General features: G+C 40.4%; 1 protein-coding gene and 1 pseudogene across 2 annotated transcripts; one reads left to right on the top strand and one right to left on the bottom strand.

Moving 5' to 3' along the window:
• Positions 1-3868: 3868 nt before the first annotated feature.
• On the bottom strand, positions 3869-45690 carry tnfaip6 (tumor necrosis factor, alpha-induced protein 6). Of its 2 annotated transcripts, none has more exons than XM_020517044.2 (6): positions 45562-45690; positions 35765-35902; positions 17074-17235; positions 9123-9351; positions 7871-7911; positions 3869-4555 (listed from the first exon to the last, which is right to left on the bottom strand). In XM_020517044.2, the coding sequence occupies exons 1-6, from the start codon at positions 45653-45655 to the stop codon at positions 4407-4409; spliced, it is 813 nt and encodes a 270-aa protein (XP_020372633.1). In that variant the 5' UTR covers positions 45656-45690; the 3' UTR covers positions 3869-4406. The 2 variants fall into 2 exon arrangements, with proteins under 2 accessions (XP_020372633.1, XP_048455498.1); XM_048599541.1 differs by having other exon boundaries at positions 9123-9324.
• An 8331-nt stretch (positions 45691-54021) lies between these two features.
• LOC125483529 overlaps positions 54022-56064 on the top strand; it is a 65222-nt pseudogene continuing 63179 nt past the window's right edge.

The raw sequence follows: 56064 nt of genomic DNA, 5'->3' as shown, positions 1-56064 counted from the left end.
GACCTGCTGAGCTCTTCCAGCAACTCTGTTTTTGCTCCTAGCCGAAGGAAGTAGTTAAACAGGATAACGTAACTGACTTTTCATGCTAAGTTAGTCATTGTCTTGTGATTTTGAAATGGGTCTGCAGCCAGGAAAAAAATTGTTGTTTTACTGACTAGTATCCTTAAGATATCTGCCACATCCATGTGGGATGACCTTACTGCAGCAAGTTTAGGCTGACAATCACTCAGGCGGTCACTTCGCAGACACTGAGCTGGCAGTTGCCTGCCACTTCAACATGCCATCTTGTTTGCTGGAGGAGGACATGCCCCTATCAACATCAAGGGAGCTGAGGTGGAGATGGTTGAGACGATAACCAACAATCTGTCCTGGACCACCCACATAGAAGCAACAGTCAAGAAGGCACAACAACGCCTCTTCCTCAGGAGGCTTAGGAAATTTAGCATGTCCATAAGGTCAGAGGGAGTAGAGGTTGGGAAATTGACACCTCCTGTGCAGTTGTAACCTTGTATGTCTCGCTGCATCTAAGCACTCTATGAGCTGTATGTCCTTTTTTGGTATGATCTGACTGCAGCTCACAACACAAGACTTACTCAGGTGCGTGTGACAACAATAAATCAAACCAAATCAACGTCTCTGTCTCATGCTTCCTGCAGTGCTCCAGCAAAGCTGAGCGCAATCTGGAAGAACAGCACCTCATTTTCCACTTGGGAACTAGGACTCAATATCAAGTTCAACAATTTTAGGGCTTGAGGCACCTCTTCCCATGTTCTTACCCCAACTTCCACACGCTAGGCCTTATTATCACATGGTCTGTTATTACACACACCTATTGTTAGCCACCAAATGTCCCCATCAGTAGCTATTCATTCGCCTAAACTAACAGTTATCCACTCCTGTGTTTACCCAACTGTTCTCTCTCCTTGGGCTCTATCTCCACCTATTGTTTACTCCTAACTCCTCCCTCCATCGTATCTTTTGCATAAAAATCAACATTTCCCTAGTACTATCAGTTCTAAGGGAGGGACACTGGACTCAAAACGTTAACTCTGATTTCTCTCTAGTGATGCTGCCAGACCTGCTGAGCTTCTATGAAAAAAAATTTACCAGGTATGTGAATTCTTATTTGTTTGGAATTAGCAATCTCATACTTATGCCATACACATGCATTTTCATAACCATCATCTGCATTGTCAAATAAGATGCTTTGTTCTTACAAGTTTCCTAAACCTTTTATTAATTGAAAGGTAGGCCCATTAAAGACAGAATCAATATTAGCATTTTGCCTGCATTTCCTTCCTCTTCATTGGCATTCATCCCCTCCCTCTCCTTTATTATCCAATTTCACTCCCCTCTTCAGTACCTCTGACTATTTGACTACTAGTCGCCTTTTTACCACCACCCACCATACCATTTATTGTGCCTCCTTCAGCAACCTATTTCCTACATAAAAGTGGATTCAGTTCAAGTGCTGGGAGTCTCACTCACAAGCTAAAGAGCCATCGGACTGCAGTACTTTCTTTGGGAAACGCCCACTATATCAAGTGCTTCCTAGGTGTGTAAGTGACCAATGGAAGGCTTTCACTGTGATCAGGGACCCTCATGAGCTCGTGGCTGATCAGACACTGGCAGCTCTCCTTTGCAGGTAGCAGCACTGTGAATTTGGTGTTAGCTGCTGGCAATGTATCCAAGAGCACGGAATCAGCAAGAGACCCACGCCTCAGGTGAGAGAGAGGGCCAAATGGGGATTGCTGCATAGGAATCACTTGGGAAAGAGGGTTGTCAGGAGTTTGGAGGAAATGTCAGGGGGTAGCGCTTGTCAGCGTGAGTGACTAACAATGGAGGACACTCACACCCTTCCGTTTTCCTCTACCTGGACTAAACAAGCAAACCTGGCAGAGTTTGCTTCTCAGAAGTTCTGTGTGGCAACTTCTCCCTTGTGTAACTGTTTGAATGACAACGATTGCAAACTGAAAACTGTAAGTGGGTATTACCACCTACTTAATGGCTTCACTTGGCATTAGGGCAAGAAATTCTCTATGAGGTTTCTCACCCCAATTTTAATCAGGGCAGAGACAGGAATTCAGCAGAGTACCCACCCCACGTCTTCCAATCCAATTCCCTTCTCTTCCTCCCGTCTCAAACTCACCTCAGGAGAAAGCATTGAATTCCCCCCAAAGTATCTTACAATGGTATAACATAGAACGAGCCCAATCAAAACATTGTGCCTATGCTGACTCATTGAAATTAGCTCCACTGCCCTACAATTTCTCAATAACTCTGGAGTATTTTTTTTCTAATTCAAATATTCAACTAAGTACCTTTTGAATGTTATCCTTGAATCTGCCTCTGTCACCCTTTCTAGGGATGTACTCCAGATGATAACCACATTTTGTTTTCGTAATGTCATCTCTATTTATTTTATCAACTACCTAATACCTATATCCATTTATTAATGGATAATATTTATTAATGTATCACTAGAAACAGTTACTTTTCATTTATACAGTCAAAACATTTATCATTTTGATCAGCTCTATCAAATCTCTCTGTTTTATTGAGAACTGCCCCTGTTTCTCTATCAATGGAACAGAAGACTTTCACTCATGGTACCATTCTGGAAAATTACCACTGAACACTTTCCAAGGACTTGACATCTTCTCTAAAATGTGGTAATAAGAAATGTCACAGTGCTATAGCTCAGTGTTTTATGACGATTTGGCAAAATATAATTGCTTTAATACTTTATTTATAAATCCAGAGATCCTGAATGACATTTTAGGTCCTTCTTAACATGCCCTGCCATCTTCATTGACTTGTTTAGGTACAGATTTGTATATTCTTGAGTCATCTTTGGAGCTTTAGCTTTGGACACCCTTCCTTTCCCCAACATGCAGATATATCTAGTCTGAATCCAAACTACCTGCTCTTTGCACGCTTCCCATGTAATGTTTTATGCACCAATTGATCTAATCCAGCTGGGGAAGATCACTTTTCAACTCACTGAAATTATCATTCGATTGAATCGCTCTACCTTTTAGTGTATCTCATTCTTTTTTATACCTAAAGCTGGTATAATGAGGAGGTGAACCCCAATGCTTGGGAGTTTTAGTTATTATTATCATGCAGCTATTTCAGCCTTTGATTAAAATTTAGTTGTAATCAATTTAAGCCAATTTCAAGTTTCTTCTGAGTGAAGGAATGAAAAATTTTGCTACTTACTAACCTCAAGAAATATAGTAAATGCAGCATGAAACACAAACATAAGTATACAGTTTAAAAAGGGGAGAGTATCTACTACAATACAAAGATTTTAAAAAATTATTTCAGTTCTTGAGTTGTTATAGCTGAACTTGAGACCATAGCTGTTTACAATGCCTTGAAATCTGTAGAATCCTTGAGTTTCAATGAATGGATGCGTTACCAATTTGCTTTATAACCAAAACTGGCTTTTGGAGATGATGAGAAGGAAACAGGAAGGAGAGTCTTCCGGTCCTTGCTATTGCCAATTGATTTCCCTTTCTATCGGTTTCTGTACAGACAACCACCAAAATATAGAACCTTTATGTATTTCTGAATCTATTTTCACTGTCTTTCCAAGCTGGATGGTTGCAGGCAACATTCATGTTTGTATATGCAACTTATCGCCTTAGTGTAAATTTAATGTAAATTTGAAATAAGTTTCTTCACAGTTGTTACAATTGAGATTTTCGTGTTGGTTAGATTCAATTGTGATAGGCACAATTCTATAATTTAATTAATAATTTTGGAAGAGCAAGAACGAATAGTTATTTGAATATTTTACGGAATCTAAACTGTAAGCTTCGGAGTTAGGTTTCTGCATGAATAACTGCTTTGACAGCACTTCTTAGAAACAAATAGAAAATATATTTTAAAAATATTTTGTATGAGGCACAACTTTAAGATGCATTTGCAGCTAGGGGTAATAGCAAGTTAACTGGGCAATGTTTGGCAAAAACAAGATAAATATATTAAAGGAATGCTCAATGCTTCTGATTTCCAGGCACTCGGATTGAAACATATATTGGAACTGGTAGTACTTGTTTATTGATGCTTATTAAATTAGACAGACTATCTTTTAAATAAGATAATTAAGTATTAAGTAGAGGGACATTGAACATTCCTAGATAGTTGCGCACACAAGCTTTCTGTCAGTAGCTAGCCTTGTGCATTATGTTGTGACCAATTATAGAGAAAATGTAGAAAATTTAAGGAACTCAATTATCAAGAAAAGCTAAATCTAAATCAAGTTTGTGTTTGATGCATCGCTTTCAAAATGCTAGGTTAAGACTATAATTGTTAGAGATAAGAGATTCCAAGGTTATCTTTGATCACTTATGAGACAATTAACTGAATTCATTCCAAAGTGAGTTTGATTTGATTGCCTAGGAAACAGGGTAATTTATTTCACTTTTGCTGTCTTCTGTCAGGTCAGTTGAGGCTGGAGCATGCAGAATGATGGCGTTGTAGGTAAGTTGGAAACCTTTTGCTGTAACTGAAGAATCGGACAAGAACTTCAGAGTCATAACATTGCCTGTGATAGAAGGAAAGTAAAATTGGTGAATGAATTTCTTGGTAATAATTTGCTTTATGAATGAATGAAAAACTAACTCTAAGTTAATTATCGTTAATTTTCCATTTTTGTAGCAGAATCAAAATTAGATGAACTAATCACACAAGTGAGTAGGAAATTTTGACCATCCATAGAAAGATTGAGCATCCATAGAATGATTTATGTCCTTGTGGATAGTGTTCTGTACAGCTGCAGAAATCTAAGGCTTAATTGAAGATAGCTCACAGAGGAGTTCAAAACTCCTTTATACAGATCATGAACAGTTGGAGATTTATAATGATAAAGACATCAATGTTTGAAATACACTCAAATATATATGTGTAATGGGAGAATATAAAAATATACAAGGAAGGTGATTCATGCATGGAATGAGATGCCAGAGGAAGTGTTGGAGGCTGGTACATTTAAAAGGCATCTGGATGGGTATACGAATAGGAAGAGTTCAGAGGGATATCAGCCAAATGCTCGCAAATAGGACTAGATTAATTTAGGATATCTGGTCAGCACGAATGAGTTGGACCGAAGGGTCTGTTTCTGTGTTGTACATCTCTGACTCTATGAAAGGGAGGAAAATAAGATTAGAGTAATTGGCCCAAATTCTCTCATCACTCCACTTTTGAGGGCAATAGGGCAGAAATTGGGGGAAAGCTCTATTATGCCATAACACTGAGCTTTTTCTATGCTGGGACTACTGATTGTGAGGAGGGGGCTAACAGGAGCTTCTTTGAAATTAATGTCACCAAAATCTGATGGATGCAAGACTTTGAATTCCGATTACCTTTCTCCTGGCACAAGGGGGTACCACCAAATGCTAAAGGCAGGGACTGTTACAGCAACTGGTTGTTTTATTTAGCTAACTCTGTTTTTCTCCAATGCTGTCAATGTTGTGTTATGTCTTAAGCGTAGTATGTTAGCGTGAATCTGCTCATGATACCATCACTGTATCCGAGCATGTGACCTGAGGATTTAAAGATACAAATATATCAACAAGGAACAATATTAGGCCCTTCAAGCCTGCTGCATGATCCAACAGATTAACTTGGTCAGTGATCGGTATTGTATGCAGTACTCCAGATGTGGCCTCACCAATGCCCTATATAAGTGAAGCATAACCTCCTTTTCTTGCATTCAATTCCCCTCACCTTCCCGAATAACTGGCTGCATCTTCATACTAACCTTCTGCAAACCTATGTTTGTGTCATCCGCAAATTTAGCTATCATGCTTTCAGTCCCTTCAATCAAATCATTTATATAAATTGCAAAGAGTTGAAGGCCCAGCATCAATACTTGTTGCACACCACTCACAACATCTTACCAACCTGAAAAGACCCTTTTATTCCTATGCGGTGCTCCCACTTAGCCAGCCAATCTTCCATGAATGCCAACATGTTATCCCTACACCATGAAATTTTATTTTACACACTAACTATGATGTGGCATCTTAATAAAATGCATTCTGGAAATCTAAATATAATACATCTACTGGTTCTCCTTCATCCACAGCGCAAGTTGCTTCTTCAAAGAATTCCAATTATTCAGTTAAACACAACTTCCCTTTGATAAAAACATGTTGGCTCTGCCTGGTTATTGTAACATCTTTAATAATAGCTTCTAACATATTCCCTAAGAATGTTAAGCTAACTGATCTGTAGTTTTCTGCTTTCTGCTCTTTCCCTTTTTGAATAAAGTGGTTGCATTAGCTATTTTCCAATCGAAAGGAACTTTCCCTGAATCTAATGAGTTTTGTAAAATTAAAACCAACATTGTTGGTCAGCTGTACTTTGTTTCTGGGGTCTGCCTTGGCCTTTGGAACCAGATTTCCTGCATATTTGTGTCTTGTGTCCCTGGATCCCACATGCTTTACAGATTCAAAGAAAAGCTGGATGGCTTTTGGGGAGGTGAGGCAAATCACATCTGTTACAGATTTTGTTGTTTGGTGCACTTTGCAGTTCGTTACAATTGTATTTGCTTCAGGAGAGGGTCATTGAAGAGGAGAAGAGAGGGTCATTGAATTAGCAATCACCGTTATGCCAATTAGACCCTTTAGGAATGTTCTTTAGGACAAGAAAATGCCAGGTCATTGATGCATTACTTCAGGACAAAAGCATAAAACCATAGTGGTAGGCCATCGAAAATCCCATACTTGAGACACAGCTGAAAAATATTCATCACTCTATCATAGCAAATGTCCTGAAGATATACAGATCTTGTGCTACATTTTACCTTGATCGTTTTAAGCGTGACACTGTAATGGAAGCAGTCTCCTCTGTTTTAAACTCTTAGCTTAATATTAGCCCAGACACTTTTGTGCCTGCGGAATGAAATATAATAACTGTAATAAATGTTCTTTGGATCTTTCAATGTCATAATATCCATGCCAGTTTCTTATGCTGCAGGAGATAACACTAGTGTTGCAACGTCAGGTAAAATATACTTTGAAAGCAAGCTCACACCAAATGCTGCCATTTTTTCCCAACTATATCAATGCTCTGTTCATTTAAATTGTCCAATCCTGTTTTTTTTTTGAGTGCTGTAGAATCCCCACATTACCATTGTTACCAGCATTATTATATTACCAAAATTATATTGTGGATTTTTCTACCTGATTGTTTCAGCCGAAGAGCTAACTAGTGCAGATGTGTTTGCCAAAATGTCATACTTCTGTAGTTATTTTCTATGATGTTTGCATTTTGTGCATGTCAGTTAGATAAGTCTTGGAATCAAGTTTTATCTGTTATATACAAGTTGGACTGACCTCTGACTGCATCATACAAAATTTGTTGGGTTCAGAGCTGAGTGTCATGCCACTTTGATACTACTTTATCCAACATTACGTTTTAATTCAGAAAGCAAAGGGATTAAAGTTCATTCACATTTTTAAGATCAATCTCTTTCTTCCCTGCATGTGAAAAATTGGTTTGAGGTTGCTTAGCCATGAAAGCTGCTCCTTAGATCACAGCAGCAATCTGTTTGAGGTAACTAAACTAAAGCATTCATTTTCTGCAGTTGTATTGGATTAATATTTTATTAGGACCTAGTGCATCTATGGTTTGTAATTAAAGTGGCACAATATGTACTTGTAGTAATGGAAGATTTGTTCAGATACCAATGTCAGAAATAACTTGAGCATTTTGTATGCAGTACTATATAAAGAAAATTTGAATTTTTTTCAACAATTCTTAAAGAGAGTTGACCTCATAAAATTCTAACACTTTGAGAAATATTTCTAATTCAACACACAACTCCTTACAAAGCATTATTAAATCATACAGTTACCTGTACTGATGATGTCACTTGGTAATTTGTTTCCACAAAACCTGAAAACATACAAAATAGGAAGTTTGAAATTTAGCAGTAGAAATGGAAGGTTCACTAGTAAAAATATAAGTTTAAAACTGCAAATTGAATTTCCAGTCTGCAAAATAATCAGAGACACATTTTAACTTGAAGCATATCTCCAAATGTGGAGATTTATATTACAGTTACTGATAAGAACCTTATATGTTTATGGATTTAGGATCAATCATTAAGCGGTTAGAAACATTCAGGGTAATCATGCAGTCAACATTGTTACATGAAAGGGTAATCATGTTTAATCAATTTATTAGATTTTCTTGAAGGAGTAACATGCTGTGAATAAAGGGAAGTCTGTCAACATGGATTGTGAACTTCTAGAAGTCATTTGACAAGATGCCGCATGAAAAGTTTTTGCACAAAGTAAAAACACATGATATTGAAGGTAACATATTAGAATGGATAAAAGTTTGGCTGGCACACAACAGAGTATGCACAAATGGGTCATTTTCTGATTGGCAGGATGTGAGGTGTGAAGTTCATAGAAACTTTACAGTTTATATTAAAGAAAAACTGTAAGAACTCCAGATGCTGTAAATCAGAGACAAAAACAAACGTTGCTGGAAAAGGACAGCAGGTTTGGCATCATCTGTGGAGAAAAATCAGAGTTAATGTTTTGGTTGAGTGACCCATCCTCAGAACTGATGGTAGCTAGGAAAATGTTGTTTGTATGCAGAAGATTGGATAGGGGGAGTGGGCAAGGAGTAAACTGGTGGATGGGGTATAATATAGGAAAATGTGATATCTGGCAAGAAGAATAAAAAACAGAGCATTATCTAAATGGAGAACAACTGAACATAATTCCAAGGTAAAGAGGGATTTAGATGTTCTAATGCATGCATTACAAAATGTTAATGTGCAGGTACATCAAATAATTAAGAAGATTAATGGAATGCTATCCTAAATTATGAGAGGAATTGAATGTTAGAGTAAGGAGGGTATGCTTCAGATATACAGAACATTGGTGAGACCAAGCAGATCTTATTGAGTGGTAGAGCAGTCACAAGGGGCCGAATGGACTAATTTGGATCCTAATTCATTTATTCTTATGCATATTTATTTACAAAATTAAATCTATGTGAAACTGGAAAGACTTGATGTTCACCCCGTATCACTGTATCACTACAATGATATTCTAACACATTATTATCCCACCATCCCAATAAACATTTACCTGCCAACGAAGCCTAGCAAATCATCATAACTGTCATATACTTCCAGGTAGTCAGACAAGCAAGATGGGTCATCTTCTACATCAAATTCCAGAAACCGTAAATGGATGCGTTGCTTGTACTTAAGTCGAATGTGCCAGTAACAGACCTGCTGATCCTCATACTCATCTGGGAAATTTGGAGACTTGATAATCCGTTCTGGATCTGTTAGAACACCACCACATTGTTTTGCTGAAGAGCAGAAAATATAAGCAAAGAAATTTTACTCTGCAATAAACTTGAAAAATACTTCTGTGAAAAGTATTGTCATGGCAACAGATCAGAATCCTGAATTGTTTATGGACATAGTTGAACTTATAAGTCTGATAAGTTGCTTTGGTGGTTTGTTTAAAAAAAGGGGCATGCGAGCCAGACATGGCTGAAATATAATTCAGTGACTGTCTGGAAAATTCCTGTTTGGATTGCCCTGAGCCTCAAGATAGACTGTGGAATGCTGTATAAAAGGCTGTCAAAGAATTCAAAAGAAATATTTCAAAAGAAGTGATACGTTACAAAAACCTGAACCATCTCCCATGTGCCACATCCCCAGATGGTGGCTGTTATGTGAGGGATTAAAAATACAGTGTGGGCTGAAGAGATGTCTGTGTTGTAATCTGCCAGGAATATAAAAAAAAAAGTTAAAAACCATTATTGCATTTCTTGTGCAATAGAAAGATTGTTAATCAGTAAAGGAATCAAGGGTTATGGAGAAAGTGGAGTTCAGGATTGTCAGATCAGCCATGATCTCATTGATTGGCACATCAAAACTCAAAAGGGCCAACTTCTGCTCCCCTGGTATTAGGGTGTGTGTGTGTGTTTTCTAGACTGGTGTTCTGGTGCTACTGTGTGGTGCTATGGTGATTACAGCTGAGAACATCCACTTTTGAGCTTGAAGGTAAGAAGGAAAGAATGGAAACTCTGCCTCGCTCTTTCACTTTCTGACTGCTGGAAGCAAGTTACCAGCCAAAACCCACAGTCAAACAGCAAATCGGATTGCTGTCAGCAAATCGGCAAAATCCAGAATCTCCAAAACAACTGGTCAACTGCCAGAATAAATGCTACCAAAATTACCAACTCAACATCCACAATGTTTCACCATCTACCCAAAGATTGATTCATGTGTCTTTTTTTAAAAGTCATCTTCTTACTCACTACTTATCTCTCATTTGTGTTTAGGTGGGTTGTCCTTTATTTTCCTCACATTTTTGCAATAAATAAACTCACTCCTTCTTTAATTCGAGAAAGCCTAGGTAAGTTGACTGCTTTTGAAAGATGAACATATTTATAAATATAAATCTCTGGATTTATATTTATAAATGTATATAGGAAAGGTATCCATGAGGAAAGGGATCCTTTTGGTTCTAAGTTAGCTTAGAAAAATAGAAAATAGAATTGGCTCTTCATTCCTGCTCCACCATTCAATATGACCATGACTGATCATCCAAATCAGTACCTTGTTCCCGCTTTCTCCCATACCCTTTGATCCTTTTAGCCCTAAAAACTGTATGTAACTCTTTCTTGAAAGCATTCATTTTTCTTGGTCTCAACCACTTTCAGTGGCAAGAATTCCATAGGCTCACCACTCTCTGTATAACAACATTTCTCCTCATCTCCTAAATAGCTTCTGTAATCCTTTGTTCTGTGCTCTCATCAAGAGCATCCCTCTTGTGTTTACCTTGTCTAGTCCTGTTACATTATAGTCTGTTAGATGTACCCTATCTATTCCTTGTGGGGCTTTTACTAATTCCATTGGTAAGGTTTTAAACTAGTATGACAGGGGGATGGGAACCAAAGTGTAGGCTTAGTTGGTTCAGATTCAGATCAGGAAGTGGTACGTAGAACATTAGTTAGTGATGTAGATAATGACTCAGAAAAACAAAAGAAATGAGGATTAAAAAGCATCCAGCAAAGGCAATTGATGGATTTGAGCTGTTTATACTTCAATGCAAGGACTATTACAAGCAAGGCAAATGCACTAAAAGAACAGATAGACACATTGCAACACAGTGTCATTGCTTTAATAGATACTTTGTTAAAGGAGGGGCAACATTGGCAGCTCAATATCCCTGGATATACAGTTTTCAGGCAGGATAGAGTGGGTGGATAAAGGAGGGAGGGGTAGCAGTATTGGTTAAAGCATCTTTCCAAACCCACAACCACTTCCATCCAGAAGGACAAGGGCAGCAGATATGTGGAAACACCACCACCTACAAGTTGCCCTCCAAGCCACTCACCATCCTGACTTGGAAATATATCACCATTCCTTCACTGTCACTGGGTCAAAATCCTGGAATTCCCTCCCTAATGGCATTGTGGGTCAACCCACAGCAGGTGGTCTGCAGCGACTCAAGAAGGCAGCTCACCACCACCTTCTCAATGGCAACTAGCGATGGGCAATAAATGCTGGCCAGCCAGCAATGCCATATCCCACAAATGAAAAAGAAACGGTTAGTGTTGTGAGTAGGGATGATATACTAAATGGGTTAAAATGAGGCTTTATGTGTTGAGCTCAGAAATAAAAATGGGTCAATCACACTACTGGTAGTTTACTACAGACCTTCAAATAGTGAAAGGGAGATAGAAGAACATATATGCAGTCAAATTTCTGCCCAAAGGAATAAGAGGGCAATAATAGTAGGAGACCTCAACTGTGCCAATATCAACTCAGTTTCAAACAATATAAGGAGCATTGAGGATGAAAAATTCACATATTTTTCCAGGAATTTTTTTTTATTTTAAACAATGTGTGACACGCCTAATGAGAGGAGAACACAATTCTGTATTTAGTTTTGGGAAATGAAGATGGGCAATTGGGTGAAGTGACAGGGGGTGCCCCTATCAGGGACAGTGACCACAATTCAATTAGACTTAATATTATTATAGAAAAAGACAGAGATAAATTAAGAGTAAAGGTTTTAAACTGTGGGAAGGCAAATTCTACAGAATCGAGAAATGATTTGGCTGAGGTGGTCTGGACAGGCCTGCTAAAGGATTAATCAATGGTAAACCAGTGGGAAGTACTAGAAAGTGAGATCCTTAGGGCACAAAGCAGACATGTCCCGTCCAAAAATAAGAATGATACTGCCAAATCTAGACCTTCATGGCTGTCTAGGAAAATACAGGGAAAGATTATTGGGAGAAAGAAAGTTTATGATAGTTTCAAAAAACTCAACACTGCAGATAGCCTAGAGGAGTATAGAAAGTACAGGGATCAAGTTAAAAAAGAAATAAGGAAGTCAAAGAGAGGGCATGAAAACTATTAGCAAGCAAGATAAAGGAAAACTCAAAGATGTTTTACTAATATATAAAGAGCAAAAGGATCATTAAAGAAAAAGTGGGACCTATGAGAGATGAATAAGGGACCTTGTGTGGACATGCAGAGGTTATGGGAGGAATTTTAAAAGAATTTTTTTGTTTCCGTATTCACAAGGAAGGGGACAATGTGGATACAGTTATCCAAGATGAGCAGTGATAAACATTGGGAAAACAACCATAACAAGAGAGGAGTTGGAATCCTTGAAGTGGGTAAGTCACCCCACGGCTGGATGGGTTTTTCATTAGGATGTTGAAGGAGGTCAGGGAGGAAATAACAGATGCTCTGATGACTATTTTCCAATCTTAACTAGATGCAGGTGAGTTGCTAGAGGAATGAAGGAATGCAAATGTGGTTCTTTTGTTTAAAAAGAGTAAAAAGGAAATGCCAAACAATTATAGGCAAATTAGTCTTACTTTGTTGGTGGGCAAATTGTTAGAATCAATCCTGAGAGATTGGATAAACTGTCATTTAGAAAGGCATGAACTAGTCATGGATAGTCAGTGTAGCTTTGTTAACAGAACGTCATGCCTAACAAATTTGATTGAATTCTTTGAGGAAGTGACAAGGAGGATCAATGAGGGAGGTGCTGTGGATGTTGTCTACATGGATTTTAGTAAGGCATTTGACAAGATCCCACATGGCAGATTGGTCAAAAAAGTAAAAGCCCATGGGATACAGGGTGATGTGTTGAATTGGATCCAGAATTCCAGTGTAATAGGAATTGAAGGGAATTGTTGATGGTTGCCCTTGTGAATGGAAAGCTGGATCAAGTGGTGTTCCACAGGGCTCGGTGTTAGGACCCCTGCTGTTTGTTTTCTATATTAACGATTGGGACATGAGCAGAGTGGAGTCACAGTTGAGATATGTGCAGGCAACACAAAAATGGATGTGTAGTGGATAATGTAGAAGATAGCTGTAAACTCCAAATAATTATAGATGGGCTGGTGGCATGGGCAGGAAAGTGGCAGATGGAGTTCAACTCTGATAAGTGTGAGGTAATGCCTTTAGGGAGGTCAAACAGTACAAGGGAATACACAATATAATGGGAATACAAAAAGAGGTGTAGATGAAGTGAGAGATCTTCGTGTACAAGTGCACAAGTCCCAAAAGATAACAATGCAGGTAGATTTCTGTTTTGAGGTTGGTTGGGTCGCCGAGCTGGTTTCTTGTTTCGCAGACATTTCGTTACCCTGCTGGGTAACATCCTCAGTGCAGCCTCCAATGAAGCGTCGGTGTGTTTTCCAGCCTGGTTTTTAAACTCTGGGGTCCATTGAGATGGATTGCCTCACTTCCGGTTTTCCTTCGTAGTGGAATGTATATGGGGTTGAGTTCAATATGTTTATTAATAGTATGCTTTGTGGAGTGCCAGGTTTCTAGGAATTCTCGTGCCTGTCTCTGCCTAGCTTGTCCCAGGATTTTGGTGTTGTCCCAGTTGAAATGTTGGTTCTCCTTGACCATGTGGCTTGAGATGAGAGAGTATTGGTTGTGTCTTTTTGTAGCCAGTTGTTAGTTTTCTTCCTGTTTGTCCGATGTACTGTTTCTCGGAGTCTCTGCAGGGGATCTGGTAGATGCCATTGGTCCTTTCCATGGCGGGGAATGGGTCTTTAGTTTGGGTGAGCAATTGTCGTAGGGTTGACACGGGCTTGTGTGCCACTCTGATGCCCTGTGGTCGTAGGAGTCTTGTGGTGAGTTCTGACGTGTTCCTGATGTAGGGTAGTGTGATGAGTGTGTCGGGGCGTGTAGTATCTTTCTGATGTTGTTCATATAGGCATCTTCTGACCCAGTTTTTTTGGATATCTATTATCCTTGAAAACCTGGAAGAAGTATTCTTCTTCCTCTTGGCGTAGTTCCTTGTTGCTGCAGTGTGTTGTTGCCCTTTTAAATAGTGTTTGCACGCAGCTTTGTTTGTGTGTGCTGGGATGGTTACTGTTGAAGTTCAGTACCCGGTCTGTGTGTGTGGCTTTTCGGTGTACTTTGGTTTGCAGTTCCCCATTTGTCTTGCGCTCTACCATGACGTCCAGGAATGGGAGCTGTTTGTTCTTCTCCTCCTCTCTGGTGAATTTTATTCCAGTGAGGGTGTAGTTTATAAGTTTGTGTGTCTCCTCTAATTTGGTCCATTTAATGATGACAAAGGTGCCTTCTTTGTAGCGTATCCACAGTTTTGGTAGGATTTGCGGACGGGCTGTCCTTTCTAGTCTTTGCATCACTAATTCTGCTATGAGTCCGGAGATAGGTGATCCCATAGGTATCGCATTGATTTGCTCGTATGTTTGGCTGTTGAAAGTGAAGTGGGTGGTGAGGCATAGGTCCAATAGCTTGAGTGTGTTGTCCTTGGAGATGGTTTCACTGGGGTATTGCACTTGTTCCAGTAGTGTTGTCATTGTTTCCCTTGCTAGTGGTAAGTCTATTGATGTAAATAGGGCAGTGACATCAAACAAGATCATGGTCTCTTCGTCATCTATCCTTATGTATTTGATGGAGTTGAGGAACTCTTGGGCTGAGTAGATAGAGTGGGGTGACTTGTTGACTAGGTGCCTGAGTCTCATTTGTAGTTCCTTGGTTAATCTGTGTGATGGACTGTGCTCAAACTATTGGATCTATGCCTCACCACCCACTTCACTTTCAACGGCCAAACATACGAGCAAATCAATGGGACACCCATGGGATCACCTATCTCCGGACTCATAGCAGAAGCTGTGATGCAAAGACCGGAAAGGACAGCCCTTCCGCTAATCCTACCAAAACTATGGATACGCTATGTAGATGACGCCTTTATCATCATTAAACGGACCAAATTAGAGGAGACACACAAACTTATAAACAACACCCTCACCGGAATAAAATTCACCAGAGAGGAGGAGAAGAACAAACAGCTCCCATTCCTGGACGTCATGGTAGAGCGCAAGACAAATGGGGAACTGCAAACCAAAGTACACCGAAAAGCCACACACACAGGCCAGGTACTGAACTTCAACAGTAACCATCCCAGCACACACAAACAAAGCTGCGTGCAAACACTATTTAAAAGGGCAACAACACACTGCAGCAACAAGGAACTACACCAAGAGGAAGAAGAATATCTGTTCCAGGTTTTCAAGGATAATGGATATCCAAAAAACTGGGTCAGAAGATGCCTATATGAACAACATCAGAAAGATACTACATGACCCGACACACTCATCACACTACCCTACATCAGGAACATGTCGGAACTCACCACAAGACTCCTACGAATGCTGGGCATCAGAGTGGCACACAAGCCTATGTCAACCCTACGACAACTGCTCACCTGAACTAAAGACCCACTTCCCGCCATGGACAGGACCAATGTCATCTACAAGATCCCCTGCAGAGACTCGAGAAACAGTACATCAGACAAACAGGAAGAAAACTAACAACAAGAGTACATGAACACCAACTGGCTACAAAAAGTCACGACCAATACTCACTCATCTCAATCCACATGGATAAGGAGAACCACCATTTTAACTGGGACAACACCAAAATCCTGGGACAAGCTAGGCAGAGACAGGCACGAGAATTCCTAGAAGCCTGGCACTCCACGAAGCATGCTATTAATAAGCATATTGAACTCGACCCCATATACATTCCACTACGAAGGAAACCTGGAAGTGAGGCAATCCATCTCAACAGACCCCAGAGTTTACAAACCAGGCTGGAAAACACACCGATGCTTCATCGGAGGCTGCACTGAGGATGTTACCCAGCATGGTCACGAAATGTCTGCAAAACAAGAAACCAGCTCAGCGAGCCAACCAACCTCAACACCCACAAACCGAGCTACAAATCTACTCCAAAACCTTAGAGATAAGGTTTTGTAAGAGAAGGCATGTGGAATGCTCTCCTTCATTGGCAGAGGTATAGAACACAAAAGTAGGGATATAATGATAAAACTGTATAAGACACTGGTGAGGCCACAACTGGAGTATTGTGTGCAGTTCTGGTCACCATATTACAGGAAGGACGTATTGGCTCTGGAGAAAGCGCAGAGAAGGTTTACTAGAATGTTGCCAGAGAATTGCAGGTTGGAACAGAGAAGGCTGAAGGGTGACCTGATTGACATATACAAATTTGTGAGTGATACAGATGGAGTAGACAGGAGGACCCTATTTTCCTTGGCACACAGTTCAAAAACCAGGGATCAGAGTCTCAAGCTAAAGTGGCAGATGGATTAGAAGGGACATGAGGAAACTTCTTTTATGCACAGGGTAGTGGGTGTCTGAAATTTACTTCCTGAGTTGGTGGTGGAGGCATAGACCCGAAACTCTTTTAAAAAGTACCTGGATCTGCACCTTAAGTGCTGTTAGCTGCAGGGCTATGGACTGTGTGCAGGAAGATTGGATTAGAAAGGGCATCTGTGTGTCTTTGGGCAGCATGGAGAAGAGGGCTGAATGACCCCTTTCTGTGCTGTATCATTTCAATGGTTCTAACCCTGTGTGATTATAGTTATGCTGTTATTCTGTCACAGTTTAACTTATGTGTCCAGCATTTGTAATTGGCTGTGTTTTTAATTATTAGTATGCAATCATTGGTAAAGTTAAGAAAAATTAAGTAAAGCATAACTCTATTGAACAAACCATGTGGATTGTAGCAGTAAGCATCCCATAATTCTGATTTATTCACTCGATGTCCATAGTCAATGATACCAGTTTTTCCACCTCCACAATTGGCTCCAGGTTTTACTATTGGATATCCAACTCTCCCTCCTGAAAGCCACCCAGCTGCACATATATGAAATCCTGCAAAACAATAAACAGCAGAGTTAACATAATTGGTGTAGGGTATTAAAACAGTTCAAAGCAGATCTACTAATTTATCATTTGAGATGAGTTAATTCTGATGAAAGGTCATAGACTTCAAACTTTAACTCCACTTCTCTCTCCTTAGGTACTGCCCAGTCCTCCTGAGTGTTCCCAGAATTTGCTGCTTCTATTTAGGACTGGTTAGTAGTTTTTAAGTGTTCTGATCACAGCTGATGATAATGCTGGACTATTCAGATCTTAGAGTGAAACCTGACTTGATAGATAAAAGTTTTTTTTTTAGTTTTGTTACCATGATGCTTAATCATTGAACATATTCAGTAAACATATTCTTTTAACAAAAGAACACAAGTTCATGACGAAAGAAGAAATAACAATAACCATAGATATATGATAATTTACGTCCTGACATAAACAGCAAAAAGAATATTTCATCCCTTTTCCTAACAATATTTTTTACAGACACTCAACCCCATTGTAGTAGTTCTCTAATCTTCACTATTTAATTTCTTATTTGGCTGATGAGATTATTAGCATTTCCTTTGTTTGACATACATTCGCCAGATGGGATTCTTTCCTTTACCATTCTTTTGCTGAGGTTCAAATACATTGGTTACTTTTTCTGAGCTGAAATATAAGAAACATCCTGTCAACTTAAACTGCAAGAACAATGTAAAGGCTTCTATCTGGCTCTGGATGTCTGGATTGCCACAAAATAAACTGCCTTTCTGTTGATGATAAAGGTGTTTTCTTAACTGAAACCTGATTATGGCTCCCGGTCAGTCTTTCTGCATAGCATTAAAGTTCAACTATGTTATCTTTTCATCAGTTATCTATTATGTTTGAACTCACTGTTCAAAATGACTTCTGACCTCATTAAAGGAAACAAGCCAGTTACAGAGAACTGAAAATGAGAATTTAGTTTACCTCTACTTTAAAATCCAAATTGCCAAGTGATCAGACTATCTTATAAACCTTTAATCACTTTAATGTAAACACTGCACCTTTTTATTTTTCTATATTTTGAATTATGATATAAAATGGGGAAAGGACTATGTAAAAAACCAAGCACTATGGAAGGAGGGAATGGCAGTTTTGATAATAAGTAAGTCACTGTGTGTTGTATTTACACTACTGATTTGTAAGAACTGGAGGTAAAATAAGATGGCATAGCACCTGGAAGTGTGTTTGAAGTGAGATTCAGTCAGCAACAGAAAACTGATTGGTTTGTGCAATTGTGACCTCTTGTGAATTTCAAAGGTCGTTAACTTGATGAAAACTCTCTGGTTCCTGTTTACCAGAACAGCTTGTGCGTATAAACAAGGCAGAGGCAGAAGATTTTCCACATTGGAAGAAGCTGGGTTTCTCTCTATAACTGTCTGCAGTGTAACCCATGCCTTGAGACAGTCAGTTATTCTCTCGCACCATTTGCTATAAGTTGTTGACTCTAAAATGACTACAAAACTAGAGAATTTTGTCTTTGGCAAAGAACTGAGAGCCTGGAAGGATAAACATCGGAAAACAGAGCGTCTGGGAGGAAAAAGTGAATATCTCATGGAAGCATATAGATTGGCGCTATTGGAAGGTGATTTCCCAACATTTTCCCTCCATTCATAACACCCACACTTCTTGTCTGCCTGTATGTATGTGTAAGGATTTTAAAAGAACCTTAAAAGAACCAGTTGGGTGGTATGTTGGATAACAAGGTGTAGAGCTGGATGAACACAGTAGGCCAAGCAGCATCAGAGGAGCAGGAAGGCTGACGTTTCGGGCCTAGACCCTTCTTCAGAAAAGGGTCTCAGATTCTCCAGCATCTGCAGTTCCTACTATCTCTGGGTGGTATGTTGATAGTTCACAGCTGCTACTTGTGATTAGGATTTGCTGATTTGTAATAGACAGTGGTTAAGTACAGGAATCTGGTGAGCACGCTGCCACAGGCAGGTAAATTGGGAACTTTGCATACTTTAATTAAATTATTAATTTCTGTGGTGATCCCATGAATAATGGTCTTGAAAATCAGTGCATGTTCCCTAGTGGGTTGTGACGTAAACTCTCTGAGAAGCAGGATGCCAACTTCCATTTCCCAGGTATCTTTGAGGCAATTTGTCAAACACAGGAACTATAAAGGGCAGCACCTGATTGACATCACTTGACCAGGCGTCAAGCTGCATTTTAAGTATGTTGCCAGCCCACCAGGATTCCTGGGACGTCCTGGCAGTGGCAAATACCTCTGGCACTCGTGAACTGAAGAGTGCATGAGCGTGGAATCTAGCTAATGAGGTGAGTTGCGTAGAATAGTGTGAGGAAGAGTCACAGACAGAAATCCACCATGAATCTCCCTGAAATTGACACCTAGCCTATTTCTGTTGAAATTCAGCTCATTGTGTTTAATTCTGTGTATTATAGGTTACAAAGGACATAAATGCTTTGGAGGGGATACAGAAGAAATTTTCTAGAATTGTGCTTGGGATTAGGGATTGCAGATACATGGATGGATAGGTAAAGCTGACTTGTTCTCCTTCGAGTAGAGAACTCTCAGGGAGAAGTCTAAAGCTAAAACAGAAAATGCTTGAATTCCAAGATGAAAGGCTAATGATCTGAAGCATTAACTTGTTTTCTGTCTCCACAGATGCTGCCTGACCTGCTGAGCATTTCCAGCATTTTGTTTTAATTTCTGAAAACTAAGATAACTGGCCTCCAACAGGGAAATAAAGGGATGAAAGACAAAAATAAGATTCAAGAATAAGATAAAGACTTTTTTTGAGATATTCGTCTGTGGGCATCTGGACCGATTCCATTCAACAATTCCCTTAATTTCCTTCTTTCACATTGTTTTAATTACCAGTTACAATTTTAATCTCACAGACATGAAACACCAATCCCAAATTTACTCAAATCTGTTGTACTCAAAATCATTATGTGACAAAAGATACTTTTTGTTTTGCTTTACATGGTCTGCTCGAGTCTAAATAAATATAGAAATTTTCACATATGATTTCTATTAATCATTCTCCACACTCTCAGAGTCCCTTTCAAAATCCTAATGAGCAAAGTCCATAACTCAATGTATTTCTTTAATGTTCGTCAATATTCTGATTTTTTAAACATCTGTGTAAAAACATCTGTCATCTCAATTTCTACATTCTCATTGCCATTGCTTGCATTTCCAGTGTTGTTTGAAATATTAAATATTTTATGATAGACCATATTTAAAGGTTGTTGAGCCAAAATAAACTTATTTCTTGGCAATCCAACTCAGCAATTATATGTTCTGATGTTTTTCAAGTGTTTTGATTTTGTCATTGCTCTCATCTGCAAGGACACTATTCAATGGGTCAGGTGGTCTTAAGTGGAGATGTTTAGACTCACTATTGTTGGAGGTGACAGATACAGCTTCAATGTTAGCATTCAACAGAAATCAGATAAGTATATGAAGCAGAAAAATGGTAAGGACATGAGGAAAGAAGACAGTGGGACTTAACAGTATTACTGTTGTTGTGACCAAATGATGAGGGGTGACCAGCTCCCTATTTTTAAAACCCAGTCAGTCACAACAAATATTTTTATTTCTTTTTCAGCAAGTAGCTTTCACTCTACAATTAAACTTAGTTTACCAGATCAAAAATAGAGGAGAGCCCATTCCAAGGTTTGCTTGTGTGATAGAAAGTAAGTAGAGTTTTATTACCCATTCAACCCAAGAAAAATAAGAAAACACAACATCAAAAACACACACGAAATGCAGGTAATAAGCTTCAAAAAGAGGGTTAAGGAGCATGTCTACACAAACGGGAAGATAAAAGCAATGCAGTCGCAATGCATAGTGCTCAGAGACCTTGAGTTACAAGAATGAAACCTGTCAGCCAACTGTTTAGCAGTTGTTCTGTTTCCTCATGAATGGTGAAGCCTGCAGATAACTGTGATTTTGCAGGGAATGGGAGTTTTCACAATTTACTTTTTCACTGCGCTGGCTTCTGGGATTTAGAGAAAAGAGCTTTCAGGATCCTTCCATTTTTACGTTCATGTTGCTTTCTCTCTCTCACTTGTTGCTCAAAGGCTGTTGACATATACAGGGAGTTCCTCTGGGGATTGTGCCATAGTTTCATTCCAGGCTGGTTAGTTATAAGCAAGATTTAATCTCCCAACATGTGAATTTATCATCTAAGTGTGAATAAAACAAGAGATTTGAACTTCTTGACACCTCTCTGAGCTTCAGTATCTCTTAATTAAAATAGTAATTCTGAGGCAGCTTATTTTGTATATTTCATATGGATTTCCTGGGGTTGGCAGATGAACGCAACAGCTATATTACAACGCCCTCGACCACATCTCTCGCGTTTCCCACAACTCATCCCTCACACCCCCTCCCCGCAATAACAACAAAGACATAATCCCCCTCACCCTCACGTACCACCCACCAACCTCCAGATTCAACACATCATCCTCCGCCACTTCCACCACCTGCAATCTGACCCCACTATCAAGGACATTTTTCCCTCCCCACCCCTATCTGCCTTCCGGAGGGACCGCTCTCTCTGTGACTCCCTCGTCCGCTCCACACTCCCCACTAGCCCCACCACCCCTGGCACTTTTCCCTGCAACCGCAGGAAGTGCTACACCTGCCCCTACACCTCCCCCCTCACCCCCATCCCAGGCTCCAAGAAAACCTTCCACATTAAACAGATGTTCACTGCACATCTGCTAATGTGGTATATTGTATCCACTGTTCCTGATGTGGCCTGCTCTACATCGGCAGAGGCTTGGAGACTGCTTTGTTGAACACCTACGCTCAGTTCGTGACAAAGGACTGCACCTCCCAGTCGCGAACCACTTCAACTCCCCCTCACACTCCTTGGACGACATGTCCATCCTGGGCCTCCTCCGGTGCCACAACAATGCCACCCGAAGGCTGCAGGAACAGCACCTCAAATTTCTCTGGGGAACCCTGCAGCCCAATGGTCTCAATGTGGACTTCACAAGCTTCAAAATCTACCCACCCCCCATCACATCCCAAAACCAGCCCAGCTGTTCCCTGCCTCCTTTACCTGTCCGTCTTTTCTCCCACCTATCCTCTCCTCCCACTTCACTGAACAACACCCACCCCCACCTCTTACCTACCAGCCTCATCCCAGCCTCCTTGACTTGTCCGTCTTCTCTCCACCTATCTGCTCCTTTATCCACCTTCCATCATCGCCTCCCCCCCTCTCTCTATCTATTTCAGAGTCTCCTTCCCCTCCCCCATTTCTGAAGAAGGGTCCAGACCCGAAACGTCAGCTTTCCTGCTCCTCTGATGCTGCCTGGCCTGCTGTTCTCATCCAGCTCTACACCTTGTTATCTCTAGCTATATTACATGACTGAATTTTAAAAGATTGCATTTGCTAACACTGCAGAGCATGCATACTATTCCCCACGATTATAGCGTTACAAATGCAGCCATAAACAGAAATGGAGAAGGACCAAACAGAATCAGACCCAGGGGAGAAAAGACCAAGCTAAGGATTGGAGGGTGGGAGGAGAGCATGGTGGGGAAGGCGATCAGGCTGGTGGGGGGAAAGGAGAAAGATCGGGAATGTGGGCTTGGGCGGGGGAGTGGAGTATTTTTACTACCCCCATTCCTGTCCACTCTATCCCCACCAATCCCATCCATTCTATCCAGCCCCAGTTGTCTTCTGTCTTAACACAGCTCTTGACAATCTCTCCTCTTCCCCTGTCCCAACTGTTCTCCCCACACTTTCCATCCCATCCTCCAGCCCCGTCTGTTTTCACTGCCCTCTAACATCCCACCAACCCCTCACCCCATCCAGCTCCATTTGATTTCCATTTCAATGTTGTGCCTTTTCTGTGTATATGCACATTACGCACTTTGCACATGACCTAAAGGTCTGGAACTGTGTGTGCATTTCGGAGCGACCATACATGCTCAGTTGCCCCACAGAAACTGTCATTTTGAAAACCAATTTTAGTCTAAAGTTGAATACTGATGGTTCATTTTCAGTAAGGTCATAGCAGTCTTCAAAAAGAATTCTATAGTGTTAGCTGTCAATGTGGTTGTGTTAGAATCATAAAATTCCTACAGTGTGGAAGCAGGTCATTTGGCCCATTGAGTCCACACTGACATCCCCCCCCAACCACCATCCCCGTCCCTCCCCGTCCCCGTCCCTAACCCTGGGACCCTACATTTTCCATGGCTGATCCATCTGACCTACACATCCCTGGATGCTGTGGGCTATTTGGCATGGCCAATTCATCTTACCTGCACATCTTTGGACTGTGGGAAGAAACCAGAGCACCCGGAGGACACCCATGCACACAATTCCACACAGATAGTCACCCAAGGGTGGAATTAAACGAGTCCCTAGTGCTGTAAGGCAGCATTGCAAACCACTGAGTCACCATGCCGCCCAATCATTTTTGAACCCTATACGGTATCAACAATGAAGGTCGAGAACTTTCATGAAGTTTTTATATAATATCCACACTGAAAGGCTGACAAACGTAAGCTTTGACAGGCATTGGATAATCATATAAAATTAGTTATTTGGAAATAATTTTGTCAAAGCCTATTGATACATGATCATTCTTTTTCTGTTTTAAGTTTTATAACTTGCCTCACATTTCCAATTCTTCTTCAGGTTTTACGACCAATCTCTGGTCGTCCTATCTCCGGTTGCAGAATGCAAGTTTCTGCCAGAAGTATGACAGAATACTTGAATATAGAATCACTACATTTAATATAAAATTGGATAATAGTGCTAACTACAATCTATTTGTAATATAGCCCCGTTGTTTGAAATATATTGCACATCTTTATTCATGCAAGTTAAGAGAAGATTTTAATAAAGTCAGAGCAATTATTTGAGGAGTTTAACTTTAAACTTTGAAAAAAAGTTATTAACTAATAATTGAGGGTGGCAGAGAATCAACAGAATTAATTCCTCTTTCCCAAAATGTAATTTCATCTAACAAATATTGCTTGATCTCCCAGAGTGGAAACTCATAAGTGTAATTCGAATTACAGGGGTGTCGTTTTGTAATAGTTTTGGTCCTGTCCTGCCAACAGCATTTAAGACAAATTTGAAAGTGGAAACTATTTATATTACATTTGTCACATCAATATACTCAAAAGAATGACAAAAATGTCAGGTTTACAGTTCTGCAGCAAAAAAACTTTTCTTTAACTCTTTGTGTTTTGATACAGAGGGGATATCAGACCCCATTTTGAATGGTGTACATTTTTGGTTACTTGATGCTAGAATATAATTCTCTTCAAATTCCAACAACAAAGATGATCTTTAAAGAATTTGTCACCAGCACAGTTAGTCAAATGTTTTCTTCTTGATGTATGATCCTATGATTGCATAAGAAACTTTAACCACGACACATGGCATGGGAATAAGGTATTTGAGCTAATTGGTTCATGGAGGTTTATTCTTCAGTTGAGCTGGGCCTGGCCTCCCAGTCACAATCTATCACCATGGTTTTTATTCCCCTCAATTGCTTGTCCAGCTTCCCCATAAAATAATCTATAATATCGGCTTCACTCACTTCTTGTTATTGTGCATTCCACATTCTTGCCATTCTGTGTAAAATAAGCTTCTTCTGCATTTCCTATTGGATTCTCTATGGATTAACTCATATTGATAGCCTCTATTTATATTTCTTTCCCATAAGATGAAATATTCTCTACTGGATTTTTATCATTGATTGGAAAATCACAAGTTAGGCCACTTCCCAAAAGTGTATTCCTGAGATCTGAGTAAATATGAATACACATGTTATTTTCACTCTAAGGAATTGAGTTGGTCTGGAATCAGGGATACTGCATCCTGACATATGGCTGAGGTGGAGGGAAGCCAAGAATGGAAGGTTAGTATGCCCATATGTGTTTAAAGACATTGGCCTAATTCTGTTGTTGACCATCCACCTGTCAGTTCTCTCTTGCACTATTCTACCAACCCTCCTGCCACCTTCATACATACCCATATATCACATATCTCCCTTATACTCTCCATATCCCTTCCATATCCTCTCAAATCTTTTAGTCCCCCTCCATACGCAATCCCCATTATCTACTATGGACAAAACTCATAGCACTAGAAAGCCATTGAAATGCATTTGAAATGAAAAACATGATCCACTCCAACTTCAGGCAAAGTAAATGCATCTCTTGGAAGCTCATTAAACTGTCAACCAAACACACATTGACACCATTAAAACCTGATAGCGAATCCAACCTTTGCTCTCAAGTGCTTATAAATCAGTCAAAATAAATAAGCATCCATTCAAAAATCTCTTTAATGTATTTATTCGGAGATAGCAAGAACTGCAAATGCTGGAGTCAGAAACAACACAGTGTGGAGCTGGAGGAGCACAGCAGGCCAGGCAGCATCAGAGGAGCAGGAAAGTTTTGAAACATCAGCTTAAGGTATTTAATCCTAGTTGTGTATAACATTGTCAAACAAACAAAAGAGATCCTGCATAGCTATGTAAATGAACACTGCTGAGCTAAATGTTTTAGTGAGCATCAGAAATCAGCTATGCATTCATGGAATTCAATTGCACATCTGAGTAAACAAATACTCAAGAGCTTGACACAATGAAGTTGCTGGAGTAAATGACCAGTCATCTGCTTACATTTTCAAGAGTGCAACAAGTGGACCAAAGAAGTATTGTATCTGTTCACCTTTTTCAAAGAATCAAAAGATGACTGGAATTTAAATCAATGTAAAAAGCATGCAAAGTGGCATGATTGCACATTAAAAAAAAGTTTCTCAGTACTAATAGTTTGGTTCTGCAGAACTTGAGAATTGCTGAGAAGAGACACATTTTGCTGATACTTTTCACCTTACATTCATCAAGATAATTGTAATAATATAAAGACAATTCCCACTGGGAATTGTCCTGAGGATTGAATGATGAAGAGTTTCCACAAGTCGATTATCAACAAATTTGTAATACCCTAAGAACTTTATCCACTCTAAAGTAAATTAATGTATGTAAATAGTTGAAAAGGGCTGGTAAACCATGGACATATGTCACTTACATTTTAAGAGTTGAGCTCTATGATCAATTGTTACATTAAAACATACTTAAATTATTATATATCAATCCATTATGACATTTGAATTCGACAAGAGCTTTTAAACTTATCTGATTTTTTTTCTAGCCCACCTACAGGCTTCCTCCAAGTTAATGAGCAGACAGATTTGATGTGTTTCACACAGGCATCACAAACTTACCCACCTCACCAAAGGTAGCAATCTCTGGGGAATTTAAAATTGAGGCAAACATTGGAATGTTTGCTGAACATGATATCACTTTGAATTAGCATTCTTACACCAATCAAAATGGTGGCAGACAGCAATCGGGTGAGAAATTTGCATTTAAAGTTCCACTTTCTCAACTTCCTAACATGGATTTGTTCAGTGCCAACTGTTTAAACTTCTGTGTCCACGTGAATAAAATTTTCCATTAATTCAGAGTGGTAACAGGTCACCGATCAGCCTTCTTTCTTTCAACAGAAAGCACTCACAGCTAGCCAATCCTTTCTCAATATATGTGCCCATGTATTTCTGGTATCATTATTCTTCCCTGAATCCTGTCCAGTGTCTATATATCTTACTTATGGCATGCAGTACTGTAAGTGAGGTCTAATTTAAATTTAATACAGATTATAGCATCAATTCAATTGCTCCCTTCTAGAAATAAAGCAAAGTATTTGATTTTATTGCATTTTGGTAAAATGAATAAGGCCAGGACTTATGCAATTAATGGTAGGGCCCTGTGTAGTGTTGTCGAACAGAGAGACCTGAGGGTTCAGGTACATAATTCTTTGAAATTTGCATAAAAGGTCAACAGAGTGGTTAAGAAGGCATTTAGCATGATGGCCTTCAATGCTCAGACCATTGAGTATAGAAATTGGGATGTTATGTTGAGGTTATACCAGACGTTGGTGAAGTCACTTTTGGAGAACTGTGTACAGTTCTGATCACCTTGCTAATGGAAGGATATTAAATTGGAGGGGATTCAGAAAAAATGTACCAAAATGTTGCTGGAACTAAAGTGTAGTGTTATAAGCTGGATTGGCTGGGACCTTTATCATTGGACCATAGGAGATTGAGGATTGACCTTACACAGGTTTACAAAATGATGAGCGGCATAGATAAGGCGAATACCAAAGGTTTTTCCCTACTTTGGGGGAGTTCAGAACTACGGAGGATATTTTTAAGGTAAGAGGCAAAAAATTTAAAAGGGACCTGATGGGCAGCATATTAACACAAAGGGTGCTTCATCTATGGAATGAACTGCCATGGAAGTGGTAGATACAGGCACAGTTACAACATTTAAAGGACATTTGGACAGGTGTACGAATAGGAAACGTTTAGAGAGATATGGGCCAAATGCAGGCAAGTGGGGTTAGTTTATTTCCGGAAACTTGGGTTGGTATGGATGAGTTGGACCGAAGGGTCTGTTTCTGCGCTGTGTGACTCTATGACTCTCCATGACTCTGATTCACTCAAGATGATTTTACAGTTGATGAACTTCTTTCGCTATCAAATGATCAGTTGTCTAAATGGTGCTGGCTGAGGCTGTAAATCTCACCATAATTCAAAGTCATATTAATAAGGATTTAAAAATATCAATCAAATATAGTGGCATTGAGTTGTTAAGGCAAATATATTTGAGAAATCAGTGACTATCTGATTGGATAATGGAATTGCAGTGTGGCTTTTTTGAATTTTCAGATGACATTGGACAAATTATCTGTCAAGGCTTGTTAGAAGAAAGCAGATTTATGATATATAAGGAAATAATGCAATGTGAATGCAAAGTTAGTTAATGGATTGGAAGAGAAATGGTATATGCTGAGACTACAAGATTTTGGGAAGCACAATGGTGAGTGCTGAAATGTGCTGGGTTCAATTTTATTTGCAGCTTACATTATTTGGACCTCAGTGTAGAGGAGAAAAAGTCAAATTTTGCTGATGAGACAATAAAAGGAGATTTGGCCAACAATGAAGTTGGTTGTAAAAGACAGGCAGACAAGTAACAGAGTGAACAGACATTGACTGATGCAATTTGATATGAGTGACAACAAGAATATACTTTTTGAGAGGAAAAGGAAGGAACTGGAGTATATACTTATTGGAAAATATGTGGATGAACAGGGAAAGACTGTTTCCTGTCTTCGCCGAGTCACTGGGAAAGGCCTGATTTTTTTTTGTAAAGACAGAATACCTCTCAATCCTTATGGAGCATAGGAGTGTAAGTTGGCATGGACGACATAAGGGCCACATGAATAGAAAGAGGAAATAGGTATTCATGGGATGTATGATGGATTCTGGAGGTCTGGGTGGTGGTCATGAGGTGGCATGAATGGGGCATGGGGAGTGTGCGTGGGTGTGGTGGGCAGTTGTGAGGAATGGAGGTTAGGGGGCTGTTCACTTTCTTCACATCTTTGATGAAGAGTCAGTTCACTAAAGCATCAACAGAAGAATAACTTACAGAGGGAGGTAAGGATAGCAAAACTTTCTTTGTGTTTAAGAATGGATCATGGAATGATTTGTCAGAACAAACAGTTAAACTGGAAACTACTGCATTCTTAAAGGAAAACTACTTTAACCCAGATGCCGTGAAATCAATTGTAGCGCTCTACTGTGTAGCCAGGTCTCCAGCAGCAGGTGGCGATGTTGACAAAAGGCAACTAGCAGGGGAATCAGACATCCCAGTAGATCATCGATGAAGGAAAGGTGCCTTTTCAGGTTGGGATTGGAATGAGAGATCTGGTGGAGGGAGAAAGATGGAGGGCAAAGAATTTCTCAACCGAAATGTACAACTATTGGCATAATCTAATGTAAATACTCTGTTTTCCTTGATTTGTCATTAATTTCCCTGAATGTTTGCAAAGGCATAACACTTGTGGAATAAAGAATCCTTGCTTCATAACCTATAGGCCATGTACTTTTTAAAACTCATTTACAGGATGAGGACATTGCTTGCTAGGCTCATCCCTAATTGTGTAAAGGTCAGTTTAAAAGTCAACACGTTGCTGTGGGTCTGGAGTCACATGTAGGCCAGACTGAGTAAGGATGGCAGCTTCCTTCCCTAAAGGATATTGTTGAATCAGATGGGTTTTGCCAACACTTGACAACAGCTTCTTGTTCATCATCAGACTCTTAATTCCAGATTTTATTTTTGAGTTCAAATTCTACCATGGCAGGGTTTGAACTCAGGTCCCTGGGTTACATAGGCTAGTGAAAGCACCACACAACCATTACCTCCCTAATGTTTATGTGCTTGAAACTCATGTTACACACTAGCTTAACAGCACAGACCAGTAATGAAGTTTGGGTTGCATGGTTCACTTCCAATTACCTTCACCAGTTGATCCAACAGAATAGATTATCATTGTCTAATTGAAACAGTGTAAATACCTATATTTCCAAAGTAAATGATATGGAGAGACTGGAAAAAATGGTATTGTTTTCCTGGGCACAGAGAAGGTCAAGAAGAAGCTTGGTGAAGCTGCACAAAATCATGAAGGGTTTTGATAGAGAATTATTTGTCGGCACAGAAGGATTGTTAATACAGATTTAAACTAATTGGCAAAAGAACCAGAGGTAATGTGACAAAATATGTTTATATGCAGTAATCTTCTTGCAATCTGGAATGCGCTGCCTGAAAAAAAAGAATTGGAATCCAATTTATTGGTGTTTATCAAAAGACAATTGGATGAATTCTTGAAGAGACAAACATGCAGCAGGAATAAGAGAACAGGATTAATTGAATTATACAATTGGATATAACAAAAGAGCTGAGACAGCGACAATGGGCCAAATGATCTACATCTGTGCTGTATCATTTTATGATCCTGTGATAAGTTAAATTAACAATTTACAATGGAAATTGTTAATTTAAGTTGACATATTACACATATTCCCACATTTTAATTTGACGTAGGGTTAGTTTTTTTTATTTTCATTCCTTCTTGACTTTCTAAAGCCCTATTTCAACTCTTGTTGTTGGTTGGCTCATTGATCTGGTTTGTTGTTCCACAGACGTTTCATTACCCTGCTGGGTAACATCATCAGTGCAGCCGCCAATGAAGCGCTGTTGTGTTTTCCTGTCTGGTATTTAAACTCTGGTGTCCGTTGAGCTGGATTACCTCACTTCCAGTTTTCCTTTGCAGTGGAGTATATGTAGGGTCTAGCTCTATGTGTTTGTTGACAGCCTTCTTAGTGGAGAACCAGGCCTCTAGGAATTCCCATGCTTCTCTTTGCTTTGCCTGTCCCAGGATCCTGGTGTTGTCCCAATCAAACTGGTGGGTTTTCCTTATCCATGTGGATGGAGATGAGTTAGTATTGGCCGTGTCTTTTTGTTGCTAGTTGATGTTCATGTACTCTTGCGGCTAATTTTCTTCCTGTCTGTCCAATGTCATGTTTGTCACAGTCTTTGCAAGGAATCTTGTGTATGACGTTGGTTCTGTCCATTGTGGGTGGTGGGTCTTTGGTTCAGGTTAGCAGTTGGCGTAGGATTGATGTGGGTTTGTGTGCTACTCTGATGCCCAGTGGTCACAGGAGTCTTGTGGTCAGTTCAGATGTGTACTTGATGTAGGGTAGCGTGATGACTGTGTTAGGGTGTACAGTATCTTCCTGTTGTTTGTGTAATAGGCATCATCTGACCCAGTTTCTCGGGTATCCATTGTCTTTGAATACTTGGAAGAGGTACTCTTCTTCTTTCTGGTGTAGCTCTGTGCTGCTGCAGTGTGTTGTTGCCCATTTAAATAGTGTTCTCACGCAACTTCATTTGTGTGTGTGTGTGTTAGGATGGTTGCTGTTGAAATTCAGTGCTTGGTCAGTGTGTGCGGCTTTCCTGTGTACCTTTGTTAGGAATTTCCATTTGTCCTGCATTCCACCATGACGTCCAGGAATGGGAGCTATTTGTTCTTTTCCGCTTTCCTGGTGAATTTGATCCTGGTGACAGTGTTGTTTATTAGTTCATGTGTTTCCTCCAGTTTGGTCCATTTAATAATGACGAAGGTGTCGTCCACGTATTGGATCCGTAGTTTCAGTTGGATTAGCGGAAGAGCCATGCTTTCAAGTCTCTACATCACCGCTTCAGCTATTAGTCCAGAGATAGGTGACCCCATGGGTGCCCATGAATCTGTTCATATATTTGACTGTCAAAGGTGAAGTGGGTCATGAGGCATAGGTCCAGTAATTTCAGCATGTTGTCTGTGGAGATGGTGTCACTGGGGTCTTGTTCTTGTTTTAATAGTGTCAGTGTTTCTCTTGCTAGTGGTATGTCTATCGATGTGAATAGGGCAGTAACATCAAATGATACCATGGTATCGTCATCATCTATTTGACCCTAAGGTGAACTAACATCACTGAGATTGCCTCAGCACAGCATGCCTGTTGCGAAAATCTGTGTTCATGTCCTTGGTACTTTTAGTCTTACATATTCTGACACATACCTAGTTGAATTCCACATTCTCAGTAAATGTTATATCATCCAAAACTTGACTGTCTGTGTCTTAACTCACAGAAACACCCATTCCGGCCATCAGCTTCATGTTCGTAAACTTCATAGATCCCCAATCAGGCAACATCTTCAGTTCTCATCCTTGTTTTCAAATCCCTTTGGGGTCATGGCCTTGCAACCTCTCCATCTCCACATTCATCCATTCCACCCCCAACCAAACTACCCCATCTCAATAATTCCCCCAACCTTACAACCCCCATGAGATATCTCTGAGACATCTCTGCTTCTCCAGTTTTGGCCTTTTCAGCACTCCTAAATTTAATTGTTATACTATTCGCAACAATCTTTCAGTGCCAAGGTTAAGCTCTGGAATTCCTGCCCTCGAACTTTCTACGTCTTCTTCCTCTTTTAAGATGTTCCCTTAACACTGTTAAATCCCAATTCTTTGACCAAGGCTTTGGTCATCTGTCCCGATATCATTTTATGTGGCTCAGTGCCGAGTTCCATTTGATAACACTTCTGTGACATTTGGAACATTTAAAATTTTGCTATATTGAAAAGGCTGTGTAAATGCATGCAGTTTTTGTGAAAGAATTGTTGCAATTCATCACCACTAGTGTAATAGACTTTATAGTGAAAGTGAAATGTAAAATCATAGAATCATTAATATCAAAGTGATGAATAGCGTTATGCATTCACAGTGGCTGAACAGGGTACGTTAAATGAGAATACTTGTATAATGCATTATAATGTACTTATATAAAGTATGACATTGCCTGATATAGCTTTATTTCACAATTGCTGTTAGATTTATTTCATGTCCCTATTAGTCAGCGCATTGTTATTTTATAAAAAAAAATCAACCCTCCACTCTCGATAGTTAGAAATCTAACTATTTACATATAAGTCCTACTTGTTACAAAAACAATTTCTAAACAAACAAATAAAAATGTGACTGGGTCACAAGGAAATCCTTCTCTGTTTTTACAGGAGAGTTGTTATAGTTTTTCGAAAGCTTTTTTTTTGCCAATATAAAGAAACTGCTGTAAAACTACACTGGAATTATTCCATCGTGGTATCTGTAGGCTATCTGGTGGACGTTGAATGCAGCTGTGTCAGTGAATCTACTGACACAAGCCTTCAGCTCTCTAACCTTCAAAACATGGGAAGCAGATGGTCGCCTGCCTGACCTCATAGGTTACATCTTGTGCTGAAAAGAAATGCTCACTGCTTCTCCCTACAATTGCAGCCGTATCCTTTGTGTGGGGGAGCAAACATAGCCTGGCAAGGAAATCTGTGCCAATTACACAGAGCCTTTCAGTATCAGGCAGAACAAAGTGTTCCTAACACTTGCTAATGAGGTGCATAATTAGAGTCCGCCAAAAGTATGAAAAAACTGTACCTTCCCTTTTATTAAATAATTGAGCCTTAAATCTGTTTATTTATTGCAGACTACCATGAGGCATCAGATCAGTTTACCTGCTTCTCCATATTTTAAACATTGTCTTTCAGTCCACTGACTTTTATCCATGAGTATAATCCATACCTTCCATAAAGTCGCAAATTATTGTGTGTAATGTTAATTTGGAGTTGCAAATTTACCAATTAAGTCATAAGTGTGAGGTGATGTATTTTGGTAGAAAGGACAGACAATATAAAATATAAAATATAAGAAAGAGGCCACAATATTTAAGGGGTGCAGGAGCAGAGACGACTGGGTCTTTATGCACATAGGCCACGGGAGGTAGCAGAATAGGTAGACAGAGTAATTAATAGAGCATACGGTATCATAGGCTTTATAAATAAGGGCATAGAGTACAAGTTAAAGTAACAAAAGCAAAGAATGTTGGAGAAACTCAGTAGGTCTGGCCGCATCTGTGGAAAGAGAAACAGAATTAATGTTTCGCATCCAGTATAATACTCCTTCAGAATTCAGAAACTGTTAACTCTATTTTTCTTTTCACAGATGCTGCTGGATCTGCTAAGTTTCGCCAGCACTCTCTGTTTGTTTCGGATTCCCAGCATCTGCAGTATTTTACTTTTATACGAGTAAAATTATTTGTTTAAAATTCTTTAATATATGGGTTTGGATGTATAATTTAGCTATATTAGGCTAATTTAGAGGTTAAATAGACATGACACAAGACACTTGTTGGACCTCAGCTAGCGTGTTGTGTACAATTGTGGAAACCATACTAATAAAAGGATGTTAACACATTGGAGAGAATGTAGTAACAATTTATGGAAGTAATTCCAGGAATGAGGAACTTCAGTTATGAGGATAGATTGGAGAGATTTGGAAAATTCTCTTTGGAGACAAGAAGGCTAAGAGGAGATCTGAGCAAAGCTTTCAAAAAGGTGAGAGGTGTGGATGGAGTAGACAGGGAAGAACTGCTCCTGCTTGTAAAAGGATTGGGAATAAGCTGGCACAGATTTGAAGTGATACACAAATCTGGCAAATGTGAGTTGACAGAAAACTTTTTCACACAATGTTCAAGTCTGTAATGCACTGCCTGGAAGTCTGAGGGAGGCAGATTCAATTTGGGCATTCATTGGATGATTATTTGAATGAAACAACGTGAAAACGTATCCGGAAAAGGCAGGCAAATGATACTCATATAGAATCCCAACAGAGTGGAAGCAGGCCATTCAGCTCATCGAGACCACACTATCCCTCTGAAGAGCATCACACCCAGACCCATCCCTTTACCTTATACTTGCATTTCCCATGCCTAATCCACCTAGCCTGCACACTATGGACAATTCAGCATGGCCAATCCACCTAGCCTGCACATCCTTAGACTGCGGGAGGAAACCAAAGCAAACCCACGCAGACATGGGGAGAATGTGCAAACTCCACACACAGTCACCTGATGCTGTAATCAAACCTGGTTCCCTGGCACCGTGAGGCAGCAGTGCTAACCACTGAGCCAATGTGCTGCCCAATCAAACATTTGGTCATAATATTTGATGGAGAGCTAGTGACATGACAGAATGAATGGCTTCCTTCTGCATTGTAACACTTCTGAGATTCTGAGGTACTGATGACTGAGCACACAGTCAGACTGCCAGTTGAAAGGATGAGAAACATTGTGCAATAGCAATGTGCTTATGTCACTTCTACAAAATTTACTTCAAAGATTGGTTTGGTTTTGCCTAAAACACAACAACTTAAACGTTTGAAGGTCTGAATTAAGACTGGCAGAAAAGACTGATGCGGCTTTCAGCCATTTGGATTGCTATTTTATGATGTCTTGAGAGACATCATTTGAGAGTCCAATGAAACAGGAGATGAGTATTTAAATATATACTATGATAGTTTTAAAATAACAGATTTGTCAGGAGTACAATGCCAGGATAACAATTAGGAAACAGAATGAGGAAAAATAAAAAATAAACAAACAAGTAAAAGTAAGCTGTTTAAACTTGTTTACTGAATTAGCTTGGATGTATTGTTTAACATCTTAAAAATAATTTTAGGTCATAAAATTTCTCTTAGAATAAGAACAAAAAGAATATCCTCAGCAGGTCAGGCAGCATCTCTGGACTGAAATAAAGTTAACATTTCAGATCAATGATTCTTCATTAGAAAGTTTCTCTTGACATTGGACTAATTTTTAACTACAAAACAGATACTGTTTCAGTTTAAAACTTGGTTTTAATATGAAATGGTTTGTCCAATGACAGTGAGCTGCTTTCAACCTCAGAACCAATCTATTGTGTTGCAACCATGGAAAGTTGTTCTTTTATTTTCCTAGGAAAGACTAATGCCAGGAATTTGATGAAAAAAGTAGCTTGTGTTAATGATGCATGCCTTTATCATCACTACCACAATTTATGCAATAGGAATCAGGTGTTATTTCCACAGTGAAGTTCTTCAGTTCTGTCCTTTCAAAGAAAAAAGATGATGTCACATCAATAAAAATCACTGCTGACTGTCATTGTGCAATTAATATCACTGTGCCAATTGCATATTTAAATTAGTAATATTTTATCCAAAATGGTAAATGCACAAACACTTTCCTACCTATACGCTGAGCTAACTCTAACTGGTTATATGTTGCAAGGGTGCCTCCTTCATATTTACAGACCACTTTAGCTTCTTTCAAGGTGAGCTGGTATTTTCCTTTGCGTGATTCTCTGTGATAAACACCAGCTGCTTGTTCTGTAATTACATGACAAAACAGTACGTCAGTTTTGAAACATTCCAATACAATCTACTTTTTAAGCATTGATAAGTCAAACCTTTCAGTTTAGCTTCCAGTTTACAAAAAAAAACAAGAATTTTTTTTGTTTCCTACTTCTGTCATTTTTATTCATTCTGTGGAAATGAAGCAGCAAGTATTTTTACTGTTTGAATAAGTAGCTTGAAATATGAATGAAAACCAGAAATACAAGACAAATTTAAGCTAAAAACTGCGGAGCTATGCATCTATTAAATTAGATATTGCAATATGAGAAGATGTGACTCATAACATTAGAGATAAAGTAGTGAAGGGTATCAAAGGCTGTGGCTGTGTTTACTGTGTGACACACTTAAATTTCTGAAACAAATGTTTTTAAATTCCTTGGGAATGGTGGAAACTCAGAATTTGGAGACCAAATCATCCTTCATTGCAAGGGGAGTGGTCTGGAAAAACTTGAGTCATAACACAAAAGAAAACATACTTTTGAATATGTTCATGTTCCCATACAATAAAGATGCTCAGAATGTTTCATTACCAAGGTGAATCTTAATATGAAGGAATAAGTTGCCTATGGTCGGGAAGAACAGTTCACATCCTGAGTGAATACACAGTTTGGGGAACTTGGGGGCACCATAGGAATAGAACTGCTAAATATTTCTCCATTTTAAAAGATTAAAATTCAGTAGTTTAGTTAAAAGGTTGATAAGGTAGCTGATTCAGCTGACTGAGGAACAGTTATGAATCAATCACTTGAAGGCTGAATGGGGCCCCAATAGGTGTTAGTTATTATTGAAACTTAAATAGTGTGAGTCATCTCAGCTCAGTTCAGCTCTATTTAAGAAAGGGTATATTAAATATGCATGACTAGTAGGCTGCACACAGTCAGGAAGGAGAGATCATATCTGGAGTGAGACGCGGCCTGAGGGAATATTTAGTTTGAATTTGGAGGCAGTGTGGGAATTTGGTGCAGAAGGGAAGAAGTGCTTTTGTTTGCTTCTTCAGTTCGTAGCTTGTCAGGTCTTGTTACTGGTTAAATTGAAGCCTGGGATTGGGGTCCAGCACAGAAGAAAGAATGACATCACAGGAAAACTGTAAAGTCATTGTTTGGTAATGGCTGCTAATTTGGCTATCTATTGGTGGTTACTTTCAGATTGAAGATAAATAAGGGAGATATTTACAGGTTACAAACTAAAACACAAGTGGGAAATTTTTGAAAATCAAATTAAGCACTAATTAAATAACAGAGATGCAGGGTCAGGCTACGCATTGTACGTGCATGATATGGGAGCTGGTGGACCTCATCGTGGTTCATAGTAGCCGCATCTATAGCAAGTGTTGGTTGCTTGAGGAACTTTAGCTCAGAGTTCATGAGCTGAAGTCTGAGCTTCAGACATTGCAACACATCCAGGAGGAGGAGAGTTACCTGGAAGTTGTGTTTCAGGGAGGCAGTCACACCCCTTAGATTAACCACCTCATGTTCAGTCATTGGTCAGGCTCAGGAGGTGTGAGTACAAGCGAGGCAGATAGAGTGATCCACGAGGTAGTGCTGAAAGAATCTCAGCCCTTGAGTTTGTCTAACAGATTTGAGATTCTTCCTCCCTGTGCGGATGAGAGTGGGGACTTTAGGGAGGATGAGCAAACCGACATAAGCACCACAGTACAGTGAGCCATCAAAAGGGAGGAGAAACAGAAATGATGTTGTAATTGGGGATAGTATAGTCAGAGGAATAGACACTGTTCTCTGTGGCCAGGATTGAGAGTCTTGAAGGCTGTGTTGCCTATCTGGTGCTCGGGTAATGATATCTCATTTGGGCTGCAGAGAAACTTGGAGCAAGAAAGGAAAGATCTAGTTGTTATGTTTCACATTGGTACCAACGATATAAGGTAGAAAGAGGAAAGAGGTTCTTCTTGTGGTAATATAAGAAGCCAGGGGCTAAATTAAGAAGCAGAACTATAAAGATAATAATCTCCAGATTACTATTTGAGCCACGAGCTAATTTGCACAGGGTTAACAAAATTACAGAGATAAATGTGTGGCTCAAAGATTGATGTGGGAGAAATGGTTCAAATTCATGGGCAATGGCACAAGTATTGGGGACAGAGGAAGCTGTTTCAATGGGATGGGCTCTACCTGAATCATGCTTGGACCAGAGTCCTGGCAAATTACATAACTAGGGCTATGGATAGGATTGTAAATCATGGCAGGGATGGGTGGTATTAGGTTCAGTTAAATGGAAAATTATGGAAATACTTAAAGAGTGGAAGACTCAGCAGAGGTTATTGCAGTTTCCACAACAAGTAATAGGACAGAGGGTATGGAGAATCTCAGGAGAACTTCAGGCAGAGCAGATAAGGGGACAACTATGAGAAAGGGGGCAGTCAACACAGGTCTGAAGATGTTGTACTTAAATGTATGCAGTATACGAAACAAGGTAAATGAGCTTGTAGCACAGATTGAAATTGACTGGTACGATGTTGTGGGTATCTCAGACATGTGACTGCAAGGCATCAGGACTGAGAACTAAATATTCAAGGATATGCTTTCAATTGAAATGACAGGCAGATGGGCAGGGCTGCAGGGTTGCCTCGTTAGTAAGAAATGAAATTAGATCAATAGCAAGAAATGATGTAGAGTCAGAGCTGTGAAAGAAGTCTTTTGGAGCAGCTTGTTATAGAGCACTATAGAACAGGCAATTCTGGATTTTGTGATGTTTAATGAGGCAGACTTGATTAGGTGGCTGGAGGTGGAGGAACCCCTAGATGCAGTGACAATAATATAACAGATTCAGCCTGCAGTCTGGGAGGGAGAAGCTTGAATCAGACATATTGCAATTGAGTAAAGGTAACGACAAATACATGAGGGAGGAGCTGGCCAGAACTGATTGGAAGGGGAGCCTAGAAGATGGTGGAGCAGCAATGGCAGGGAATTTTGGGGTTTATTTGGGAGGCACAGCAGAAATTCATCCCAAGGAAGAAGAAACACATCCAGGGGAAGACAAAGCAAGTGTGGCTGGCAAAGGAAGTCATGGACAGCATAAAAGTAAAAAACAAAACATACAATGTGGTGAAGATTAGTGGGAACCAAAGGATTGGGAAGCCTTTAAAAAACCAGCAGAGAACAATAAAAAAAACAATAATGGGGGAGGGGGTGAAGATGAAGTATGAGGGTAAGCCAGTTAATAACATAAGAGAAGATTGCAAAAGCTATTTTTAGACATGTAATAAGAAAGAGAGAGGCAAGAGTTGACATTGGACAGCTAGAAAATGAGGCTGGAGAAAGTAATGGCAAACGATAGAATGGCGGGTGCAGTGAATAGATACTTTGCGTCAGTGTTCATTGTGAAATACAGCAGTAGCATAGCAGAACTTCAAAAGAGTCAGGGCGCAGAGGTGAGTGTAGTGGCCATCACTGAGGAGAAGGTGCTGGGGAAGCTGAAAGGTCTGAAGGTGGATAAATCACCTGAACCGGATAGACTACACCCTAGAGTTCTGAAGGAGATAGCTGAGGAGATTGTGGAAGCATTGATGGTGATCTTGTAGGAAAAAACTGGAGTCAGGGATGGTCCCAGAGGACTGGAAAATAACTAATGTTGCACCCCTGTTTAAGCAAGCAGGGAGGCAGGAGACAGGAAATTATAGACTGATTAGCCTGACCTCAGTCATTTGTGAGATCTTACAATCCATTATTAAGGATGAGATTGTGGAGTGCTTGGAAGTGAGTAGTAAAATAGGGTTGAGACAGCATGGCTTCATCAAGGGGAGGTCATGCCTGACAAATCTGTCAGAATTCTTTGAAGAGATAACAAGAATTTCGGTAGAGGAGCGCCAGTGGACGTGATCTATTTGGATTTCCAGAAGGCCTTTGATAAGGCGCCACACTGGATGCTGCTAAATAAAATAAGACCCCATGATTTTAGGAGCAAGATACTGGATTGGATAAAGGATTGGTTGACTGGCAGAAGACAGACAGTGGGGATAAAGGGGTCTTTTTCAGGATAGCCACTGGTGACTAGAGGAGTTTTGCAGCAGTCAGTGTTGGGAAAACTATGATTCACACTACATATGAATGATCTAGATGAAGCAAGTGAAGGCATTGTTGCTAAATTTGCAGGTGACACAAAGATATATGGAGAGGAAGGTAGTGTTGAGGCCAGGCGAGGAGACTGAGCAAAGAAGTGGTAGATGGAATACATTATGGTAAAATGTGAGGTTAAGTACTTTGGTAGGAAGAATAGACGTGTGGACAATTTTCTAAATTGAGAAAGACTTCTTAAATCTGAAACGCAAAGGGACTTAAGAGTCCTACCTCAGGATTCTCTTAATTGGATGTTAGGAAGGCAAATGCAACATTAACATTCATTTCAAGAGGACAAGAATACTAAAGCAGATACTGCTGAGACTGTATAAGACTTTGGTCAGACCACATTTAGAATATTTTGAGCAGTTTTGGGCTCTGTATCTAAAGAAGGATGCGCTGGCATTGGAGGGAACCAGAGGAGGTTTTCAAGAGTGATCCCAGGGATGAAGGGCTTGTCATATGAGAGGTGGTTGAGGACTTTGGGTCTGTACTTGATGGAGTTTAGAAGGATGAGGGGGTATTTCATTGAAACTTATAGAATACTGAGAGGCCTGGATAGAGTTGTCATGGAGAAGATGTTTCCATTGGTAAGAGAGACCAGGACCTGAGGGCACAGTCTCAGAGTAAAGGGACAACCCTTTAGATCTGAGACGAGGAGGAATTTCCTCAGCCAAAGGGTTATGAATCTGTGGAACTCACTGCCACAGAAGGCTGTGGAGGCCAAGTAATTGAGAGTATTTAAGATAGAGATGGATAAGTTCTTTTTTAATAATGAGATCAAAAGTTAAAGTGAAAGGCAAGAGAATGAAGTTGCTGAAACATATCGGCCATGATTGAAATGTGGGGCAAATGTGATGGGCCAAATGACCTAATTTTGCAACTATATCTTATGGTCTAAAAGCTTTAGTCAAATGAACCAAATATGAAACTTTAAAGACAGTTAAAATCATAAAGTCAAGCTGCAGTATATTGTTTCTTACAGCATAAATTCAATATTAATGAATTGGAATTCACAAATAATAGAGTAAAAGGTGACTGAGCAAATTATGATCACTCTTTCCACTCTGCCCTCCACCACTCCTGTTCTAATGAGATAATTATTTTACAACACAAGAAAGAGAGTGGGGTGCATGTGTGTGCAGATGTGAAAATCCGGATGTGTGATTGCATTAAAACAGTTTTGTATCTATTTGGTTTTTCTTTACTAATATCTTTGTCAATTTGATTCTGAAGAGCAATCTTTTTCATTTTTTGCTCCTCATGTGCAGAACACAACACAAAACTTCGAAGTACTGTGAAAACAGCGATAGAGTTCAAGAGAATACATACAGGCTGATGGAATGAATGCCAGATGACATTTAGCTTGGAGAAATGGGAAGTGATGCATTTTGGTGAGAAGAGTGAGGAAGTGGAATTTAAAATAAATGAAAGTAGTGGTGATAGACTCTTTACTGATTATGCCGAAACTATGTGTGATTTCAAAGGTCAAACTTTTACAGCTAACCCTACCCTCAGGATTAGATTGAAGGAATAGTAAGTTGTTATTTTCTCTTCCTTGGCTGATTTCACATAATGCCAGATTCAAGGAGGATCCAAAGTATCTATGTGGCTTGGCAACTGCAGTGCAAGACTGGTACAGGGACCTTCTCTGCTTTCATCCTTCACGGACAGTCTACCAAGCATTGCTCATTATGCCTTTTATGGGCTATGATGATACCACGGGGTAAGGTGGGGAAGTACCTCAGACAGTGTGAGGGATTAAACTCATGCCATCACATTAATCTGCACCACACCAACTGAGGAACTGACCTTCTATCATAAAGAGTACAGTTCCAAAGGAGTGCAGGAACCTGGAGATATATGCGTACAAATCAGTACAGGTAATAGGGCAGCTTTCGAAAGTTGTTAAAACAGCATACAGGATCCAGAACTTCGTAAATATGGCCATAGAATACAAATGAAAAGAAGTTATAAGGAATCTTCATAAAACTCTCGTTAAATCTCATCTGGAGTGTTGTGTCCAATTCTGAGTGCCATTCATCATTTGGAGAAGGTGCCAAAAAAATACGCAAAAATGGTCTCAGGGAGGATCTCAACTGAGTGGATAGACTGGAGAAGCTGTGGTTATTTCCTGAGGATAGAAGGCTGAAAGGAGATTAGATAAAGGTGCGCAAATTTTGAAGGTTCTAGACAGTCAATAGGGAGAAAGTGTTGGTAAAGAGTTGAAAACCAGAGGAGATGGGCTTAAGGTGATTCCCCCAAAAAAGCCAAAATTCACATGACACCAGGTTATAATCCAACAGGTTTATTTGAAGACACAAGTTTTCGGAGTCTCGCTCCTTCTTCAGGTGTCAGTGAGAGAGATGGCATCAGACACAGAATTTATAAGCAAAAGATCAAAGGGTTGTAGGACTGATGTGAATGCATTGAACAAACCTAAGATGGTTGTTAAATCTTAAATCAGTTAGAAAGGATTAATATACAAATTCCAGAATTTCTTTCAAGTCATTGCCTTGAGATGACTAAAGGTTTTATCAAAGAACGAAGAACAAAGAAAATTACAGCACAGACATAGGCCCTTCAGCCCTCCAAGCCTGTATCGACATGCTGCCTGTCACAACTAAAACCCCCTACCCTTCTGGGGACCATATCCCTCTATTCCCATCTTATTCTTGTATTTGTCAAGATGCCCTTTAAAAGTCACTATCGTATCTGCTTCCAGTACCTCCCCCGGCAGCGAATTCCAGGTACCCACCACCCTCTGTGTAAAAAACCTGTCTCATACATCACCTTTAAATCTTGCCCCTCACACCTTAAAACAATGCCCTCTATGAACCCTGGGAAAAAGCTTCTGACTGTCCAGTCTGTCCATGCCCTTCATAATGTTGTAGACGTCTATCAGGTCACCCCTCAACATCCGTCGTTCCAGTGAGAACAACGCAAGTTTCTCCAACCTCTCCACATAGTTAATGCCCTCCATACCAGGCAACATCCTGGTAAAACTTTTCTGTACCTTCTCCAAAGCCACCACATCCTTCTGGTATCAGAGATAGTAGGAACTGCAGATGCTGGAGAATCCGAGACAACAAGGTGCAGGGCTGGATGAACACAGCAGGCCAAGCAGCATCATAGGAGCAGAGAGGCTGACGTTTCAGGCATCAGAAAAGGGGGAGGGGAAGGGGGTTCTGAAATAAATAGGGAGAGAGTGGGAGGCGGATAGAAGATGGATAGAGGAGAGGATAGGTGGAGAGGAAACAAACAGGTCGAAGAGGCGGGGATGGGGCCAGTAAAGGTGAGTGTAGGTGGGGACTTAGGAAGGGGATAGGTCAGTCCAGGGAGGACGGACAGGTCAAGGGGGCGGGATGAGTTTGGTCGGTAGGAGATGGAGGTGCGGCTTGAGGTGGGAGGAGGGGATAGGTGGGAGGAAGAACAGGTTAGGGAGGCAGGGACGAGCTGGACTGGTTTTGGGATGCAGTAGGGGGAGGGGAGATTTTGAAACTTGTGAAATCCACATTGATACCATTGGGCTGCAGGGTTCCCAAGCGGAATATGAGTTGCTGTTCCTGCAACCTTCGGGTGGCATCATTGTGGCATTGCAGGAGGCCCAGGATGGACATGTCGTCTGAGGAGTGGGAGGGGGAGTTGAAATGGTTCGCGACTGGGAGGTGCAGTTGTTTATTGCGAACCGAGCGTAGGTGTTCTGGTAGTGTGGTGACCAGGATTGAACATAATATTTCAAATGCAGCCTAACTAAGGTTCTATAAAGCCGCAACATTACCTGCCAATTTTTAAACTCAATGCCCCAGCCAATGAAGGCAAGCATGCCATATGTCTTGTTGACTACCTTCTCCACCTGCATCGCCACTTTCTGTGGTCTGTGTACCTGTACACTCAGATCCTTCTGCATATCAGTACTCTTAAGGATTCTGCCATTGACTGTATATTTTCCATCTGGATTGGACCTTCCAAAATGCATTACCTCACATTTTTCCGGATTAAACTCCATCTGCAATCTCACTGCTCAAGTCACCAACCGATCTATATCCTGCTGTATCCTCTGACGGTCCTCATCGCCATCCGCAATTCTACCAACCTTTGTGTCATCTGCAAATTCCACTAACCTTTGTGCCATCTGTATCATCCGTTCCTCCAGAATACTAGAGGTGACATCCCAGGTTAGACAATACATTTTAGATGTGAGGCCTTGTTTAGAATCTGGCTGTGGAGTCAGACTGGTTTTATTTCCAAAGCAGGAATTCATAAAATGCCACATTGACTGACTACAAAATGTGAGCTTTTTGAGCAAAAAAAACTAATGGCAAAGACTTGAGGTAATCTTATTTTATGCACTAAGTAGTTAGGATCTTGAATACTTGCCTGAGAGTGTGGTGAAGGCAGATTCAGTTTTGACTTTCAAAAGGGAATGAAATAAGCACCTAAAGAGGGAAAGGTTGCAGGGATGTGGTGAAAAGTTGGGGAATGGGACAAATTAAACTGCTCTTGCAGGCAGACACACAGTGGCCTCTTTGCGTAATCTAACCATTCTATGAACCAAGGGCTTATTACTTATTGGCTGCAATGCTATTCTTTGTATGAACCTAAAAGTGAGTGTGACAGCTGTTTGGCAGTGATAAGGATCACAGAAAGCACAGACACCATCCTTTCTCAATATTCATCAATGCACACTTTTTAGCTAAGACATTTGGAGATTTTAAGATCTTACAATATTCAAAGGGGCCTTTGGCCAATGTATCAACTAATTTTCAAAGTATTTCTTGCTCATATATACCTATAACCATTTTAAATAAGGAATGGGAACACTTTTTCTTTCAACGTTCCCTGAGCCAAAGTGCTGTTGAGATCAGGCCAAGCAGCCTCAGAGGAGCAGGAAAGCTGACGTTTCAGGTCGAGACCCTTCTTCAGAAAATTCTACACCTTGTTATCTCAGATTCTCCAGCATCGGCAGTTCCTACTATTGCTGTTGAGATCAGCTCTTTAGCCTCTATTCACGCTTTGGTAAATTTTGTTTGCAGACTTTGCTGCATTTGTACTATTTCGGGGCCTCATTGTAAATGATGCCATGGAAACAATTCAATTCCAAACTGAAATCACCTGAAAGATGATCAATTTTCAACTTCACGACAGTATGATTTTACCAATCTCAATCTATTTATTTGCATGCAATGGATGTGAATTTCTGACATAAACTTTAAAAATTAAATTAATCTTTCAGACAATCAATGAGTCATTTAAAATGAGTTGATCACTTAAAAGATAGTAGTTTGCACCCCAATAAGAGGCACATATATTTTGGTAGATGACAGGATTTTGAAACATGAAATGATTTGCCAGTTTCAGATTCTCAAAAGTTTGAACAGCAGCAACAAATGAGCCAAAAGGTTCATGTTAGGAAATTAGAACCCAGTTTTACAGCACCAAACGAAACAACAATCTTCCTCCAGCCTTACAGCAGCAGGCATAATAAATATCTTCCTCCATGAGGAAATTCATTTGATATTTTCTAAAACAAAATAGGAGAAATAACACAGAACGACTTACCTAACCATATTGAGTTGTGCAATATTCCATTCTTCAGCCCCCAGGTGACTGTCTCATGCCATAGTAAAACGAAAAGAAAAAATGTCAAAAGCATGTTGACAGTCGTACTTCAGGGTTTGAGGGCGTTCTAGCAAGTGGTAGAGCTGTAATAGTCTCAAGTAGATATAGCTTCCAGTAAACCACGTTGTGCTCCAACATCTGGTCTCCAGATGTTCTTTATTTCCTAACTGTTTAATAGCTGTGAGGTCATTGTGGTTGTTAAGATTGCAGTTGCTGTTGTACAACAGTACACCAATTGTAAGGTGGACAATTGTTATTTTAAATGATTTCAGAGTAAATCAAATGTGAACATTTTGATTAAAAATGAGAGCAACGGTTATATGCCTGATGGTTTTCTAAGTAACAGTTAAGTATTTATTTCCCCTTTATTCTAGTTCAGTCTCTTGGAGGATGCATGTAGACAGGGTTGGCAACTGATCTGCCATCATTCAGCTGAGACAATACAGTCACTGTGTAAGACATCAAAATTACTAGCACATCTACTTCAGGGTGGTTTACTGTTTCCCCGTCCCCAAAAGCCCAAGAACAAGGATCATGTTCTCGGACTGTGTAGGTGTGAATTGCAATCTGTGCATTCTAAAGAGGAGTCCTAATTTTGTTTCCAGATTTTGCTGCATCTGTACTATCTTGGGGCATCATTGTAAATGATGCCATGAAAACAATTTAATTCCAAAATTGAAATCACCTAAAAGATGATCAATTTTCAACCTTCACAGCAGACACAGGACAAAAAGTTTCCAAACTGCACTTACTTAAATAAAAGCAAACATTAGAACACAGGCTTATGAGTAGTGTAAAAGAGAAAAAACAAAGAACAGTTAATAGCAGAACACTGACATGGTCCGTATTTCCAGCACTTTATACTTTCATTTTGGATTCTCAGCATTTGCATTCTATTTAATCCAACCTATTTTCAAGCACGCAAAAATAAATTTTAGCAGTCATGCCCACCTTACACCTGAGTGTAACAAATTCGCATCAATATATGGGTTTCCAAAATACACATACCTCTTCTAGCTCTCTCAGAGGATGGGCTGGGTTTTACACCCTCTGCCTGCCATAGTTTTGGTGGTGGTGGCCATGCATAGAATATAAGGGGTGCCAAGGATCCCACCTTCCATCCATTTCGGACCTGCCCCCTCACCCCCATAAGAATCTGGTAGGTGGGAGGGCACTGCATTTGGCAGCCCAATTGTTACATTTAAAATCAGTAATTAAAGGCCAGTTGTGCTTGTCACCAGAATAACACGTTGCCAACGCCATAACATGGTTGGTGGGTAGGCAGGAGTGGCGAGTATATTTTTTGATGACATCAAGGAAAGCAGGGTACCTGATTTGGTGGGGTTGTTCTGTGAGCACCAGAGAATACCCCTGCCAAGATGTCAACCACATCCTCCCTACATTCCTCACTGCCTGATCTCTAAATCCCAATCCCTTGATCCCTCTTCTCCTCCTCCCTGGTCTCATAGATGCCATCCCAATCTTACTCCCCAGGGCTTAACTGGTTCCAGTGCCCATCTTCTCTTCTTCATGGGACTGCTGCCGTCCTAGCCGTTTCTGCTATGTGAGCTCTGCTATCTCTGCTGGCTAAGTAGATTAGCTGGCAGTTCCTGAAGGTGGGACTTCCTCCCACTGAAGTGCAAATGTATCTCTTTCTCCTCAGTTAGACGCCTGCATCATGTAGGGTGGACCTCTCTCTTTTGTGTGTTGGCTGCTAGCTTACTTGCCTTCCATGAGAGTGAGCTAACTACCTCTCCCTACTCCACTCCCTTCACCTCCCCACTCCACGCATCACCACCGCACTGCTCCTGCTTAAAATTGAATTCCACGCTAGCAGAAATTTGACACAAAAACATCTTTAGTTATTTACTTCAGAAAGTTAGGTAATACATTTTTTTTCTCCCTTGAGGAGGCCTCTGTTGGGTTAATTGTTTCTTGGCTTGAGTAGTCTATGATTGATGATTGCCAAGTTTGAACTTTCTTGAACTTGCTTTTATTTACTTGAAACTGCACAGAGGGGTTTAATATAGTTATGACTAAACAAAAGAAATATTGTCCTGACAAATGTAAAATATTGCAGATGATGGAAATCTAAAATAAAATCAGAAAATGTTGGAATCACTCAGTTGGTCAGGCAGTATGGGTGGAGACGCTGTTAATATTTCCTGTTCATCTCCATTCTTCCTAGATATCCAAAGATGTCAGGTTTGATCAATATATAAGCAAAGGCAGGGCTCTGGGAAGAACAATAGGGAGGTGTATGATGAGGTGGAGGGCAGGATAATTAAATGACAACAGGGAGGTTGGTACAAGACAAAGCAGGATTTTAATCAGGAAGGTAGAGAAATGAAAGATGGACGTAGAGGAAGAAATAAATGATAATGGCAGAATAGTTCAATGGGAGGAAAGCATGGAAAATCCAACAGGATAGACAGGATTATTTTAGTTGGGAATATGGCCTGAGTAAAACGGTTAGATCTCAGCTATATAATATGCCAATATGGAGAGCTCCAACCCTGGCATCAATCCACAAGTTCCTCCACTCCCACAGGCTCTGCTATAGCAGTGCTCTGTTACCAGCTTCTATGTCTGAGCATTGCTTATGATCTGAAGTTGTTTAACTCAAGATTAAGGCCAAAGGCTGTAGAGTACCTGGTAGAAAGAGAAGGTAATATCCCTTGTGTTTGCAATGGATTTCACTGGGACAGCGCAGTGGTTAAGAGCAGGGAGAGCTGTATTGGAATGTAACAGAGGATTGAGGAGCCATAGAGTCACACAGTGCAGAAAAGGCCCTGTGCACTGACAATAACTATCATTAAAGGTGCATTAAATCCCAATTTCCTGCACTTGTCCCGTATCCTTGAATGTAATATATTTCAAAATCATCCAAAAATTTTAAGGCTTTCCTAGAAAGTGCATTCCAGATTCCTACCACCCACTGAACAAAAAGGTTTTTCTCAAATCCCCTCCGAATCTCATGTCCTTTACCCTAAAATTATGTCTCCTCGTGATTGACCCCTTAACCAAGGGGAACAGGTGCCCCCTACTTACCCTATACATATCCCTTATAATGTTATACCCCTCAATCATGTCCCCCCCCACCAAGTCTTCTTTGCTCTAAAGGAAACAATGCAAGCCTATCTGGTTTTTCCTTATAGCTCAATTACTCCATCTCAGGCAACATCCTGGTGAACCTCCATTGAATCCCCTCTAGTGCTATCACATCCTTTCTATAGTGAAGTGAACAGAACTGCACACAGTTCTTCAGCTGTGGCCTAACCAATGCTCAGTACAACTCCAACGTTACCTCCTTCCTGCCATGCTTTTAATTATCCTATTCACTTGCTCTGTTGACTTCAGATACCTCTGTTCCTCTGAGTTACGCATTGTTTTGCCATTCATTAAATACGCCCTCATCTTGTTTCTTCTTCCAAAGTGCATCTCCTTGCACTTACCAGGCTTACATACGATCTGTCACTGTTCTGTCCATCTGACCAATGCATCTATCTTTTCCTGTAAGCTACAACCATCTTCTTCACTATTAATCACCCTACCAATCTTGGTGTCTTCTGCAAACTTGCTTCACAATCCCCCCATATTTTCATCTATATAGCAAACAATAAGGATCCCAGCACTGGTCCTTGTGGTACACTGCTGGCCACCAGCCTCCAGTCACTTGGACAGAATTCTACCACTACCCTTTGTGTCCTATTACTAAGCCAGCTTCTCATCCATCTCGCAAAGTTTTCCTCAATTCTACATGCTTTAACCTTCTCAATCAGTCTCCCATGTGGTACATTCTGGTACATTGCCAACATTAGCTGAACGTCCCTCATCCACACACTTGATCACATTTTCTAAAAATTCTAACAACTTCCCTCTGACAAAGCCAAGCTGACCATCCCTAATTAACCCACGCCTTTCTAAGTGGACATTACTTCTGTCCTTCAGAATTTTCTCCAATAGTTTCCCTACCACTGATGTGATACTCACCAGTCTATAATTTCCTGGTTCATCTATACCAACTTTCTTGAAAATTGGAACCACATTGGCCATTCTCCAGTCAACTGGCACTTCCCCCATGTCAAGAGGAATTAAAAATTTGTGTCAGAACCCCTGCACTTTCCTGCCTTGCCTCCCCTAGCAGCAGGGATTTGTTTGTTTTTAAGCCTGACAGAGCCTCTGGTGCCTCTTCATTTCTTTTGTCAAAATGTGCAAGCTTCTCTCGGTATGTTTTCCTGAATTCTGTACCTTTGTTCTCCTTTCCAAGAGTGAAGACCGAAGAGATGTATTCATTTAACACCCTTCCAAAATCCTGCAACTTCACACACAGACTGTCCCCTTGGTCCTTAATGGACCCTACTCTTTCCCTGGTTAACCTCTTCCCTTTAATGTATTTATAAAATACCTTAGATTCTCCCTAATCCTGGTCACAAGTCCTTTCTCATACCCTCTTTTTGCTCTTTTAATTGCTTTCTTAAGTTCCCTCTTACAATTCCTACATTCTTCTAGGGCTGCAGCTGAATTGCTCCCTTTGGACTTACTAAAAGCCTTTCTCTTCTTCCTCCAGCCTTCTTCCTCTTATCCAGTCCTGAATTGTCCTAGATATCCAGGGTTTCCTGAACTTATTGCACTTATGTTTCCCTCTAAAGGGTACATGTTGGACCTGTACTCTCCCCAGGTCCCTTTTGAATGCCCCCCCTCCCACCACTGCTCCACTGTAGACTTACCTGCAGGTTCCAAGTCAACTTTGGACAGATCTTGCTTTATTTTATCTGCCTTCCCCAATCCAAAGCTGTTTTATGGTAGGCCTTCTTTCTCCTTGTCCAGAACAAATTTGAATTGTAGCATGTTTTGGTTGCTATTGCTAACATTGCAAACACTTGTCAGGCTTCATTTCCCCAGAATCAGATTCAACATTCTGCCGTCCCTAGTTGGGCCTTCTACATATTGATATAAAAAACTTCCCTGGATGCATTTCACAGAATTCACCTCCTCTAAACCCCTAACACTATGACTATCCCAATTTATATTTGGAAAGTTGAAATCCTCTAGTGTAATTACCCAATTATTACTCTTACACACCTCTGTGAACTGTCTGCATATTTGCTCCTCTGTTTCCCATTGATGCTTTCAGGGCCTATAATACACTCCCAGTAATGTGACTGTGCCCTTAAAATTCTTAACTTTTACCTACAAAGTCTTGTTTGAAGACCTTTCCAAGATATCCAAAGGTTTGAGCTGTAGGGAGATGCTGAATAGGTGGGGGCTATCTTCCCTAGAGTGTCAGAGGCTGAGGAGTGACCTTATCGAAGTTAATAAAATCATGAGGGGTATGGATAGGGTGAATAGTCATGGTCTTTTCCCCAGGGGAAGGGAGTCCAAAATTAGAGGGCATAGGTTTAAGGTGAGTGGGAAAAGATTTAAAAGGGATCTAAGGGGCAACTTCTTCACGCAGGGGGTAGTGTGTGTATGAAATGAGCTGCCAGAGGAGGTGGTGGAGGCTGGTACAATTACAACATTTAAAAGGTATCTGGATGGGTATATGAATAGGAAGGGTTTAGAGGGATATGGGCCAAATGCTGGCAAATGGGACTAGATTAATTTAGGATATCTGGTCGGCATGGACGAGTAGGACCAAAGGGTCTGTTTCCGTGCTGTTCATCTCTATGACTCAATGTCATTTCTCCTTATTCCAGTAATTGGCTCCTTAATTAATAGTGCTACTCCACCAACCTTTTTACACCTTCCTCTGTCTCGCCTAAAGATCCTATAGCCCGGAATGTTGAGTTGTCAGTCCAGCCTTTCCCTCAACCATGTTTCTGTGACGTCAACAATATCATACTTCCACATGTCAATCCACACCATTAACTCATCAGTCTCACCTATTGCATTCCTAGTGTTGCAGTAAAGACAACTCAGCCTACCTTACCCACTTGACAATCAACATAGCTGAACTCACTCTTACTTGTTTCCCTTGCTGTAGTATGATGTGTCTCCATTTCATCAATTAAGGTCAGTGATGAAAAACTCAGGGTCAGGATGGAGAGGAGGTATTCAGGAAAGTGGTTTTCCAATTTGGCCTCACCAGTATTAAGGTGATTGCATTGTAAGCAGTGACTCCAGTACACCAAGCTGAAAGAAGTACAAATGAATCACTGTTTCATCCTGGATGAAGTTCCTGGATGATAAAAATGGAGGAGGTGAGAGTGCATCTTCAGCACTTGCACAGGAAGTTTCTAGGGGAAAGGAAACAGGTCTCAGGAGTGATAGAAGAGCAGACAGGATGTTCCTTAATAGACAGACCCTAGAGAATGTTGGAAAGATTGCAGAGGGCAGAGGAAAGTGAATATTTGATACTTTTGTATCATGTTTCCCTCCAATTACAAATTCCTTTAGGATAATATTGATCTGAAATGATAGAGATTTCAACAGTCAGAACTTTGCAAACACAGCGCCTCTCATTGCTTCCACTATATTTTATAGCTAATTCTCCAAAGACATCAATATCTGTCTTTCAAAGCCTCACATTTTGACAGCATTAGAAGGAATAAAATTCAAAAATTGCCTGTAGCTTTTTGTCATGCCAATGAAGATTGGGTCTGTCAAGAGTGGGGACAAAAATGATGCAGTATTGCCTGATGAAATTTTAAACTTTTTAAATTATTTATGATAGAGCACAACTGTTTATGCGGGCTGAGATTCAATATCAAAATATATGCTCTGCAGGAAGACCTAGAGCCAACCAGATTGTAAACAGTGTCAACCAAGGTCATCAACTTCTTATATTTATTCCTCCAGTTTCTTCCAGTCTGCAATAGAGGGCCTCTGTGATATCAATTTGCTCTCCCAGATACGTCAAGCAGGTAACGGACATTATCGAAGAAACCTTGTCATTGAGTTACACAAAGTGATATCTGAGCAGTTGTTCACAAGTTCAGTCAAAGATGGCTTTTAATTTGTTTACAGGATGTGGCCATCACTGGCTAGGCCTCTCTAGAGTTCAGATCTTTTTTCCATATTTAGACCAAGGCTGTAATGTATTGCCCTGGAGGAATCCAATGGTGCATGAGTGAGTGCATTATTGTTAAGTGTCATTTGATAGCCCTGTCAACAACATCTTCCATCACTTTGCTGATGATTGAGAGTAGACTGATGGCAATTTGCTGGGTTATGTTCGCACTACTTTTCATGCATGTATCAATCTTTGTCACTCCTGGTTACATGCCAATGCTGAAGATTTACTGGAATAGCTTGGCTAAGAGTGTTGTTAGTTAAGGAGTGTGAATCTTCAGCACTGTAACGAGAAGATTGTCAAAGTCTATAACCTATGAAGTATCCAGTATCTTCAACCATTTCTTGAAATAATGTGGAGTGAAATGGGGTGGCTCAGTGGTTAGCACTGCTGGCTCACAGCACCAGGACCCCAGGTTTGATTCCATCTTCAGGTGACTGTATGGAGTTTGCACATTTTCCATGTGTCTGTGTGGATTTCCTCCTATAGTCTAAAGATGTGCAGGTTAGATGGATTGGTCATGCTAAATTGCCTATAGTGGCCAGAGATGTGTAGGCTAGGTGGGTTAGCCATGGGAAACTATACGGAGGACAGTAATACTATTAAATACACTATCAGCTTGATTAAACATGATTAGAAGCTGACGACAACAGCTTTTAATCACAGAATCTTTAATCAGATTTCCAACCCTTGGGGTCCCAATGCACTGTCACCACCTGCCTGCCCCTCCCTGCTAGCTAGGTTGGAAACTTTGAGGTCTTGGGAGTTTCAGCTTACACAGTTTTAAAGTGGTTAGTATTGCTGTCTCACAACACCAGGAACCTGGGTTCGATGCCACCCTTGGGCAACACTCTGTGTGGAGTTTGCACATTCTCCCCGTGTCTGCATGGGTTTCCTCCGGGTGGTCCGGTTTTCTCCCACAGTCCAAAGATGCGCAGGCCAGGTGCATTGACTGTGCTAAATTGCCCGTAGTGTTCAGGGATGTATAGATTAGGTAAGTTATAGGGGGATGGCTCTGAGGGTTAGTGTGGACTTGTTGGGCCAAAGGACCTGTTTCCACACTGTAGGGGTTCTATGATTCTAAGTCAATTGGTTTCGCAATGGTTAGAGTAAGTGTGAATGGGTTTTGATTGAGGTTGAATGTTCAATATCTCTGTAGACTGCATACTGTCTGTGCCGGGTAGCCTGAAGTGTAAACGTTAGTTTTGGTAAATTGTCCTCTTCGAGAGGAGGTGTTACTTGAAATTCCAAGCTGAACAGTGGTTCCGCACAGCTAGCTCAGTTCCATGGGTTGAGTTTGTATATTCTCCACAGAACTCATTCCAGCTTTCATTTACCTTTTAAAAGTTCCGAAAAATCCAGGGTTTTGTCCAGTATTGTAGATGATGGGGATTTTTGCTCGATCCTACATCTTCAAACTGAATTTCGCTACAAATCATGAGATTAAAAAGGGTCAAGTAACTTTGCTTTTTAGAGAAGAAGGATGATGAACTAGAACAAAATCCATAGGTAACACTGATAAAAGAAACTTGCAGTCTGATCTTTACGTAGTTGTGCAGAAAATTTCTAAAGCAAAGAAATTGCATATTAGAAAGCCAAGGGAACTGGGGATAAAAACAATGTAAATAATGACATCGTCAAATAACAAACTGATTTAACTCGAGAAGACATGGTTTTACAGTGCCTTGATCAAAAATGTGGAAATGATTGCTGTACAACATGACAAATCCACAGGCATTTCGAAAATGCCCCAACTAATTGCCCATGTTTAGTTTGTGTGAAAGGAAAAAAATGATGTTTTTGTTATGCAAAAGATTCATGTCATTGAAAAAGTCAGGTGATATATTTAAATGGATGATTTCATGGCTTTAGCAGGAATCAGTTGGACAAACTGTATTGATGTTTGTGCTGATGAAAGTGTTTGCTGTGGTATTTGCAAAAACAAAAGTTCCTAAAATTTGCTGCACTCTGTCATGCCCAGAGTTGCTGATAGGCAAATAATTATTTTTGCATCGTAAGTGGGAGTTGCGCTTGGGAATTTTGTGGAATCCTTGATGCAGCAGACTCCTAGGAAAATTGAAGATTCTTCTGGACAATTTCCCTATGCCTGGCACCCTCCGAAAGTATCCATCTAAACTGGAAAATTCAGAGGGTTCTGCTACATTTAAGTGAATTATATAGCTTGTCTAACTCCAGAGTAGTTATTGAACTGCCCCTCCGACTTACCAGATGCATCCCTTTTGCATGTTGCCAGATCCCTTACAACTCTTCCCATCCCCTCTCCAGACCCTGACCCAACAACCCTCTCTCCCCATGGGATCTCGCTGACCCACCACCATCCCCCAAGTAGACCTGACAGCTTCCCCCCACAACGTTCATACCCAGACACAACACCTCACTTCTACTTCTGGTAGATTGGCCTGGTACCATTGATACCTTTCACCCTGACCTTCTACCTATCTGGCACTCTATCCATCCGGAGCATAACCCTCCTGATATCCTACCCACTTGGTTCCCTACTCCCTACTAACTTAGCACCCCAGCCAACTGATACCTTAATTAACTGGTACACTACCCCAACTGGCACCTGACATACCAGACACTTTAACCTGCCGCCACCACCGCCATCAACTACCCCCCTGACTGGCCCTACCGACTTGGCACCCTATCCTCCAAGAACCCTAACCTCACAACTATTTCACACACTCAGCCTTTCACAGGAACTATCAAAGTGGCTGTCTGTAATGCTGAATATGACACCTGACTTCTTTGAAAATAAAGACATGTTTTTCTTCCTCCAATTGTTGTGCGCTACTTATGACCGGTTAGAATGAAAGTACAGCTCTGCATTTCTGAAGGAGGCCTGATACATATCTCCTGTATGAAATGCAGAGCTCTTTCATTATGTAAAGAAATAATGTGGTAATCAGTGAATGATTGCTGCTTCTTGGAAAATCTAGCCCATTGGTTTTTATATTGAGACACTTTGCTGTGAGAGATATTGAACCAGGTCTTCCCATGTCCTTTATGTCGAGGTGCCGGTGTTTGGCTGGGGTGGACTAGGTCAGAAGTCACATGACACCAGGTTATAGTCCAACAGGTTTATGTGAAATCACAAGCTTTTGGAGCCTTGCTCCTTCGTCAGAAGGCTCACTTCATCTGACGAAGGAGCAGCGCTATGAAAGCATGTGATTTCAAATAAACCTGTTGGACTATAGAAAAACCAAAAGAACTGCGGATGCTGTAAATCAGGAACAAAAACAAAGTTGCTGGAAAAGCTCAGCAGGTCTGGCAGCATCTGTGAAGGAGAAAACAGAGTTAACGTTTCGGGTCCGGTGACCCTTCCTCAGAACTCAGAACAATTCTGAGGATGGGTCACCGGAACCGAAACGTTAACTCTGTTTTCTCCTTCACGGATGCTGCCAGAC

This window comes from Rhincodon typus, chromosome 7 (assembly GCF_021869965.1).
Source record: "Rhincodon typus isolate 14 chromosome 7, sRhiTyp1.1, whole genome shotgun sequence".
Classification (NCBI taxonomy): Eukaryota; Metazoa; Chordata; class Chondrichthyes; order Orectolobiformes; family Rhincodontidae; genus Rhincodon; species Rhincodon typus.
This window is presented reverse-complemented; position numbering and strand designations above follow the sequence as displayed.

Excerpts from the sequence above, each read along its gene's own strand:
- tnfaip6 (XM_020517044.2), bottom strand. The coding sequence starts at position 45,655 with ATGCTTTTGACATTTTTTCTTTTCGTTTTACTATGGCATGAGACAGTC. Across the intron at positions 17,236-35,764 it reads AGAGTTAGCTCAGCGTATAG|GATTTCATATATGTGCAGCT; the intron begins GTAGGAAAGTGT and ends ATTGTTTTGCAG. Across the intron at positions 4,556-7,870 it reads AAGTGACATCATCAGTACAG|GCAATGTTATGACTCTGAAG; the intron begins GTAACTGTATGA and ends CTTCTATCACAG.